The sequence below is a fragment of the Mus caroli genome, unplaced genomic scaffold (assembly GCF_978045245.1).
Source record: "Mus caroli unplaced genomic scaffold, Mus_caroli_1 scaffold_5, whole genome shotgun sequence".
Taxonomy (NCBI): domain Eukaryota; kingdom Metazoa; phylum Chordata; class Mammalia; order Rodentia; family Muridae; genus Mus; species Mus caroli.
This window is the reverse complement of record NW_028227260.1, coordinates 124,952,228-125,024,316: the sequence shown is the minus strand read 5'-3', so window position 1 is coordinate 125,024,316 and position 72,089 is coordinate 124,952,228. Positions and strand designations below refer to the sequence as shown.

The window sequence follows — 72,089 nt, the reverse complement described above, 5'->3', positions numbered from 1 at the left end:
AACAATAAGTTGGTTCAGAGAGAAAAAAAAAATATTACAGATAATAATCTATGTCCACAGAGCCTAAATACTTGACTCTAAATATTATATTATATGTTACAAAGGTTAAAATATAAATTTTGGCTTTTATTTTATTTTTTTTTCATTACCATTATTTATTTTTTATTTACAACCCAAACATTGACCCCTCTAGATCCCCCTTCTCATAGTTCCTCATCCAATCCTACCCTCTAGCCCTGAAAGGATGCTCCCCTCCCAACAGTTATCCCCCCACCCCGATTCCCACCTCCCTGGGGCCTCAAATTTCTGGAAGACTTGGCTCACCTTTTCCCACTGATGTCAGACCAGGCAGTCCTCTGATGTATATGTGTCAGGGGCCTCAGACCAGCTTGTGTATGTGGCCTGGTTTGTGGCTCAGTCTCTGAGAAAATTCGAGACTCCAGCTTAGTTGAGACAGTTGGTCTTACTGTGGAGTTGATCTTCTCTTCTACTTTTCCCATCTCCCCTCAACTTTAGAGGTCCCTGACTTCAGTCTAATTGTTGGTTGTAAGTATCTCCATCTGTCTCAGTTAGCTGCTAGTTGGGCCTCTCAGAGGACAGACATGCTAGGCTCCTGTTTGTAAACACATCATAGCATCAGTAATATCAGTCTCTCCATGAGATGGATCCCCAGTTGGGTGGGTTACTGGACTGCGTTTCCCTCAGTTTCTTCTCCATTTTTGTCGTTGTATTTCTTTTAGAAAGGAAAACTTCTGAGTCAGAAATTTTGACACCATCCCTCTTCTTGTGGACCTGTCTATCTACTAGAGGTGGACCTTTCCAGTTCCCTCTGCCCTCTGTTGGGCACTTCATCTAAGGTTGCTCCCACTTAGTCCTGATAGTCTCTCACCTACCAAGTATTTGGTATTTTTCTAGAGGGTCTCCATACCTCCCATCTTCTTATATTTCCATTCATTCTGATGGCCTTCTTTGCTTCTCTCCTGCCCCACCACCCTAACCTGAGTCTGTTTTACTTTTCCTCTCCTCTTCCCCTCTCCTGCCTAAATCCCTCCCTTCGTATGCCTATCCTGATTATTTTCTTCCCACTATTAAGGGGATTGAAGCATCCTTACTTGGTTTTTCTGTTTGCTAAAGTTCTTAAATTTTGTGGGTTCTATCCTAAGAATTTTTAGCTAATACATTTTGGGTAATACCCACTTATTATTGAATACACACCATAAATGTTATTTAGGGTATGGGTTACCTCACTCAAGGTGATATGTTTTAGTTCCATCCATTTGCCTACAGAAATCATGATGTGCTCAATTTTAATAGTTGAAGAGTATTCTGTTGTGTAAATGTATCACATTTTCTGTATCCATTCTTCCATTGTGAGATATCTTGGTTGTTTCCAGCCTCTGGCTGTTACAAATAAGGCCATTACAAACATTGTGAAACATGTCTCACATGTCACACTGGTATGGTGGGGCATCTTTCAGGTATATGCCCAAAAGTGATATAGGTGAGTTTTCACATAGAAGATCTATTTCTAATGTTCTGAGGAACCTCCAGATTGATTTCCAGAGGGGTTTACCACTTTGCAATCCCACTAGCAGTGGAGGAGTATATCTTTTTCTTCACATCCCAGGCAGCATGTGGTGTCACCTAAGGGTTTTTTTTTTTGTTGTTGTTGTTGTGTTTTTTTTTGTTTTTGTTTTTTGTTTTTTTTTTTATCTAATCCATTCTGATTGGTGTAAGGTGGAATCTCAGGGTCCTTTTGAAGTGTATTTTCCGAATGACTAGGGACTTTGAATATTTAAGTGCTTTTCTGCCATTCCAAATTTCTTTATTGTGAATTCTCTGTTTACCTCTGTACACCATTTTATTTGGGTTTTTGAGGTTAAATTTTGGGTTCTTTATATATTTTTGATATTAGCTCTCTTTTGGATGTGGGGTAGGTGAAGATTTTCCCCCCATTTTGTAGGTTGTTGTTTTGTCCTATTGACTAGGTCTTCTCCCTTACAGAAGCATTGCAACTTTATAAGGTCTTATTTGTTGTGGATTGTTGATCTTCCAGCCTGAGCCATTGGATTTCTAATTAGAAAAATTCCCCTCTGTGCCAATGAGTTTGAGGATTTTTCCCAATTTCTCTTCTATTTTATTCAACATATCTTGCTTTATGTTGAGTTCCTTTATTCACTTGGACCTGAGCATGGTGCAAGCTGATAAGTATGGATCATTTGCCATTTTTTTTTTTTGTCTACATATGGAACTCCATTTATTGAAGGTGCTTTATTTTTTCCATTTTATACTTTTGGCTTCTTTCTCAAAGATCAAGTGACCATAGATGTGTGAGTTTATTTTTTTTTACATATATATATTAGAATTTATTTTTTATTATATATATATATATATATTACATATTTTCCTCAATTAACTTCCAATGCTATCCCAAAAGTCCCCCAAACCCTCCCCACCACTTCCCTACCCACCCATTAACTTATTTTGGCCCTGGCGTTCCCCTGTACTGGGGCATATAAAGTTTGCAAGTCCAATGGGCCTCTCTTTCCAGTGATGGCAACTAGGCCATCTTTTGATACATATTCAGCTAGATTCAAGAGCTCCAGGGTACTGGTTTGTTCAAATTGTTGCACCTACAGGGTTGCAGATCTCTTTAGCTCCTTGGATACTTTCTCTAGCTCCTCCATTGGGGGCCCTGTGATCCATCCAATAGCTGACTGTGAGAATCCACTTATGTGTTTCCTAGGCCCCGGCCTAGTCTCACAAGAGACAACTATATTGGGGTCCTTACAGCAAACGCTTGCTAGTGTATGCAATGCTGTCATTGTTTGGAGGCTAATTATGGGATGGATCCCTGGATATGGCAGTCTGTAGATGGTCCATCCTTTTGAACCTGGCCTGTCAGGGCACAAGTCCCTTTCGGTCCACTGCAGCACTGGGGTTCCTGGCCAGGGGAGTCTCCAGACACCTGCAAGGACCCACACAGGATCCCCCACGGGATCCTAAGACCTCTGGTGAGTGGAACACAGCGCCTGCTCCAAGCCAATCGCGTGGAACCTAAGATTGCATTAATTAAAGAAGCAGATAACCCAGCCTGATCAGGGGCACAAGTCCCTTCCAGTTCACTCCAGCAGCGGGGTTCCTTGTGTGCGGAATTTCTGGACACCCCCAAGGTCCTCACAGGACCCTCCACGGGATCTTAAGACCTCTGGTGAGTGGAACACAACTTCTGCCAGGAGGCAGGTTCGAACACCAGATATCTGGGCACCTTCCCTGCAAGAGGAGAGCTTGCCTGCAGAGAGTACTCTGACCACTGAAACTAAGGATAGAGCTAGTCTCCCAGGTCTGCTGATAGAGGCTAACATAATCACCTGAGGAACAAGCTCTAACCAGATACAACTATAATAACTAGCTCCAGAGAACACCAGATGGCAAAAGGCAAACGATGTGTGAGTTTATTTCTTGGTCTTCAATTCTATTCCATTGATCTACCTGTCTCTGTACCAATACCACATCTGTTTGGTTTTTGTTTGTTTGTTTGTTTTTGTTTTTGTTTTATCACTATTGCTCTGTAGTACAACTTGAGATCAGGGATGGTGATTCCTCCAGAAGTTCTTTTATTGTTGAGATTTTTTTTTCACTATCCTGGGTTTCTCAATTTTCTATATGAAATTGAGAATTGCTCTTTCCATTTCTGTGAAGAACTGTGCTTGAGTCTTGAATCTGAAGATTGCTTTTGGTAGGATGACCATTTTTACTATGATAATCCCACCAATACATGTGCAGGGGAGATCTTTTCCATCTTCTGAAGTCTTCTGTAATTTCTTTTTTCAGGAATTTTAAGTTCTTATAATATGATTTTTTACTTGCTTAGTAAGTGTTACACCAAGATATTTTATACTTTGTGTTGGCTATTTTGAAGAGTGTTGTTTGCCTGATTTATTTCTCAGCCTGGTTATCATTTGTATAAAGGAAGGGTTCTGATTTGTTTGAGTTGGTTTTAGAACTAGCCACTTTGCTGTAGTAGATTATTAGCTGTAGAAGTTCTCTGGTAAAATTTTGGTGTTCTTAAGTATACTATCATATCATCTGCAAGTAGTGATGCCTTAACTTCTTCCTTTCCAATTTGGATCCCCTCGATTGCCTTTTTTTATCTTAATTAAGTAGGTACAAATTCAAATACTATATTGAATAGATAAGGAGAGAATTGGCATCTTTGTCTTGTCCCTGATTTTAGTGGGTTTTCTTCAAGTATCTAACCTTTTAATTTAATATTGGTTGATGTTTTGCTATGTGTTGCTTTTATTATGTTAGGTAAGGACCTTGAATCACTGATCTCTCCACTACTTTAACATGAACCTATATTATGTTTTGTAAATGCTTTTTCAGCATCTAATGAGATGATAATGTGATATTTCCTTTACGTACATTAATGGGTTTTTTACATTAAACCATCCCTGCATCCCTACAATGAAGCCTACTTGAACATGGTGAAGGATTTTTGATGTGTTCTTCATTTTACTGGGATCTTATTTTTGCACCAATATTCATAAACAAAATTGGTCTGAAGTTCTCTTTTTTTGTTGGATCTTGTATGGTTTAGTGCCAGAGTAACTGTGGCTTCATAGAATGGATTAGGTAGGGTTACTTCTGATTCTATTGTATAGAATAGTTCAAAAAGTGTTAGTGTTACCTGTTCTATGAAGGTCTGGTAGGAGTCTGCACTAAAGTCAACTGGCTCTGGGGTTTTTTTTTGGTTGGGAGATTTTTTTGTTTTTTTTTGTTGTTTGTTTGTTTGTTTGTTTGTTTGTTTTGTTTTGTTTTTTATTTATTTTTTATTAGATATTTTCTTCATTTACATTTTAAATACTATCCCCTTTACCAGTTTCCTCTCCAAAAGTCCCCTATATCCCCCCTCTCCTCAACCCACCTACTCCCACTTCCTGGCCCAGGCATTCCCCTATAATGGGGCATATAATCTTCACGAGACCAAGGGCCTGACCTCCCATTGATGGCAAACTAGGCCATCCTCTGCTACATATGCAGCTAGAGACATGAGCTCTGGGGGCACTGTTTAGTTCAAATGGTTCCATTTCCTTCAGGTATTTGGGACTGTTTACATAGTTTACCTTCTCTTGATTTAAAATAGGTACATGATATCTGTATAAAATGTCATCAATTTCATCTAGGTTTACCAGTTTTGTTGAGTAGATGCTTTTGTAGTAAGATCTGTTTTGTTTTGTTTTGTTTTTTTCCTGTTGTTATCTCTCACTTTTCATTTCTGATTTTGATAATTTGGATGTCTCTATCCCTTGGGTAGTTTGGCTAAGGGTTTATCTATCTTGTTGATTTTCTCAAAGAACAAGATTTAGGTTTTGTTGATTCTTTGTATAGTTCTCTTTGTTTCTAATTGGTTGATTTCTGCCCTGGGTTTGATTATTTTCTGCCATCTACTTCTCTAGGATGTGATTGCTTCTCTTTCTTCTAAGACTTTCAAGTGTGCTGTCAAGTTGCTAGTGTAGGATCTCTTCAGTTCCTTTATGAGGTTACTTAGTGCTATGAATTGTCCTCTAGCACTGCTTTAATTGTGACTCATAAATTTGGATATCCTGTGTCTTCTTTTTCATTAAATTCTAGAAAGTCTATAAACCCTTTCTTTATTTCTTCCGTGACCAGGTTATCTTTGAGTATAGAGTTGTTCAGTTTCCGTGGGTATGTGGATTTTCTGTCGTTTTTGTTTTATTGAAGTCAAGCCTTTGTCCATGATGATCTGATAAAATGCATGAAATTATTTCAATCTTCTAGTATTTGTTGAAGCTTATTTTGTGGCTGATTATATGATCAGTTTTGGAGACGGTATCATGAGGTGTGGAGAAGAATACAGTTTTTTTTATTTGTTCGGTATTAATCTGAAATGTTCTATATTAATCTGTTAAAACCATTTGGTTCATAACTTACATTAGTTTCAAAGTTTTTCTGTTTAGTTTCTGTTTCAATGACCTGTTCATTGGTGAGAGTGGGGTGGTGAGGTCTCCCACTATTATTGTGTGCAGTTCATTGTGTGTATCAAAATTTAGTAAAGTTTCTTTTATAAATGTGTGTGCCCTTGCATTTGGAGAATGGATGTTCAGAATTGAGTGTTCATCCTGGTGGATGTTTCCTTTGATGAGTATGAAGTGGCCTTCCCATCTTGCTTGATACTTTTGGCTGTAAGTCTATTTTGTTGGATATTATGATGGTAACTCCCACTTGTTTCTTGGGACCATTTTTTTGGAACATTTTTCCCAGCCTTTTTCTCTGAGGTAGTGTTTGTCTTTGTCATTGAGGCGCATTTCTTGTATGCAGCTAAATGTTGGTTCCTGCTTATATATTTAGTTTGTTAGCTTATGTCTTTTTATTGGTGTAATATATCAGTTGATATTAATAGATATTAAAGACAGATAATTTTTAGTTCCTGTTATGTTTGTTGTTGAATGTGATATTATGTGTGTGTGTGAGTCTCTCCCTTTGGGTTTATTGTGTAATTATTTTACTTTTGTGTAGATATTCTATTTGTGTTGGAGTTTTTCTTCTAGAATCCTCTGTAGGGATGGAATATATATATATATATTGGGTTTTGTATATATATTGGGAATGCATATGTATTTGGGAATGTATATATATTGGGTTTTGTCGTGGAATATTTTGGTTTCTCCATCTATGATGATTGAGAGTTTTGCTGTATATAATAGCCTGGGCTGGCACTTGTGTTCTCCTTGGGTCTGCATGACATCTCCACAATCTTCTGGCTTTTTGAGTGTCTGTTGAGAAATCTATTGTAATTCCGATAGGTCTGCCTTATAAATTCCTAGGCCTTTTTCTGTTACTGCTTTCAATATTCATTCCTTGTTCTGTGAATTTAGTGTTTCCATTATTATGTGATAGGAGGATTTTCTTTTCTGGTCTAATCCATTTTGTGCTCTGTAGGCTTTTTGTACTTTTATTGGCATTTTTTTTCTTTAGGTTGGAGAAGTTTTCTTCTACGGTTTTGTTTAAGATGTTTTCTGACCCTTTGAGCTTGGAATCTTTGCTCTCTTCTATTCCTATTATTCTTAGGTTAAGTCTTTTCTTTGTGTCCTGGACTTTTTTGGATGTTTTGGATAGGAGATTTTTATCTTTTGTATTTTCTTTGACCTTTCTGTCAATATCTTCTATGGTCTCTTCTACACCTGAGTTTCTCTTCTATCTTGTATATTCTCTTTGTGATGTTTGCATCTGTAGCTTCTGAATTCTTTCCTAGGTTTTTCATTTCCAAGGTTGCCTCTATTTGTGATTTATTGCCTTTATTTCCACTTTTAGGTGTTGTACTTGTTTGTTCAATTCCTTCACTTGTTTGATTGTGTTTTCCTGTATTTTTTTTAAGGACTATTTTCTTTCCTCTTTAAGGGCTTCTACCTGTTTACTGGTGTTATTCTATATTTCTATGAGGTATTTATATCCTCTTTAAAGGTCTCTATTATCTTTGCAAGATGGGATTTTATGTCAGCCTCATGCATTTCAGGTATGTTGGTGTATCAACTGCTTACTCTGGTGGGAGTGCTAGGTTCTGATAGTGCCAAAGTATATTGGCATATTTTGGTTATGATCTAGTACTTCCTTTCATAATCTGGACATATCTGGGTTGCTGGCCTGTGTCTCACTGTCTAGAAATTTCCTCCTGTGTTCCTGGGTTACAACACATCTCCTGGGAGCTCTGTGACCCTGTCTGCAGCAGATATCCTGGGAGACCTGCAGATTTGAGATGTTGAGTGATTGGGACAGACAAAGCATATCTGGCCAGGTTCAGGAACAGACCTGGATCGAAATGATGTACACACCGAGGAGAGAGGAATCTGGCATTTGCTGGGTCTTTGGGATTCCCAGGTGCTGTGCTTATTTGGGTGAGTGTCTTCCCTGCTGCCCTGGCTGCAACAGATCTCATAGGAGTGTTGAGGGATAGAGCAGCAGATAGGCAGAACTGCCCCTGGGGTGAGGACAGGGAGGAGACTAGCATTTTTTTCAATAATGAAAAGAGTTATGAAAACAATTATAAGAGTGAAATTGTTATTCTTTATTTTGTGTTTGCTATTGCATTTTTATCAATAACACATGTACTATCAGTTCTTATATGTAGGAAGTATATATGATTTATGATTTATAAGCATGCTGTTCCTAAAATTATGATGATGTTGACTTTTATCTTAAAGTATGTGAGCACGAGGTATACGCTAAATTGGTTTGGTGCAAGCTTAGGGAAAATTCACCATTTGCTCAGAGGTCAAATTCTACTTGAGTTTACTTAAAAAAGAAAACAGGGTATTTAAACTCTGAGGTAATATTTTTAAACTGTCCTTATTGTCACAAAACAAGCAGTATGGTAGAACTATTGGGTCAGATTCATGTTATACTTCACATGATAGATAATATTCTTATTCTAAAAAATACAACAGAAAAAGAGTAACTTACAGGAAGCAACATGGAGAAGCAAGTTACATTTTATTCACGTATTTTTGTATTTTCATTCTTTAAATATGTTGCCACATGTGTTTAATTTTTTTTTAATAAATCAAGTAAAAATAATTTAGGAATATTTTCACTGCTTAGCTTCATTAAACATAGAAATATCTATGTCTTGCATATGGAAAAGAAAGGGTATAAATATAAAACTTGAAATTTAATGAATGAAATTTAATAATTATTTATTAAGACAAGATTCAATACATTTATTAATGATAGATTCAAAGGATTATGGGAATGTAATTAAGATATGTAGTTATTCCTATGTAGATTTGCTTTCTTTTGACCCCTCTAAATATTGACTTCCCAATAGAAATATCAGTTTTATTTGTTACGTTGAAAATGTGTGCATCTGTTATGTAGTGTATTATACCTTGAATACAGGTATATAACATGAAAATCATACATCAATCACAAATATATAAGGAAACATAAAATAGAGGGCAAAGACTGAAACAATTATTTTAATGTTTCTTTCACTACCAAAAATATGTACGAAACAATATGCAACTTTATAGAAATAAATAACATTAATGCATAAAGAAAATAGTGGTCATATCATAGGACTTCATAAAATTTACAGATTATTGTATTAGTAAATAAAATTTGCTATATTCTTGTATGTCATTTCAACATCAAACCTCTCATGATAGAAATAAAAATCAATTAAAGTATAACAATGTTCATGCATAACAATATTTAAGCATTTGTTATTATTAACATGAAGAAGAAAATATTTCATAAATGAAAGACATGTCAGGCTTATAGATAAAATTAATTCTATTGCAAAAGAATAGATTTAATATAATTTCTCAAAAAATTTCAATAATAAATCAGAAATGTATATAGTTTTTAAAAATTCAGATAAAAACACAAAATCGAAGAACTGTTTTGGAAAAAATGAACATTTGCATTTATTATATAATAAACACATAGAAATCAATCTATCAATATTTTATGACAGAATCACAGATTAATAAAAATTCATAACATTTGAAAACACATATTTACATTAGGTTAATTTTGAACAGTATGGTAAAAGGAAAAATCAAAACTCTTCAGAAAATGATGACAACTGAATACCCATGTATAATAAAATAAAATTATACCTTTCTCTTTAAAAACACTAAAATAAAGTTTGAAATTGATACAAAGGAGAGAAGACATAGAAGTAAATCTTTTTTTCTCTTTCTCTTTCCTTCACATCCATGTCCTCTTGGATTGAGGGGATGTTTTATTTTATATTTTATCTTCTGGAATTGTTTACTTCAGTTACGGATTCAATATGAATTCACCTACTAGCTTAAGGACATAGACATTTTCAAGTATTCTGGATTGGGCTTTCTTTCTCCCCCTCCCTTTTCTTTTTTCTCTGAAATAGGTTTTCTTGTTTTTAGAGCAGTTTTTGATTAGCAATATTAAACAAAGCACACAGACTCCTCACACACCCTCTGCTTGTACTTCCGCAGAGCCTCCCCCATACATAACACCTACCACAGTAGTACAGGTCTACAGTTTTTATGCTCTTAATGTGTGAGGTCCTCTCCATAGAAGTAAATCTTTACAAATTTATATTAGCTAGTGGCTTCTTATTTATTTATTTATTTATTTATTTATTTATTTATTTATTTATGTTAAACTCCAGATTTTATTCCCCCACCCCAGATCCACCCTGCGACCGCTCCACATCCCATACTTTCTCCCCAGTCTCCTGTTTCCAAGAGGATGTCTCCACTCCCTACCTCCACCGCAACAGACCTATAAACTCCCTGCAGCCCCCAGTATCTTGAGGGTTAGGTGCACCTTCTCTAACGAAACCCAGACCCAGCAGTCCTCTGAAGTACATGTGTTGGGGGCCTCATATCAGCTGCTATATGCTTCCTGTTTGGTGTTCCAGTGTTTGAGAGATCTCAGGGGTCAGAATTAATTGAGACTACTGGTCCTCCAACAAGATTGCCCTTCTCAGCTTCTTTAAGCATTCTCTAATTCAACAACAGGGGTCAGCTGGTTCTGTCCATTGGTTCAGCACAAATATCTGCATCTGACTCTTTCAGCTGCTTGTTGGGTCTTCCATAGTGTGCTCATGCTAGGTCCCTTTTTGTGAGTGTTCCATAGCCTCAGTAATAGTGTCAGACCTTGGGACCTCCCCTTGAGCTGGATCCCACTTTGAGCTTGTCGCTGGTTCTTCTTTTCCTCAGACTCTTCTCCATTTCAATCCCTGCAATTCTTTCAGACTGGAAGCATTATGGGTCAGAGTTGTAACTGTGGGATAGCAATCCCCTCCCTCACTTGATGCCCTGCTTTCCTGCTGGAGGTGGGCCCTATAAGTGCCCTCTCCCTACTGTCAGGCATTTCATCTAAATTCCCTCCATTTGATTTCTGAGAGTCTCTCAAATCCCATATCTCTGGAGGATTCTGGAGGGTCTCCCAACCTCCTACCTCCTGAGGTTGCCTGTTTACATTCTCTCTGCTGGCCCTAAGGGCTTCAGTCCTTTTCCCTCACCTAATACCAGATAAGGTTCCCTCTGTCCCACCCCATCCCCTTCCACTTTTCCTCTCAGGTCTCTCCCTCCGTCCCTACTTGTGGTTGCTTTCTTCTCCCTCTCAAGTAGGACTGAGGTATCTTCACTTGGGCCCTTCATCTTGTTGAGCTTTCTGAATTCTGTGGACTGTATCTTGGGTATTCTACATGGGGGGGGGGCTAATATTTGCTTATTAGTGAGTACATACCATACATGTCATTTGGATCTGAGTTACCTCAGTTGGGATGATGGTAAAATGAAATAAATTTATATAGTAGATTTATAATTATTCACAGAAATAAATGAAATGCTGAGACATACCACAGGGATGAATATTGAAAATATTATTTGTTTATACTATCCCACAAATATAAATTATTCAGAATGGGAAAATAATTCAAAACAGAAAATATGTTAGTTTGGTTGGCAACTAAGGAGAACAAGTGGGGCGTGACTGCTTACGTATGAGGTTTGGGGTTTGATGATAAAAGTATTTTTTAGTTATATGATTATCATTGCAGAAGATGTGGGAATATATTTAAAGACCACAGTTTGGCAATGTAAAGTGTGGAAAGTATTATATTTGCCAGAATTCAGTAAAATTATTGAATTAACTTATAATGATGTAAACACCTAATACTCGAAATATGTGACAAGCAGAACTTGGAAGTGCATTCTGTGTTGGCTATTTCAATAAAAACACATAATAGAAACATAACAAAGGTTTGTGAGAAATTGTCAAAAATGGAAACATGAGGTAGTATATGAATTAGTATGAACTGTAATAATCATGCTACATGTGAATATTTCTGAATAAATCAATATGTTTAAAATACACTATAATAAAATGTTTGCTGAGTTTCAGTCATTGCATACTGAGTAGTATTAAGTTAGCACTTCTGAAGGAAAATAAAACATGAGAAATGGGTGTACACTTAATAGATAATACTACTTAATATTATTTAAAAATAATAATTCACTTGATAAGTGGAGAAATAAAATGAATGAATTCTTCTCAAATTTAGAAGTACAGATGGACAATATGCACATGAAAGGTCCAGTGATTTCAGTCATAGTCAAATTCAAATCAAAACAACAGTGAGATTCCATTTTTAACCTGTATCAATGGCTAGTACTAAAATAAAAACAGCAAAAATATTGTTGGGAATGGGAGGTTATGGAATGATTTTTGTATATTTTTAATGCGAATATAATGTAGTGCAGCTGCTATGGAAGTAAGAATGGAAGATCATAAACTCTAACCAACACATAATCCAGCTCCACCACTCTTGAGAATATGCCAAAATGAATCAATTTCCATGTACTAAAATGATATCTGTTGATCTATGATCATTTTGGTATGGTTAACTATAATTAAGCTATAGAATTATCCTGTATGCCTATTAACAGATAAATGAATAAATAAAATGTGCTATATGCACACACTGCAGTTTTATACAGTCCAAAAGATGAACAAAATCATATTTGCAAGAAAATTCACTGAAGATCTTTTAAACACAATAAAATAGGCAGAGAAATAAATTATGAGTTTCTTGTCCTATTTAAAACCTAAAATTCACGTAATTATGCACACACACACACACATGGAGGACCAAGAAACCGAAGGTAGTTTACCTGGGAAGAGTAAAGGAACAATCAGGAATAGAAAGGTTGTGGAACTGGAACATGGTAAATGAGTATTGTCAACAGACATATATTTTAACAAATCCTACATATTTAAAACCATACTATCTATAGATGATGCCCATTTGATTATAGCAAATGAATTTTTCTTTCTCTTTGGTTTATGCCTTTCCCTCATTTGGCTACTGCAGTAACAGAAACATTTTGGAAGTTTTCTTCCTTCCTTCCTTCCTTCCTTCCTTCCTTCCTTCCTTCCTTCCTTCCTTCCTTCCTTCCATTCTGTATTATTTTGTTTTGTTTATGATTTAAGATCTGTATTTTCAAAATTGCTTCTTGGTTAGGGATAGACTTTGTGTCCACTTTGCCTTATCAGTGCTTGTATTTTGTCTGGTTTGTGCCTTTGCAGGTCTGTGTGTGCTGCCACAGACTCTGAGTTCATGTGTGTATGAATTCTGTTGTACCATGGAGGCACTATTTACTTGATGTCCCCTACCATCTCAGGATTTTTCAGTCCTTAAACCTAACTTCTTGCATAGAACCCTGATGATTCAGGGCTTTGATACAGAAAGCCAGATTGAGTGATTTATATTACATTTTTATGAATATATATGTATATACATATGCATATTAACAACAATTAATTAAAAATGCATGAATTATAAACAGAACAAGGAGGCATACATGGCAGAATTAGGAAGGAGAAAATGATGTCATATATTAATCTCAAGGAATAAAATAAATAATTATAAATATATCCTATTTAGAACTGAGTGCTCTAAAGTCTTTTACTTTCTCCACATTTTCCAGTTGTGTATTTATTTGTTAATTATCGTCTACTGCTAGAAGAACTTTCTCTGGAATGAGAAAATCAGTAAAATCTGTATTTCACAACTTGCTTAAAAATTAATTCCAAATGTGCCAAATACATGTATGTGAAAATTTTAACAATGAACCTGTTCAGATAAACTTTGATTCTTTTAATATCATGCATAATAAAGTGTGATTAAAAAATTAAATGGTGATAGTGTTGGTTTGGTAAATGATAAAAATAGAATAGGAAATATTTATCTGGTAAGAAATTTGGTTTAAAATTCAGATGTCTTCATTTTCTTGGTAAAAGACTTCAAGTAAATGACTTAATAATTCAGGTTTTAGATTTCTTATTATACTGATGTTATATTTATACATCATTACTTTATACTTAAATGCCATGAATGTAAATATTTTAGTAAAATTGATGATTCTCTTTCAATATTATTATACTATATTATGTTATATTATTTTATAGAAATTAAATTGAATGAGGTTAAGATTGACATCTTTATCACTGGTGTCATTAGTTTTAATAACAGTATTAGTATTACTAATATTACTATTATTTATAATCAAGTAGTCTCCTAGCATAAGAATTCCTATAATAATAATATCACTGAATACAACTTCACAGAAAAAAAAAATTGAATTTTACAAGTATTTGTAAGTTTTCATTCAATTTTGTCTTAGTGGAAGAAAAAAATAAAAATAATATTATAATGAGAATATTAAAATTAAAAGAAAAAATAACTTTCATTTTTTTATTTGTTAAATGTTAAATGGTTGACCTCTTAAATTTAAGTTTATGATCTGATATTATCTAAAAATAATTTATCTCTTTGTTTTGAAGGTTTTTTTTCTTTTATTGGATATTTTCTTTATTGACATTTCAAATATTATGCCCTTTCTCAGTTTTCCCCCTGGAAAGCCCCCATCCTCTCCCATCTCCTCTGCTTCTATGAGAGTGCTCCCCCACCCACCCACTCACCTACTCCCACCTCCCCTTCCTAGCATTTCCTACACTGGGGCATCTAGCCTTCACAGGACCAAGGGCCTCACCTATCCTTGATGACCAACAAGGCCATCCTCTGCTACATATGCAGCTCATGTGTTGTTGCGAGCCAGCCCGAAGCTTACATGGACGAGGTACACCTGGATGGTAGGCGGGGCTGAAAGACAGAAACTAGGTGGTCAAGAGAAATAATGGAGGCCAAGTCAAGGTTCCTGATCAAGGCTCGCCAGTTTACTAAGAGAGTGTGCTTATAAGGGGGAAGGCCCATGCCCTCTCAGTCCATTCTTGGTGTCTGGAGCCAGCCTGTAGGCAAAGTGCAAGATAGGATGTTCCTCCAGAATATCTCAGGGAACTCTCAGCAGGTAGCAGTGTCTTAGAGAGAGCAGTGGCAGGTGACAGAACAAAAGAGCCATCTAGGTCAGAAGGTTCCACACTAGGTAATCTCCTTTTTAGTGGCAGTAAGGTCAAGGTCTTGAACACCCTGCTTCAGTCTGGGAGAGGTTACAATGTGTACTCTTTGGTTGGTGGTTTAGTCCCTGGGAGCTCTGGGGGTGTCTGTTTGGTTGAGATTGTTGTTCTTCCTATGAGGTTGCCCGTCCCTTCAGCTCCTGAAATTTATTTATTTATTTGTTTGTTTGTTTATTCTGAGATATTCTCTATGTTCCTTTTATTTATCAGCTCCTGAAATTAATTAATTAATTAATTTATTTATTTATTTATTTATTCTGAGTTATTCTCTATGTTCCTTTTATTTATCGGATGTCTTTCTTTGTCTTTTCTCTTCTTTTTTTTTGTTTTCATTTTTTCTTTCTTTGTTTGGCATTTTTATAGCATTCTCATTTGTCCTCATTTTACCCCTCCTTCAAAAATAGTATAATGACCATAGTGGACATCATTATATACACAACTTTTCTGATATCTTACATCTGGTATGACTGTCTACATGATGGTTTATCCGGTACTAATCACCATTCAATTAAGAGAGTGCTTTAAATACCAGAATTCTTAAAATATTTGGATAATGGAGCTGTTTAGTTCTTAAAATTGGAACAGCTTTTACAAAAATTGCAATGATTATCTTAGCATTTTGACCTTATGAGCTGCTACTAGATGTTTACTTAAGACATTATCAGTGATAAGGTTAGGCTCTAATCAGATATATAAATTCTCTCTTCTTTCTAAAAACTCTTACCACCAAAAGAAAAAATATTTAAGATTAAAGATTGCTGAGTTGAAAGGAGAAAATACTTTTATCAGCAGACTAGGAAGTGATACATCTAAATAAAAGTAAGAGAGATTTTGATGTTTATAAATATTGGACCATTTTCTGGATTATGTAGATATGTATATGTTTTTATACTGATTATATTGTAGCATGGATTGATAAGTGAATACTCATGCAAATTATCATTGCTAAATTAGCTTAGATGTCTTTTAGTTCATAGTATAACTGGAGTTTCATGGAACACAGTTCCACCAGCCAGACACACTAAGCTTAGTTACTTGTCCAGATGCACCAATTCAAGAGGCAAGTGATCTTAAAGACTGAAGAGAGAAGATTGAATAAACACAGCCATGTTGTGGAATTGTAGAGATAGAATAACCTCAAGTACTGCTTGAGATAAGCGTACAAGGTTCAAATTTCATTTTTGCTAGGAATTTTTTGATTAATATGTTTTTGTTCTTCTATATACTAATTCACAAAATGATGAGCACCACTGTTAGAATTGAAATAAATTGAAATTTTCCATAAATTTAATTCATACTTAAACATATATTCTTACAAAAACTTATTTGACAAGTTAGATGATTTTATCACATTTTATTGGATATTTTCTTTATTTACAATTTCATTGTTTTACCCTTTCCAGGTCTCCCCTTCAAAAACTTCCTATACCATCCACCCTTGCCCTGCCTTTATGAAGGTGATCCCCCACTCACCCACTCATTCCCATCTTCCCACCCTGGCATTCCACTACATGGGATATCTAACACCCTCAAGCCCAAGAGTCGCTCCTCCCACTAATGCCAAACAAGGCCATCTTTTGTCACATATGTGTCCAGAGCCATGGGTCCCTACATGTGTTCTCTTTGGTTGGTGGCCCAATCCCTGGGAACACTGGGATTCTGACAAGTTGACACTGTTGCTCCCCCCATAGAGTTGTAAATCCTCTCAGCTCCTTCAGTCCCTTCTGCAACTCCTCCATTGGAGTCCCTGCAATCAGTCCAATGGTTGGCTGCAAGCATCCAACTCTGTATTTGTCAGGCTCTGACAGAGCCTCTCAGGAGACAGCTATAACAGGCTACTGTCAGCAAGGACTTTCCAGCATCCATAGTACTGTCAGGGTTTGGTGACTATATATGGGATGGATCCCCAGGTTGGGCAGTCTCTGGATGGCCTTTCCTTCAGTCTCTGCTCCACACTTTTTCTCCATATTTCCTCCTGGAAGTCTTTTGTTCCCCCTTGTAAGAAGGACTGAAGCATCTATACTTTGGTCTTCCTTCTTCTTGGGCTTCATATGGTCTGTGAATTGTATCTAGGGTATTCCAAAATTTTGGACTAATATCCACTTATCACTGAGTGCAGTTTTATTCCATTGATCTACCTACCTGTCACTGTACCAAAACCATGCAGGTTTTTATCACATTTGCTCTGTAGTACAGCTTGACGTCAGGGATGGTGATTCCCCTAGAGGTTCTTTTATTGTTGAGTATAGTTTTCCCTGTGCTGGATTCTTGTTATTCCAAATGAATTTGAGAATTACTCTTTTTAACTCTATGGAGAACTGAGTCAGAATTTTGATGAGGATTGCAATATGGCCATTTTTGCTATATTAATCCTGCCCATCCACGAGCATGGGGGATTTTTCCATCTTCATTGATTTCTTTCTTCAGAAACTTTAAGTTCTTGTTGAACAGACCTTTCACTTGTTTGGATAGAGTCACATCACACCAAGACATTTTATATTGTTTGTGACTATTGTGAAGGGTGTTGTTTCCCTAAATTTTGTCTCATCACATTTATCCTTTGAGTATATGAAGGCTACTTACATGTTTGAATCAATTATATATCCTGCCACTTTGCTGAAATTGTTTATCAACTGTAGGAGTTCTCTGGTGGAATTTATGGGATCACTTAAGTAAATGACCATATCATCTGCAAATAGTGATATTTCGACTTCTTCCTTTCCAATTCATATTCCTTTGACCTAAACCAAGCCTAACACTACAAATATATTTGATTTCTGGGGTCATGTGCTTTGGAGAAAAGTAACATTGTTAGCATTCTATCAAATTTTATTACATTACTCTGGAATCTAACCAGTTTGTCAAACTGTTATATTAATTTTATTTACCTTTATTATAAACATAATAAAGGCTTTTGAAAATTCAGGATGAGAAATTTAAGGTGAATATTTAAAAGAAACTTGAATGTATTTGAAAATGAGTGAAAAACTGACAAAACTTACAACACACACAGAAAATTATTCTCCAAAACTTAGGAAGGAAATCTGATTTTGTACTGTTATGTAAAGCAAATCAGAGAAGAATAAAGCTTCATGTATACCATTTTCTACAGTGACTTGAGTATGAAAAATGATATGAATTATTTTGAATCCTATGTAGGTGGTACTCACTAATGAAAAATAGAAAGCAATCCTCAAAAATGTTAGGTTACAACTACATAAAAGTCATTCTTAATGATTTCAACTCAAAAAGTGATTGCATTATAAGTATAGAAGACTAGAAATAAGAGGGATAGAGTATTTTAAGGAGATTCTAGATAGCAATTATAAAGCATTCTCTAAAAAGATTTTTTAAAAAAGTAACCAAAACTTATTTGTATGTTAAGAGAATAAACAGAATTTTTTCATTCCTCAGATTGAAGGGAACAAAATAAGTGCCCAGAACATGAAGATGGTGATTTAACAGACCCAAGGCTCCCTGAGCTTACTTAGACTATGGAGAACTCATAAAAAGGGACCTAGCATGAAGACACAACAAGCAGCTGAAAGAGTAAGATGCAGATATTTGCATGCAGTCAATGGACAGGAGCTGCTGACCCCTGTGGTTGAATTGGAGAAAGGCTGAAAGAAACTGGCGAGGAGGGAGAACCTGTAGGAGGATAAGCAGTCTCGATTAATCTGGAGATCTCTCAAACACTAGACCACCAAATGGGCAGCATACACCAGCTGATATGAGGCCCCAAACACATACACAGTACAGGACTGCTGTGTCTGTGTTCAATTCGAGATGATGCACCTAAGGAGTCTATAGAACAGGAGGGGTGGGAATGGGGAGTGGGGATGGGGGTATTTTTGTGGAAACATTGGGGTGGGGAGGAGGTATGGTACATGGAAAAATAGGCAGGTGGACATGGGTGCAAATAAAATCTGGATTGTAAATAAATAAATATTTTTTTTAAAAAATAGAAAATCAAAATAGATAGGGTAGTAAAATGTAAAACAGTGTTCCCTCTTTTTAATTTTTATTGAAAATTGATTAGTCTCTCATACAATACATACTGACCATAATTTCCTCTCCTACTTCCCAATACTTCAAGCTAACCCCTACCTGCTTTCTCCCCCAAATCTATCCCCCTTCCTCTTCCTCTTCAGGAAAGATCAGGTCTCTAGAACACAAAATAGCTAAACAGTACAAAACAACATACAATAAGAAAAAGCTCTCATATCAAGACTGAATGAGGCAACCCAACAGGAGGGAAAAGTCGCAGGAGCAGGCAAGAAAGTCAAAGATACACCTACCTGCCACAACATAAAGACAGAGGACCTGGTGCAGACCCATGCAGACACCTTATTGCTGCTTCAGTCTCTGCAAGTCCACATGAGCTCTAATTAGTTGATTTGGTGGACCACATTCCTTAATTTCCCCTCCCCCCCCCCGACTTCTATAGTTGTTCCTTCCTCTCTTCAAAGAGTTCCTCAATCTCTGAGGGAATAGACTCTAACTTAACCTCTCACTTTTTCATAATATTTGGCTGTGGGTCTTTGAACCTATGCAGCCAGAGGAATCCTTTGTAATAACAACTGGACGAGGAACACATCTAGGAGCATTAGCAGAATATCACTGATTTTTTTTTTCAGTCCAGTTTGGTTCTACTCTAGTTTTCTGACCTATCCTGTCTCCAAATCCTGACCTTCCAGGTAGTACAGGATATGGTTTACCTTTACTGACATGGGTCTCACATTATACCAAACATTAGTTGGCCACTGACAAAAGTTCTCTACCATCATCATCCCAACGATGGGCTGTAGATGGAGGATTCTGTGGCTGGTTTGGCGTCCAGGCTTCACATTGTACGCTTTTTTTTAATTGATTTATTTTTTTACACTCCATATTCTATTCTCTGTCCCCCATTCACCCTCTGACTGCTCCACATCCCACACCTCCTCCCCACTTCCTCTGTCTCCCCATGGGTGCCCCCAGACCCCACCCTACCTGACCTCTAAACTCCCTGGGGCCTCCAGTCTGTTAAGGGTTCAGTGTATCATCTCTGAATGAACACAGACCTGAAAGTCCTCTACTGTATGTGTGTTGGGGGCCTCATATCAGCTGGTGTATGCTGTCTGTTTGGTGGTCCAGTGTTTGAGAGCTCTTGGGGGTTCAGATTAATTGAGACTGCTGGTCCTCCTACAGGACGGTCCTTCTCCTCAGCTTCTTTCAGTCTTCCCTAACTCAACAACAGGGTTCACTTTCAATAGCCTTCTTAGTATTTTCTTTTTTTTTAATATTTTTATTAGGTATTTTCCTCAATTACATTTCCAATGCTATCCCAAAAGTCCCCCATACCCTCCCCCACTCCCCTACCCACCCACTCCCACTTTTTGGCCCTGGCCTTCCCCTGTACTGGGGCATATAAAATTTGCATGTCCAATGGGCTTCTCTTTCCAGTGATGGCCAATTAGGCTATCTTTTGATACATATGCAGCTAGAGTCAAGAGCTCCGGGGTTCTGGTTAGTTCATAATGTTGTTGCACCTATAGGGTTGCAGAGCCCTTTAGTTCCTTGGATACTTTCTCTAGCTCCTCCAATGGGGGCCCTGTGATCCATCCAATAGCTGACTGTGAGCATCCACTTCTGTGTTTGCTAGGCCCCGGGACAGTCTCACAAGAGACAGCTATATCTGTGTCCTTTTAGCAAACTCTTGCTAGTGAATGCAATGGTGTCATCGTTTGGAGGCTGATTATGGGATAGGTCCCTGGATATGGCAGTCTCTAGATGGTCCATCCTTTTGTCTCAGCTCCAAACTTTGTCTCTGTAACTCCTTCCATGCTTAGTATTTTCTTGAACCAAAGACACTAGAACATAGATGTGAAGCCTCCATGCAGGCACTGGATTGACTTCTCAATGTTCAGTGATCCATGTGGATGTTATCTTCAGCAATGGATCCCATTCTGTCAGTTTTCAGATCTCACAACGTGGCTCACAACTAAAACAATATTTTCTATTTAAGTCAACTGACACTTTAAAATTTGTTTGGAATTAATTAGTATTCAGCTTCTATTATGTGGATAATTAAGGAATTAACCTTTGTTTTCTGTTCATAATATGCCATAGCATACTTGAAACTACATTATAAATATTAGATTAATGTTTATTGTAATATCTACTTTGTGAGGTGTGGTCCATTCTTGAAGTCCACTTTTCTAAGAAAATTATATCCTTCCTCTTCCTCTTCCATACCTGTCACCCAACACAATTCAGTGGTTGCCTGTAAGCATTTGCATTTGTCTCAGTTATTTTCTGGTAGAGCCTAACTGAGGACAGTTACTCCAGACTCTTTCTGGACACACAATATGCCCTCAGTAATAGTGTCAGGATTTGGTGTTTGGGGATGGGATGGGTCCCACGTTGATCCAGTCTCTAGGTGGTCTTTCTTTGAGCTTCTGCTCTATTTTTGTTGCATTTCCTTTAGGCAGGAACAATTCTGCCTTAAAAAATTGTTTTAATATTTTTATTAGGTATTTTCCTCATTTACATTTCCAATGCTATCCCAAAAGTCCCCCATACCCTCCCCCTCAACTCCCCTACCCACCCACTCCCACTTTTTGGCCCTGGCGTTCCCCTGTACTGGGGCATATAAAGTTTGCATGTCCAATGGGCCTCTCTTTCCAGTGATGGCCAATTAGGCCATCTTTTGATAAATATGCAGCTAGAGTCAAGAGCTGTGGGGTACTGGTTAGTTCATAATGTTGTTGCACCTACAGGGTTGCAGATCTCTTTAGCTCCGTGGATACTTTCTCTAGCTCCTCCAATAGGGGACCTGTGATCCATCCAATAGCTGACTGTGAGCATCCACTTCTGTGTTTGCTAGGCCCCGGGATAGTCTCACAAGAGACAGCTCTATCTGGGTCCTTTCAGCAAAATCTTGCTAGTGTATGCAATGGTGTCAGCGTTTTGAAGCTGATTATGGGATGGATCCCTGGATATGGCAGTCTCTAGATGGTCCATCCTTTCGTCACAGCTCCAAACTTTGTCTCTGTAACTCCTTCCATGGGTATTTTGTTCCCAATTCTAAGAAGGGGCAAATTATCCACACTTTGGTTTTCATTCTTCTTGAGTTTCATGCGTTTAGCAAATTATATCTTATATCATGGGTATCCTAAGTTTCTGGGCTACCAACAGATTGAGAAAGGATCTTTACCTATCCTAAATCAGATAAGGCACTAATATCTAATATATATAAAGAACTCAAGAAGGTGGACTCCAGAAAAACAAGTAACCCCATTAAAAAATGGGGCTCAGAGCTGAACAAAGAATTCTCACCTAAGGAATATGGAATGGCAGAGAAGCACCTGAAGAAATGTTAAACATCCTTAATCATCAGGGAAATGCAAATCACAACAAACCTGAGATTCCACCTCACACCAGTCAGAATGGCTAAGATAAAAAATTCAGTTGACAGCAGATGCTGGCAAGGATGTGGAAAAAGAAGAACACTCCTCCATTGTTGGTGGGATTGCAAGCTTGTACAACCATTCTGGAAATCAGTCTGGTGGTTCCTCAGAAAATTGGACATAGTACTACTGTAGGATCCCTCAATACCTCTCCTGGGCATATTTCCACAAGATGTTCCAACCGGTAAGAAGGACACATGCTCCACTATGTTCATAGCAGCCTTATTTATAATAGCCAGAAGTTGGAAAGTACCCAGATGCCCCTCAACAGAGGAATGGATACAGAAAATTGGCTAAAATTTGAAGAAGAGTGGGTGATATCTGACTGAACTGGTGCAATGTTAATCTACTGGAGGTGATCTCTTCCAGTTCCATCTCTCCATTGTTGGGCATTTTGGCTAATGTCATCCCCAGTGAGTCCTTGTAGTCTCTCACCTCCCAAGTCTCTTGGGCTACCTAGAAGCTCTCCCTGTCCACTCACCTCAGCAACTGCATATTTCAATTCATTATGTTGGCCCTCTGGGCATCCATTCTGTCTCTCCCCATACCTGATTATGCCCTTTCTTTTCTTCCCCCTCCACTCTCTAACACACTTTTCTTCCTCCCTCTGCCTTCTGTGTTTATTTTGTTCCCATTCTAAATAGATATCACGTATCTACCCTTAGACATTCCTTCTTGTTAAGCTTCCTATGTTCTATGAGTTGTGTTATGTTTATTCTGAACATTTTGGGTAATATCCACTTAACAGTGAATACATACCATGCATGTCCTTTTAGTCTGGGTTACCTCACTGAGAATGATATTTTCTAGTTCCATCCATTTTATTTCACAATTCATTATGACCTTGTTTTTAAAAGCTGAATAGTATTCTATTATGTAAACAATCCACATTTTCAATATCCATTCGTTGGTTGATGGACATCTGTGTTGTTCCCAACTTCTGACTATTACAAATAAGGTTGCTATGAACATAGTTAAGCATGTGTCCTTGTAGCACAGTGAAGCATCTTTTGGGTATATTTCCAGGAGTGATATAGCTGGGACTTCAGGTAGAACTATTTCGAATTGGGGGAGCCCTCAGATTGATTGATGTCCCCAACAATATGGAAGTGTTAGAGGAAGCCCTGAAATCAATGATACAAGTAAATTTGTATAATGAAAACAGTGTACACATAAAACTTTTGTATCTCATTAATTTTGTGAATGCATTGACTTATTGAAGTATGCATATCAGAACATTGTTAAGACCCATTACAAAAAAGATGTTCTCTTTTCGGCAAAAGATCTACCTCTGGTCCTGGATGGAGACATGATAGTCTCTGAAGATTATCTGGGCCTTTACCTGTCATGACTGGAATTTTACTCCACATAAAAATTTATTCACATGAAGAATAAATTTGGTATAGGTTTTTCCATATTGTATTTTTGCTAAAGGAATTTTAGGTTTAAATTGAATTTCATCTCTTTGATTGGAAGCCACATAAAAATTTTCCCAACTCTATTGTAAGAACCTGATATAAAAAGTCCCGGTTAACTTATTTTACTTTCTGTTATATTCCCTGCTCATACAAACCTCTCTCTCTAGACAACTACTTATCTTAGTTTCTGTTAAACAGCCTGTTTGCACAAAACTTCCTCCTGAATCTGTTGAGAAGTACCAGGATGTGGTTTATGCTGTTAAGAACCCCTTATTCTAAATGTCCCTCACTATACTTGGCTCCTGGATACTTGAGTGTGGTCCAAGATGGCTGAAATAAAGAACTTCAGTTGGCTATAAACTGTATCTTAGTGGTCATCTCTGATGGAGTCCCCATAACAAAATCAAACTTTCTTAGTTATTATTATTGTTTGTGTGACAAAATGTATTATAAAAAGGAAACTATAAAATGAAATATAAAAGTTTAAAACCAGTGAATCTCTTTTAAAATTACAGATGGATTGTCACCTCCACATCTCTTGTCCAACTTTAAAATTGTTCTCATATCTTTCTTTTAAACCTTGCTTTCTGCTCTTTCTCACTAAAGGCCTATATGACAGAAATGAGCAGTAACTACAGTGTAGCATGAATGTTATACTCTATGTTTTAACACATGGTGTTCTGATATAAAATCATCACAATAATCAAGAGAAACATATGTATCCATCTGAAATTCATTATATACTTTTCAATTCCTTTATTTGCCTTATCCATCTTTAGTAAAGCATTGGTTTGACTTTTAACATATGATTTATTTTATATTTTACATAGCATAAATGAATGGAAATCAATTCTCCCTAACATGATTATTTTGACATTATCCATGTTGCTTCATGCATTGACTGTTTTGCCTGCTCCCGGGACACTTTTCCTCCAGTTGGGTTGCTTGCATAGCCTGAAAATTCATGTCATTGAGAATTTAATTTGCATTTCAAAGTCATGGAAGCATATTTCTTACTAGAAGGATGCAAATGCAAATTTGAACATGCAATAAAAGAAAATACAATCACTGAGTTTGAATATATGGTAATTGACAAATTGTAACCAGACCTTAAATGATGTGTGGTACACCATGAAGGAAAACAGTACATATATCTTGAGGCTTCTACAACTATGAAAATATTAAATAACAGTGATAATTAAAAGACATACTACCTAGCTTAAGTGTATGAAGCCTTAAAAAATATATATCTATAAAACAAAATTAAGCCCAACAAACTGTACGATTGAAATACAACAAAAATAACAGAAAAGTAACATTGAGAATCAATTATAAGCATACTGTCACAAGACCAAAAAAGAGAGAATATTACAAAAAGTTAAGAGATGATGTATCATACAAAAAAAAATCTCTAGCACAATCACGCATATTTTATTCTTTTAATCTGAAACCTTGAATACCAAAAAAAAAAAAAAAACATTGATTGAATTCATTCAGAGCACTTGAAGTAAAAGAACTGTTGACCAAAATCCTGTAGCTGAATAAACTGTTTTAATAGAGAAGAATAAATTAAAACATTCAAGATAAACAAAAGCTGGGAAATCTGTTATCACTAGACTAACCTGAAAGGGAATTGTCTCCTGTAGGTTGAAATGAGACTAGACAATAAATCAAAGCTGTATAAAGAAATAAAGATCTTGGTAAAGAAAATACCTTGAGCACTGTAACAGGGAAAATCAGGGTAACTGTTATATAACTTAATATTATTTTATTGAAAGTTTTAACTGATGTTAAAACTATATACGTTTGACTGATTGAATAGGGTCCGATAATTTAGTTGGGAGAATTTTCATTACTCATTAAAACTGAATGTTGGTTATGAAGTGTTTTTGTTTCGTTTTGATTTTTTTTCCTCCATAGAGAAATCTTTTCTCTTTTGTTGAAAATAGCATTTTTTCATACAATATATTCTGGTGGTGGTGGTTTCCTTTATCCCATGGCCTTCAAGATACTTTCCATATGCAGTCCTATGCAAATCCATGACTGTTCTTCCTCTCCTTAGTAAACAAAAAGAAATATAAAAATTAATAATAAAACAAAATAAAACAGACACAGAAAAATCAGAATAGGAAACACAAACAGAAGATAAAAGAGCAAAGAACTGCAAGAATATCATATAGATAAAAATGCACAAATTTCTACATGCAGAAATCCCAGAAACAACACTCTTCACAATAGTCACAAATAATATAAATACTTTGAGGTGACTCTAACTAAGGAAGTGAAAGATCTGTATGTTAAGAACTTCAAGTCTCTGAAGAAAGAAATCAAAGAAGATCTCAGAAAATAAAACCATCACCCAGGCTCATGGATTGACAGGATTAATATAGTAAAAATGGCCATCTTGCCAAAAGCAATCTACAGATTCAATGCAATCCCCATCAAAATTCCAACTAAATTCTTCAGAGTTAGAAAGGGTAATTTGCAAATTTGTCTGGAATAACAAAAAACCTAGGATAGCAAAAACTATTCTCAACAATAAAAGAACCTCTGGGGGAATCACCATGCCTGAAGTCAAGGTGAACTACAGAGCAATTGTGATAAAAACTGTATGGTACTGGTACAGTGACAGACAGGTAAATCAATGGAATAGAATTGAAGACCCAGAAATGAACCCACACACCTATGGTCACTTGATCTTTGACAAGGGAGCTAAAACTATCCAGTGGAAAAAAAAGACAGCATTTTCAACAAATGGTGCTGGCACAACCTTCGGGTATCATGTAGAAGAATGCAAATTGATGCATTCTTATCTCCTTGTACAAAGCTGAAATCTAAGTGGATCAAAGAACTCCACATAAAACCAGAGACACTGAAATTTATAGAGTAGAAAGAGAGGAAAACCCTCGAAGATATGAACACAGGGGTAAAATTCCTAAATAGAACAGCAATGGCCTGTTCTGTAAGATCAAGAATCAACAAATGGGACCTTATAAAATTGCAAAGCTTCTGTAGGGCAAAAGATACTGTCAATAAGACAAAGAGGTCACCAACAGATTAGGAAAGAATTTTTGCCAATCCTAAATCTGATAGGGGACCAATATCCAATATATACAAAGATCTCAAGAAGCTGAACTCCAGAAATTCAAATAAGCCCATTTAAAAAATGAGGTACAGAGCTAAACAAAGAATTTTAAATAGGAATACCGAAGTATTCCTACTTAAGTGAGAAGCACTTGAAAAATGTTAAACATCCTTAACCATCAGGGAAATGCAAATCAAAACAACCCTGAGATTCCACCTCACACCAGTCAGAATGGCTAAGATCAAATATTCGGGTGACAGCAGATGCTGGCAAGGATGTGGAGAAAGAGTAACACTCCTCCGTTGCTGGTGGGATTGCAAGCTTGTACAACCACTCTGGAAATCAGTCTGGCAGTTCCTCAGAAAACTGGACATAGTACTACCGGTAGATTCAGCAATACCTGTCCTGGGCATATACCCAGAAGATATTCTAATTGGTAACAAGGACACATGCTTCACTATGTTCATATCAGCCATATTTATAATAGCCAGAAGCTGGAAAGAACCCAGATTTCCCTCAACAGAGGAATGGATAGAGAAAATATTTATACAATGGAGTACTACCCAGCTATTAAAAACAATGAATTTATGAAATTCTTGGAAAAGGCATGTATCTGGAGGTTATCATCCTGAGTGAGGTAACCCAATTTCAAAATAAGTCACTTGATATGCACTCACTGATAAGTGGATATTAGCCCCAAAACCTAGAATACCGGAGATACAACTTCCAAAACACAAGAAAATCAAGAAGGAAGAGCAACCCGTGGATACTTCACTCCTTCCTAGAATAGGGAATAAAATATCCATGGAAGGATTTGCATAGAAAAAATTTGGAGCTAAGATGAAAGAATGGACCATCCAGAGTTTGCCCCACCTGGGGGTCCATCCTATAATCAGCCACTAAACGCAGACACTATTGCATATGCCAGCATGTTTTGCTGAAAAGACCCTGATATAGCTGTCTCATGTGAGGCTTTGCCAGTGCCTGGCAAATACAGCAGTGGATGCTCACAGTCATCTATAGGATGGAATACAGGGCCCACAATGTAGGAGCTAGAGAAAGTACCCAAGAGCTGAAGGGGTCTGCAACCTTATAGGTGGAACAGCAATATGAACTAACCAGTACCCCCAGATCTCATGTTGCTTGCTGCATATATAGCAGAAGATGGCCTAGTTGGCCATCATTGGAAAGAGAGGCCCTTGGTCTAGCAACCTTTATATGCCCCAGTACAGGGGAATGCCAGGGCCAAGAAGTGGGAGTGGGTGGGTAGGGGAGCAGCACGGGGTAGTGTATAGGGATCTTTTGGGATATCATTTGAAATGTAAATGAAGAAAATATCTAAAAAAAATCAAACCAAAAAAGAAATCAGCTTTCCATACGTGTGGAGATTTTATTCTGGGTTTTTAACTCTATTCAGTTTATCATCACATTTTTTTTGTCAATTCTATGTTATTTCTATTAATCTATTTTTGTAGTACAACTTGAAATAAAAAATGATGAGGTCTCTAGCAGTTCTTTTACCATTCAGGAAAGTATTATTTATCCTGCTGATTCCAGTGTGTGGTGTGCATGTGTGTATGTGTGTGTGTGTGTGTGTGTGTGTGTGTGGTGTTTGTGCATGTTTCCCTATGAAGCTGAAAACTGAGTTCTGAATGACTATTGGGATTATGTTGCAGATTGCAATACATCTATAGATTGCTTTTGAACAATTTTACTATATTAATCCTACAGACCCATGACATGAGAATGATGGATCATTTAATTGATATGTTCAATTTCTTTCTTAAATTTGTTAGCTTTTAGAAGTCTTTCACTTTTTGTTTAGTTACTCCAAGATATTTTAAAGCTAATGTAAAAGATATTACTTCCTTGATTTGTTTTGCAATCCTTTTGTTATTTGTAAATAGGAAGACTACATATTTCACACATTAATTTTACAACCTGCTACTTTAATGAAAGTATCATCTATAGGAATATCATGGTGGGATTTTAATAGTCACTGGTGTATACAATCATATAATTTATAAGTGAGATTGCTTTCATATCTTTCTTTTCTATTTGTACCTACTTGACTTCACTCATTTGTCTTCATTGCTCTAGCCAAAGATTCAAGTACCACAGTGAATATGTATGGAGCATGTGGAAAACCTTATACTGTTTCTGATTTTAGTTGAAAAGCACTGGCTTTCATTCAATTTAGGTAGATTCTGGCTGTGAGCTTGATGTAAAGTGCCTATATTCTTTATAGGTGTGTCTTTTCTATCCCAAGTCTCTCCAGGATGTTTATCATGAAGGGATGTTGGATTTGGTGAAAGGCTTTTTATGTATATAATTGAATAATTTTCAGGTTTTTATTTTCAGTCTGGTTATATGGTAGATTTCATTTATCAATTTACCAATTTCCAGCCATCTCTGGGGTGAAGCCTACTAAATTGTCATGGCTGATCTAAATGTGTTTTTGGATTAGCAAGTACTATTTTTGAGAAATTTATTTTAAATCTATGATCATGAAGAAACTGGTCTAAAATTCTCCTTTACTGTTGTATCATTATGGAATTTAAGTATCAGAGAAACTTTGGTCTAGTAAAAATTTTAGTTAATGATCCTTTGGCTTCTGTTTATAGAGTATTTGATAAAAATTGACATTCTTTGAAACTGGAAGAAATGTGTGCTAAAATCATCTCATCTTGATTTTTTTATTAATTGTGAGTCTTCTAATTACTGCTTAATGTTCACTAGAGTTCTGTTTAAATTATTTATGTAATGTCTATTTAATATTGGATTTCATATATAAAATATATGCATTATTTTAGATTTTTCAATCTGTTGAAGTATTGTTTTTTTTTAACTATGTCATCATGATTCTCTGGATTTCCTTGATTTCTGTGATTATGTCTGCATTTTTCTGTATTTTTGTAAAGTGAAATCTTCCCTCTCCTTTTCATTTAACTTGATAAATGTTTATAAGTCTTCTTGATTTTTGTCAAAGGACCAAGCATTTTTGTTGATGTTGTTGTTTGTTTGTTTTTGGATGTTTGTATGTTTTTATTTGTTTGTTGTTTCTATTTTGCAGACTTCAGCCCCGAGTTTGAATATATCACTCCCTTTTGGTATTTCTTCATATTGTTCTAACTCTTTTAAGTGTGTGGATGAGTTATTAATATAAGCTAATATATTCTCTAATATGTTCTCTCTCTCTTTCTCTCTCTTACATAGGAAGTTATTTCTATGAACATGCCTCTTAAAACAAACTTCCTTTAGATGCATACACATGGGTGTGATATATTGTTTATTTTCATTCAATTCTTGAGCTCTTTACTTCTTGACCCATTTTTTTTTTTAATTACTAGTGAGTTTTGCTGTTTCCCCAAGTTTGTAACTTTTTTTGTTTGTTTGTTTCTGCTATTGCTGATATCCAGCTTTAATCTGTGGTATACACATAGGTTGGAAGATATATCAGTTTATTTGTACCAGTTGAGAATAGCTTTGTGTCCAAGCTTGAAGTCAATTTTGGAGAAAAATTCTATGAGCAACTGATAAGTTATATTATTTTTTGTTGGGGTAAAAAGTTTTATAAACACCAATGAGATTAAATTATTTTACTATGATCTTTAGCTCCAACATTTCTATTTAATTTTTGTTTGAAAACTTCCCTATTGGTGAGAGTAGGTTCTTCAGTTAACCACTATTACTGTGACAGGGTTAATATCTGCTTTTAAAGTCCAGTAGTACTACTTTTATGACATTTTCCGCTTATATTTGCTACATAGATGCTTAGATTTGGAGCATCATTTTAATGGATTTTCTATGAGATTTCATTTACAATCTTTTCTGATTAGTTTTGACTTGACGTCTATTCTGCCAGAAATTAAAGTGGTTATACTTGGTTGTTTTTTGAGCCTATTTTCTGGGAAATTTTTCTCATTTTTTTAACATGAGTTGGCAGTTATCCTTAATGATTGGCTCTCATGTGCGTTATTGTCTCACCAGCAAGAACACACACGTGAACAACTGGATCCTTCTGCAGCAATTCTTTATTATGCTAGCTTCAGCATGAAGAGGAAGACCCCAAGCCCAAAAAAGGTGCTGCTTATATACACCTCAGTGCAGCATGTCCACACCTGATTGGCTGCTCTCTCAGCACACTCCAGGATGGTCAGTGACTTGGCGTGAACACACTCTTGCACATGTGCACACTGCTTGTCTACCAATTAGGTAAAGGTACTGGCCATGATCTTACTATGGCCCACAAAGGTATACTTATCCTGGTCTCAATCATCAGGAGCAAGAGGATCATCTTGGGGTTCATCTTGCTCTTTCACAGTCCTTGTCAGTCGCGTCGGGACCCAAAGTGAATTTTCTTCAACCTGTGGAAAAACACAAATAGCTCCCCGGGATCTGATTAAGATAGGATCCGGGCCATACCATTTATTATAAAGTACATTTTTCCATTTGACCATTTCCTTTGGCCTATCGGGCTCTGAACTATGACGATCAGCTGCAGAGTGACCATGCTCATCAAGATTTTAAAAATTAATAGTAAAGAGTGTCATGGAAACAGCAACTCTTGGTACTGGGGATATCGTGTCTTCCACAATTCCCCTTCTTTGTTTTATTAAATAAGCTTTTATAGTGTGATGAGCATGTTCCACAATTCCTTGTCCTTGTGGATTGAAAGGAAGGCCAGTCAGATGTGAAACATTCATTTGATGGCAAAATTGTTGAAACTTATTAGAGACATATGCTGGCCCATTATCAGTTTTTAGAATTTTAGGTTTACCCCAAGCACTCCATGCCTCTAGGCAGTGCTGTATTACATGTGAGGCTTTTTCACCTGTCAATTGTGTGGCAAACATGATGCCAGAACAAGTGTCAATTCACACATGTAAGTATTGACTTCTTCCAAAAGAAGGAACATGTGTGACATCCATTTGCCAGACCTGTAATGGCCTTATACCACGTGGGTTTATTCCCACATGAGGGGTAGGTAAGAATTCAAAGCAATTTTGGCATTCAGTAACAATTTCTCTAGCTTCTTTTCTAGTTAATGCAAAGCGGCAGCGTAAAGTTTCAGCCGTCACATGAAAGCGCTTATGAAATTCTTTTGCAGCTTCTGCCTGGGAAGACAGAGCAATAGTCACGATCTTAGTGGCTTTATCCGCCAAATCATTTCCTAGAGACATAGGACCAGGGAGGCCTGAATGCACTCTGACATGAGTAATATAAACGCGGAACCTTCTATTTAATAAGGCAAATTGTATTTGTTGAAAAATGTTGACGACTCTACTGGAGGGTTTTATTACCCTAGTTGTATCAAGAAGATTAACTGCATTAACTACATAGGAAGAATCAGACACAATATTAAGCGGTCCTAGGAAGGCCTCAAGAACCTCCAGTACCACTAAACATTCCACAACTTGAGGTGAGGTTTCATTATATTGCTTAGATACTACCTTACCATTTACCACATAAGCACCTATACCAGTTTTTGATCCATCAGTGTACACTACAATCCCATCTGTGAGTGGATTCTTGGCTGTTACTTGCGGAAACACTATAGCCTGACTCAGGGCAAACTGTAAGATTGGATGCTTTGGGTAATGATTGTTAATCTGTCCTGAAAAGGAGGTGACTAAAATTGCCCAATCATTAGATGTACCTGCCAAGGTCTGAACTTGTATAGAGGTATATGGTACAATCAAAAGATAAGGTTCTTTTCCAAAATAGGTAATAGCTGCTTTTAACCCTCGAAGTGCGAGTTGTGCAACTGCATTAGGGTACCAATCTATTATTTTAGCAGGAGATGCATTAGGATGAATCCACAATAAAGGCCCATTTTGCCACAAAACTGCCGTTGGTAACTGTGCAGTTTTAAAGACACACAATTCAAAAGGCTTTGACTCATCAATGTGTTGCAATTGAGCATTTTGCTCCTGGCTTACCACAGTTATAACAAACTCTGTGCTCCGCTATATTTGAGCGCTTTTGCCCTTGCAGAATAGCGGCGCTAAACCTGCATTAGAGGGCGGTCCTCCAAGCTCTCGGCAAATCCTTAGCCAGTCCTGCAATCCTTTGCTCTTTCTAGGTGTAATTGCTGTCCTGCACTCCTGTGTAGCCTGTACAAAGACCAGCTGCTCTATTAGGGGCATTGCCTGCTCTGGATCCCCAAAGATTCTTCCTGCAGCATCCATCATCCTGGCTACAAATTCTGAAAATGACTCTTGAGGTCCTTGTATAATTTTTGTCAGATGTCCTCCTGCCTCTCCTTTCCTTGAAAGTGCTTTCCACGCCTTAATGGCAGCAGCTGAAACCTGAGTGTATGCTCCCCAATTATAATTTGTCTGATTGACTGCATATGGTCCGTGACCTGTCAGCAGATCAAACATCCAATTTCTCTGATCTCCTTCAGCTGCAGCATTAGCCCTTGCTTGTGTTTGAGAGGCATTATACCATAAGGCTTTCCATTCTAAATACTGTCCCATATTAGTGAGCATAGCCTTTGCCAACATTTGCCAGTCTCCCGGAGTCATGGCCAAAGTAGCAAGTCTTTCAACTTGAGATAAAGTAAAATTGGTACTAACTCCATAATTATGAACCGACTCAGCAAGTTCTTTGATCTGTATGTGCTCCACAGACTGTGAACGCATCCTCCATCCGCTGCCTCAAAGACAGGAAACATCGGCTGTAATTTTTGCTGCTCGTCTCGAGGGATAAAAGAATCTGAGCAAAAATTTTCCACATAAGGTGGAGGGGCACTAGGGCCTAAAGACCAAACAACGACCTGACCCTTGCTTCCATTCCTTTTGGACTTCCTCTCTGATTCGCTAGCCCATCTTTCATCAGGATGTTATCTCTCTTCCTCATAATGAGCTGCTTCCTCCTCCAAATCTTCCTCATCAGTGGGCCTAAGCTCCTCACTTGAATCCGAACCATCAAGTCCCAGAGCCTCAAGTTCCTTTACCAGATAAAGGCTCTTCTTTTGGGGGGCCTCTTTCCCTCCCCCTGCCCCTGCTCCTCTCTCTTCTCTCCCGGGGCATCCTTTTTCCATTCTCTCACTTCCTCGGATCCAGGGTCCGTGGAAGGGCCTTTTTTCTTAGGTATACCCTTTTTGCTTTGAGCTCCTAATCTTTTACCCCGCTCTGTTTCTGACATGCTGTCTTGAACCTCCTCCAGCACTCCCTGTCCTGCTTTCACTATAAGGAAAAGGATAAGTGCCGCAAGAACAATTACGAAGGCTTCCACTGCCCCTTCTAGTTGTGGAGTAAGAACAAAACCAAACATGCCTCTCAGAGCCCACCTTGAAAAACCAACCTGACTGCAGTTCTGAATCCGCCCTGCGAATGGAGGGTCTCCTCGGCACCAGTGATGTTAAGGCATTCCCGGGTTTCAGCACCACTTCTTGCCCGTGCTATCATCTCGCCAGCAAGAACACACACGTGAACAACCGGATCCTTCTGCAGCAATTCTTTATTACGCTAGCTTCAGCATGAAGAGGAAGACCCTGAGCCCGAAAAAGGCACTGCTTATATACACCTCAGTGCGGTGTATCCACACCTGATTGGCTGCTCTCTCAGCACGCCCCGGGATGGGCAGTGACTTGGCGTGAACACACTCTTGCACATGAGCACACTGCTTGTCTACCAATTAGGCCATGCAGGCACAGCGGAAACCGCTTCCCACAATTGGCTGTATTTCATTATATATTACAATAAGGATCTTGCTTTTTATTTCAGTCTGTTACTCTGAGTCTTTTTATTGATGATTTGAGGCCATTGATATTGACAGTTACCAATAAGAAGTGTGTTTTATTCTAATTATTTTATTGTTGGGAGGTTAAGTTATGTTAGTGTAAGGATATTTTTAACTTATGTTTTATGGAGTGTGATTATCCTCTTGGGATGAAGTTTTTTTTCTAGAATCTTCTGTAGATTTAGATTTTTAGATATTGCTTAAATTTGATTTTATTTGGTAAATGTGTCTTCCTACATTTATATTGATTAAAAATTTTGCTGGGTATAAAAGTCTATGTTGGAATCTGTTGCCTCTTAAACTTTGTAGAGCATCTGTACAGGACCTTCTGCCTTTTAGAGTCTCTATTGAAACGTTGGTTATTATTCTCATACATATGCCTTTATATAGTAATGGAACTTTTTCCTTTGCAACTTGGTTCTATATATTTAGTGTTTTGATTTTTATGTGTCATGGGGAGTTTCTTTCTGGTCCAATCTATTTTGGTGTTATTTATGCTTCTTATACTCTGATAGCCACCTCTTTCTTTAGATTAGAAAATATTCTTTTATTATTAGGTTGAAAATATTTTCTGTGCCTTTGACCCGGGTTACTTACCCTTCCTCTATTTCCATTATTAATATATTTGGTCTTCTCACAGTGTCTAGATTTTCTTGGATGTTTCATGCTTTAATTCTTTTTAGACTTAACATATTAATTGACCAACAATCCATCTCCTATCTTTTTGTCACTGATTGGGTTTCTCTCTTACATTTCTTGTATTCTGTTGGTGAGAATTGCCTCTGAGATTTCTATTTGAGTTTCTAAAATTTTCAATTCCATTTTTCTTCAGTGTGTGTGTGTGTGTGTGTGTGTGTGTGTCTGTGTGTGTGTGTGTGAGAGAGAGAGAGAGAGAGAGAGAGAGAAAGAGTTTCTAGTTTTACTTTAGTTTCTTGAACTTTTTTTTCTACATTTCCATCTACTGTATGTTTTCATAGATTTTATTAATATAGTTAATATTATCCTCTTTACAGATCTATATTTATATTAGTTATTATATTATTATATTATATTATTAGTATTATATTATTAGTCATTATATTATTATTATATTATATTTATATTATAGTGTATTTATAATGTCTACTTTGTAGTTCTTCTTTTAAATTAGTTTATTTTTGTTTTTCATTCATTTACACGTGTTGTCACCTTACCTGGTTTCCCTCCCTTTTCTGGAACCACCTATCCCATCCCACCTTCTCCTGCTTCTATGAATGTGTTCCTCCACCCACTCAGCCACTGACACCTCCCCACCCTCAATTACCCTACACTGGGGCATCTCTTGAGCCTTCATAGGACCAGGGACCTCTTCTCCCATTAATTCCTGACAAAGCCATCCTCTGCTATATATGTAGCTGGAGCCATGTGTACTCCTTTTTTGGTGGCTTAGTCCCTGAGAGCTCTGTGGGATCAGGTTGGTAGATACTGTTGTTCTTCCTATGGGGTTGCAAACCCCTTCAGCTCCTTCAGTCCTTTCTCTAACTCCTCCATTGGGGAACGCACACTCAGTGTAATGGTTAGCTGTGATAATCTGATTCTGTATTTGTAAAGATTTGGCAGGACCTCTAAGGAGACAACTGTATCACACTGCTTTCAACAAGTATTTCTTAGCACCTACAATAGTGTCTGAGTTTCATGACTGTATCTGGAATGAATCTCATGGTGGGACAGTCTCTGGATGGCCTTTTCTTCAGTCTCTGCTTTGCATTTTGTCTCCATATTTGCTCACGTTAGTATATTGCTCTACTTTCTAAGAAGATCTGAAGCACCCACACTTTGGTCTTCATTCTTCTTGAGCTTCATGTGGTCTATGACTTTTATCTTGGGTATTTGGACCTTTTGATCTAACATCCAGTTATCAGTGTGTGCATACTATATGTGGGTTTTTTTGCATTGCACCAAACTCAGGATGATATTTTCTAGTCCCATTCATTTACCTTTGAATTTCATGAATTTATCATTTTTAGTAGCTGAGTAGCACTACATTATGTAAATGTACCACACTTTCTGTATCTATTCCACTGATGAAGGATATCTGAGTTCTTTCCAGTTTCTGGCTATTATAAATAAGGCTTCTATGCACATAGTGGAGCATGTGTCTGTGGGGAATTGCAGGCTGGTCTCAAGTTTAGCTGAGGTCTGAACCCCGATGGTCATAATTCACCTACATGACACAGTAGGCATTCCCTCGTGCTCCTGGAACTCCAGCCTCTGCCTAAGGTACCAACTCCCAAAGCATCCACAAGAGAAGCATGGTCAGTAGTCATAAAAGCAATGACCCAAGCTTCTGACCTTCAGGCTAAACTCCTCCCCAGTTACCTAGCAACAGTGAAGACCATTAAAAGAGGTGCTCAGCCCACACCTTGCTTTCTTATTCCATTGTCCTCTCACCTCTCTCTTCTCTAACTTCTATCTCCTTTTCCTTTTCTCTTTGTCTACTTCTTTCCTCTCTTCTCCCTCTCTCTCTCTCTTGCTCTCTCTCTTTCTTCCTCCTTTCTACCTTCTCTCTTAACCCTACATTTCTTTATTATTTTTTAATTTTTATTAGGTATTTTCTTCATTTACATTTCCAATGCTATCCCAAAAGTCATCCATACCGTCCTCCCCACTCCCCTACCCACCCACTCCCACATATTGGCCCTGGCATTCCCCTGTACTGAGGCAGATAAAGTTTGCACAACCAATGGGCCTCTCTTTCCACTGATGGCCAACTGTGCCATCTTCTGATACATATGCAGCTAGAGACACGAGCTCCCGGGGTACTGGTTAGTTCATATTGTTCCACCTATAGTGTTGCAGATCCCTTTAGCTCCTTAGGTACTTCTCTAGGTCCTCAATTGGGGGCCCTGTGATCCATCCAATAGCTGACTGTGAGCATCTGTGTTTGCTAGGCCCCGGCATATTCTCACAAGAGACAGCCATATCAGGGTCCTTTCAGTAAAATCTTGCTTGTGTATGCAATGGTGTCAGAGTTTGGGGGGTGATTATGGGATGGATCCCTGGATGTGGCAGTCTCTAGATGGTCCATCCTTTTGTCTCAGCTCCAAACTTTGTCTATGTAATTCCTTCCATGGGTGTTTTGTTCCCATTTCTAAGAAAAGGCAAAGTATCCACACTTTGTTCTTCATTCTTCTTGAGTTTCATGTGTTTTGCAAACTGTATCTTATATCTTGAGTATTCTAAGTTTGTGGGCTAACATCTACTTATCAGTGAGTATATATTGTGTGAGTTCTTTTGTGATTGGGTTACCTCATTAAGAATGATGCCCTCCAGGTCCATACATTTGCCTAGAATTTTCATGAATTCATTTTTTTTAATAGCTGAGTAGTACTCCATTGTGTAAGTGTACCACATTTTCTGTTTCCATTCCTCTGTTGAGGGGCATCTGGGTTCTTTCCAGCTTCTTGCTATTATAAATAAGGCTGCTATGAACATAGTGGAGCATGTGTCTTCTTACCAGTTGGAATATCTTCTGGATATACACCCAGGAGAGGTATTGCAGGATCCTCCAGTAGTACTATGTCCTATTTTCTGAGGAAAAGCCAGACTGAATTCCAAGTGGTTGTACAAGCTTGCAATCCCACCAACAATGGAGGAGTGTTCCTCTTTCTCCACATCCTCGCCAGCATCTGTTGTCACCTGAATTTTTTATCTTAGCCATTCTGACTGGTGTGAGATGGAATCTCAGGCTTGTTTTAATTTGCATTTCCCTGATGACTAAGGATGCTGGATATTTTTTCAGGTACTTTTCAGCCATTCCATATTCCTTAAGTGAGAATTCTTTGTTTAGCTCTGAGACCCATTTTTTAATGAGGTTATTTGATTTTTGGGAGTTCAGCTTCTTGAGTTCTTTATATATATTGGATATTAGTCCCCTATATGATTTAGGATAGCTAAAGATCCTTTCCCAATCTGTTAGTGGCCTTTTTGTCTTATTGACAGTGTCTTTTGTCTTACAGAAACTTCGCAATTTTATGAGGTCACATTTGTCAATTCTCGATCTTACAGCACAAGCCATTGAATTCTATTCTGGAATTTTTCCCCTGTGCCCCTCTCTTCGAGGCTTTTCCCAACTATCCCCTCTATAAGTTTCAGTGTCTCTGGTTTTATGTGGAGTTCCTTAATCCACATAGATTTGACCTTAGTACAAGGAGATAGTAATGGATCAATTTGCATTCTTCTATATGATAATCGCCCCTTGTCCCAGCACCACTTGTTGAAAATGCTGTCTTTTTTCCACTAGATGGTTTTAGCTCCCTTGTCAAAGATCAAGTGACCATAGGTATGTGGGTTCATTTCTGGGTCTTCAATTGTATTCCATTGGTCTACTTGTCTGTAGCTATACCAATATCATGCAGTTTTTTTTCACAATTGCTGTGTAGTATAGCTTTAGGTCAGGCATGGTGATTCCACCAGAGGTTCTTTTATGCTTGAGAAGAGTTTTTGCTATCCTAGGTTTTTTGTTATTCCAGATGAATTTGCAGATTGACTTTTCTAATTCATTGAAAATTTTAGTTGGAATTTTGATGGGGATTGCATATGTAGATTGCTTTTAGCGAAATAGCCATTTTTACAATGTTGATCCTGCCAATCCATGAGCATTGGAGATCTTTCCATCTTCTGAGATCTTCTTTAAGTTCTTTCTTCAGAGACTGGAAGTTCTTATCATACAGATCTTTCACTTCCTTAGTTAGAGTCACACATAGGTATTTTATATTATTTGTGATTATTGATATCGGTGTTATTTCCCTAATTTCTTTCTCAGCCTGTTTATTCTTTCTGTAGAGAAAGTCAATGGACTTGTTTGAGTTAATTTTATATCCAGCTACTTCACTTAAGCTGTTTATCAGGTTTAGTTCTTTAGTGGTATTTTTAGGGTCACTTATATATACAATCATATCATCTGCAAAAAGTGATATTTTGACTTCTTCCTTTCCAATTTGTATCCCCTTGATCTCCTTTTGTTGTCCAATTGGTCTGGCTAGGACTTCAAGTACAATGTTGAATAGGTAAGGAGAAATTGGGCAGCCTTGTCTAGTCTGTGACTTTAGTGGGATTGCTTCCAGCTTCTCACCATTTACTTTGATGTTGGGTACTGGTTTGCTGTAGATTGCTTTTATCATGGTTAGGTATGGGGCTTGAATTCCTGATCTTACTAAGACTTTTATCATGAATAGGTCTTCGATTTTGTCAAATGCTCTCTCCATGTCTAATGGTATAATAATGTGGTTTTGTCTTTGAGTTTGTTTACATAATGGATTACTTTGATGGATTTCCATGTATTAAACCATCCATCCATCCCTGGAATTAAAACCTACTTGGTCAGGATGGATGATTGTTTTAATGTGTTCTGGGATTCGGTTAGCGAGAATTTTATTGAGTATTTTTGCCCTGATATTCATAAGGGAAATTGGTCTGAAGTTCTCTATCTTTGTTGGATCTTTCTCTGGTTTAGGTATCAGAGTAATTGTGGCTTCATAGATTGAATTGAGTAGAGTACCTTCTGCTTTTATTTTCTGGAATAGTTTGTGCAGAACTGGAATTAGATCTTCTTTGAAGGTCTGATAGAATTTTGCACTGAACCCTTCTGGGCTTTCATTGTGTCCCATAAGTTTGGGTATGTTGTGGTTTCATTTTCATAAAACTCTAAAAAGTCTTTAATTTCTTTCTTTATTCCTTCCTTGACAAAGTTATCATTGAGAAGGGTGTTGTTCAGTTTCCACATGAATATTGGCTGTCTATTATTTATGTTGTTATTGAAGATCAGCCTTACTCCATGGTGATCTGATAGGATGCATGGGACAATTACAATATTTTTGTATCTGTTGAGGCCTGTTTTGTGACCAATGATATGGTCAATTTTGGAGAAGGTGATTGTGGTGCTGAGAAGAAGGTATATGATTTGTTTTAGGATAAAATGTTCTGTAGATATCTGTTAAATCCATTTGTTTAATATCTTATGTTAGTTTCACTGTTTCCCTGTTTAATTTCTGTTTCCACGATCTGTCCAGTGATGAAAGTGGTGTGTTGAAGTCTCTTACTATGATTGTGTGAGGTGCAGTGTGTGCTTGGAGCTTTACTAAAATTTGTTTAATGAATGTAGCTGCCCTTTCATTTGGAGCACAGATATTCAGAATTGAGATTTCCTCTTGGTGGACTTTACCTTTGATGAGTATCAAGTGTACCTCCTTGTCTTTTTTGATAAATTTGGGTTGGTAGTCTATTTTATTAGATATTAGAATGGCTACTCCTGCTTGTTTCTTCATACCATTTGTTTGGAAAATTGTTTTTCAGCCTTTCACTCTGAGGTAGTGTCTGTCTTTTTTCCTGAGATGGGTTTCCTGTAAGCAGCAAAATGTTGGGTCCTGTTTGTGTAGCCAGGCTGTTTGCCTATGTCTTTTTATTGGGGATTTGAGTCCATTGATATTAAGGAAAAGTAATTGTTGCTTCCTATTATTTTTGTTGTTAGAGTTGCCATTCTGTTCTCATGGCTGTTCTTGGTCTTCTTTTTGGTTTGTTGAAGGATTACTTTCTTGCTTTTCCTAGGATGTGGTTTCTATTTCTGTATTTTTTTTTTTGTTTTGTTTTGTTTTTTTTTTTTTTTCTGTTATTATCCTTTGAAGGGCTGGATTCATCGAAAGATAATGTGTGAATTTGGTTTTGCCATGGAATACTTTTTCTTCATCTATGGTAATTGAGAGTTTGGCTGGATATAGTAGCCTGGGCTGGCATTTGTGTTCTCTTAGTGTCTGTATAACATCTTTCCAGGATCTTCTGGCTTTCATAATCTCTGGTGAAAAGTCTGGTTTAATTCTGTTAGGCATGGCTTTATATGTTACTTGACCTTTTTCCCTTACTGCTTTTAATATGCTATCTTTATTTAGTGCATTTGTTATTCTGATTATTATGTGTCGGGAGGAATTTCTTTTCTGGTCCAGTCTATTTGGAGTTCTGTAGGCTTCTTGTATGTTCATGAGCATATCTTTCTTTAGGTTTGGGAAGCTTTCTTCTATTATTTTGTTGAAAATGTTTGCTGGCCCTTTAAGTTGAAAATCTTCATTCTCATCTATTCCTATTATCAGTTGGTTTGGTCTTCTCATTGTGTCCTCTATTTTTTGGATGTTTTGAGTTAGGATCTTTTTGCATTTTGCATTTTCTTTGATTGTTGTGCCAATGTTCTCTATGGAATCTTCTGCACCTGAGATTCTCTCTTCCATCTCTTGTATTCTGTTGCTGATTCTTGAATCTATGTTTCCAGGTTTCTTTCCTAGGTTTTCTATCTCCAGAGTTGCCTCACTTTGGGTTTTCTTTATTGTGTCTACTTCCCTTTTTAGGTCTAGTATGGTTTTGTTCATTTCCATCACCTGTTTGGATGTGCTTTCTTTTTTTCTTTAAGGACTTCTACCTGTTTGGTTGTATTTTCTTGTTTTTCTTTAAGGACTTGTAACTCTTTAGCAGTGTTCTCTTTAGCAGTGTATTTCTTTATGTGAGTTATTAAAGTCCTTCTTGATGTCCTCTACAATCATCATGAGATATGCTTTTAAATCCGGGTCTAGCTTTTTGGGTGTGTTGGGGTGCCCAGGACTGGGTGAGGTGTGAGTGCTGCGTTCTGATGATCATGAGTGGTAGCATCATTTGACAGTTATTTAAAAGAACAAACCTTATGGGAATAAATTCTGTCAGATTTTATGGATTAGAAATGTCTATCATGTCATGTCTAAAAGATATTTTGCTGGACACAGTGCTTCTTCTTGACAGATTTTTTTATGTTTCCTACAGTATTTTGAAAATTCAGACAAATGGATATGGGTTCTAAAAGAAGATGTACAGATGATTGTTTCTCCAATTCTAAACCTATGATAAAATTTTTGCTATGAATGGTAAATATGTGCATAAAATATATATTGAAAGTATAAGATTTAATATGAAGCTTCATATCTTTTATTTGGAATGTCTGCTCAAACCATCTAGATAGTCATTGAGTTGTACAGACTTTGTGTCTGATTATTTTTGGTTTGTGGTACTTTATATATTCAAAAGTTTCCTTTATAACAATATTTAAAATAATTAAAAATCTTATATAATCCCATAGCTTTTATGATTTTTGATCAGAATTCAGTGTTCAAATGATTCCAGTCAATTCATTTCCCCTTTAACTTTGACTTATTTGTATTAGGAGGGGACCATAATCCAAAGCCAGAAGAAGACAATTTTTAAATTTAAATACATTTTGATCTTATGTTCCACTGTCCCATATAATATTTTAAATGAAGAAAGGAGAATTTTAATAGAATGAACTGAAATTCTGTGACATGAAAAGGAAAGGTGAAATAATGTGTGGAGGAATAATTAACACTGAAAACTTTTGTAGAAGCCATATGGAAACCTGCAATACAAGCTGCTTAAAAGAAAGTTAAAGTGGAATTATCTTATAATAGAGACAACCCTATAGACATCATGTGCTTCCAAATAAGCCTGCAGTGACAGGAACTCTTTTGAAATTCTCATTTAATGAGATTGTATAGAACCCCATGCATGACAAGGTATGGTATTTGCCTTGGTTATGCTCTAAAACTGAACAGTAGGATCCAGTGAAGAATTCTTCACATAGCTAAGTCATAAATATGGAGAAAACAAGTGACTACAGCCTTGGAAGCTTCATTTTTTTTCCTATTTAGTTTTCATAGTGGTGGAAGGTCTTAGACATGCAGCCAGAGTAAAACTTAATCATAAGTTTCATCCAGCCCTGATCCCTGAATGCTATAGCAAAGGTATTGCAAAGGATATGCCAATTGTTGCAATAGTGTTACAAATTATATGGGCTTTACAAATCACTGTCTGCGTAGATTTAAAGTGTGCTCAGTGAGATGAAATCCATACCTGGACACATAGAACCTGTAGACAAATCTATTCCTACTATTCCGCTAAATAGCCACAGTGACAAAATGACTCCTAATGATTTATTTTTATACTCAAAATCATTTCTTAATAATCATTAGAGAATGTTTAGTGTTATAGTTTATAGCTATTTACACAGAAGTATTCAAATGGACAGAATAGACTTCAGAGTGCACAAACTTAAATGGATGTCTATAACATACTCTTCTCTCAAGGCCCAAGAATCTTCCTGGAAGAGAGGACATAAAATCTATCAAAGCCAAAGGTGATGTATGATTTCAAAAACTATTTTCTGGACATAATAGGGAAGATGGACATATAAAAACAACAACTCTCACAACATTTGAAGACCTGTGCAATCTCTAGCCATATAAACTACCCAAACAGGAAGGGGTGAATGGTTGACAAGTAATCATAGTGTTATTGAGAATGTATTGACCATTGGTATAGGCTTGCAAAGGCAGAGTAATTTTTATTTTTATATATTTTTTAAAAAGCATGTGTTCTGATAATTTTCCCCTCTTCATCTATTCCTCTAGTATGCCCAACTTTATACTTATATATTAATATATTGATTTGTATACTTATTTTCTCCTTCTCTTTATCTCTCGTAAAAAGAAATCAAAAGTAAAAGTAAAAATAGAAGTTCTCTTGAGTCATGCCTGAGCAGGCTTGGCTTACCTGGGAGTCAGGCGTGGTCCTGGCTCACCATGCTCTTTACTATTACTTGGCTTTGCTGAGGAAGTGAATCATGGACTGCAAAATGGTGGACATCTTTTCTTTTCAGGCAGAAATCACTCAGGTCTTGTCCCTTATCATAAATACTTTCTGTAGTGGCTATTCCTGGTTGTCAACTTGACTATATTTGAAATGAACTACAATCCAGATTGGAAGGCTGAACAGTGGCCCTTATCTGGAGGCTTGGAGATAGAAGTTTCTGATCTGGATCTTGGTATGGAGATCTTGAGGCATAGCGGCTATGGATTCAAGAAGATTAAATCTCTGATTTCAAGGTCATCAGGGATTAAAGGTGTGGTGGAAGACACTTTAATCTGGGCTACACCTTTCATCTGGGATTAAAGGTGTTGTGGAACATACCTTTAATCTAGGCTACACCTTCTTCTGGAGACAATATAAGGACATCTGGGGAAGAAGTATGTGGATAGATCTCTCCAAATGGACAAAGGATGTGAAGATATTTGTGTCCCATGTAAATGCTCACCAAAAGGTGACTTCAGCTTAAGAGGAGTTCATTAATCAAGTGGATAAGATGACCTGTTCTGTGGATAGTCAGCCTCTCTCCCCAGCCATCCCTGTCATTGCTCAATGGGCACATGAACAAAGTGGCCATGGTGGTCGAGATGGAGGTTATGCTCGGCTCAGCAACACAAACTTCCACTCACCAAGGCTGGCCTGGCTACAGCTGCAGCTGAATGTCAGATCTGCCAACAGTAGAAACCAACACTGAGCCCCAGATATGGCACCATTCCTTGAGATGACCAGCCAGCAACCTGGTGGAAAGTTGATTACATTGGACCACTTCCTTCGTGGATAGGGCAACGTTTTGTTCTTACTGGAGTAGATACTTATTCTGGTTATGGATTTGCCTTTCCTGCACGTAATGCCGCTGCTAAAACCACCTTCCACGGACTGACAGAATGCCTTATCTATCGTCATGATATTCCACACAGTATTGCTTCTGACCAAGAAACTCATTTCACAGCCAGAGAAGTGTGACAGTGGGCCTGCGATCATGGACTTCACTGGTCTTACCATGTTCCCCATCATCCTGAAGCAGCTGGTTTGATAGAAAGATGGAATGGCCTTTTGAAGACACAGTTACAGTGCCAATTAGATGGTAATAGCATGAAAGGCTGGGGCAGAGTTCTTCAGAAGGCAGTATATGCTTTGAATCAGCCTTCGATATATGGTATAGTTTCCCCCATAGCCAGGAACCATGGGTCCAGGAATCAAGGGGTTCAAAAGGAAATAGTGCCGCTCACTATCACTTCTAGTGACCCTCTAGGAAAATTTTTGCTTCCTGTCCCCATAACTCTAGGCTCTGCAGGCCTAGAAGTTTTGGCTCCGGAAGGGGGAGTGCTCCTACCAGGAGCTACAACAAGCATTCCATTGAACTGGAAGCTCAGACTTCCCCCTGGTCATTTTGGGCTTCTAATGCCCTTAAACCAACAGGCTAAAAAAGGAATAACAGTGTTAGGAGGGGTGATAGATCCAGATTACCATGGGGAAATTGGATTATCTCTTCACATTGGAGGTAAGCAAGATTATGTCTGGAATCTAGAAGATCCCTTAGGGCATCTTTTAGTACTACCATGTCCTGTGATTAAAGTCAATGGGAAACTACAACAGCCTAATCCAAGCAGGATGACAAAGGACACAGACCCATCAGGAATGAAGGTATGGGTCAATCCTCCAGGAAAAGAGCCAAGACCTGCTGAGGTGCTTGCCGAAGGTGAAGGAAATACAGAATGGGTACTAGAGGAAGGTAGTTATACATACAAATTTAGGCCTCATAACCAGTTGCAGAAACGAGGATTATAAAGTAATATGAATGCCCCTGTCTTATTTTGCTAAAAAATATATGTGTCTTTCTTCCAATTTCTTTAACATCAATTTGTATTTAAGTTGAGACCCTAAAAGGATGTTCCCAAGGGACATTGCCCCATTGTAAATTTACAAATGTGTTTGCGATTGTACAAGGGATTGTTATATCATGTTAGGCGTATTCACAACCTTGTTATTGTTTCATGTGAACATGAGATATTATTTGTGTCATGTTAACAAGGGGTGGATTGTAGTGGCTACTCCTGGTTGTCAACTTGATTTGAAAGACTCCAAAACTCCCAAAGGGAGGCACTTACTCAAGCCTCGGGTCAGCCGCGCACCCAAGAAGACACTGAGACCGGTACTTAAGATGTATAGATAGCAAGATTTAATACAGCAACGACAAGAAAGCAGACAAAACAAACAAAAAGCACATATATACCAGATATCTGGGGCCGGACCTCATGCAGCAGGTGCAGAGGAGATCCGGCCCCTAGCCCAAATTTTCACAGGCTTTTATAAGAAAAGGGCAAGGGGGGGAGCAGGGCAGGGAAAATACAGTTTTTACGTCACTAAGTGATTCAACCAAGGGTTTTTCCAAAGTGCTTTTGCAACCGCGTCCCACACTTTGGCCATGTACTTGATTCATTGGAACTGAGGTTTTTACTCACACCCTTATCTCAAAGATGTCCCTGGCACAGTCCTCAGTTGGGAGGGGTTGGACTGGGTTCGTTCCAGGAGACCCTTATCTCAGAAATGTCCCTGGAACAGTTTTCATTTGAGAGGGGGTCTGACTCTGGTGTGAGAGTTCAGAATGTACTCTGGGGTGAGTGTTCAGGAGGGTTCCGGGAACAATCTCCAGATGGGAGGGGTAGGAGGGCTCTGAGTTGGAGAGTTCAGTAATTTTCCTCTTTCATTCCCCACTCCTTCTAGTGAGTAATTCTAATCTTAGAATTTCAGATACTGCATAATGCACCAAATGAAAGACTCTATTTTAACATGGGAACAAAAACAGAACAAGAAGCATTAGTAAACAGAACTAGGCAGGGGCCCTTTTAGCGAGGCTTGAGGGTCTGGGCATGATGTAGGTGCACGTAGATCAGATCTCTGGCTGGAACTGGTGAGATGTCCTTGGGATACCCAGCTCGTTCACTGTCTCAGCTGTTGGGATCCCTGGAGCAATGTCGTCCGCGTACTCAGTCCAATTTTTTCCAGTTGTGACCAGACCACCTGCAAGCCTTTTAACTTAGCATACAGATCATTATTAACAACATAGGTTTAAACACATCATTAAAAACAGTAATGGGCATAGGAGTCTCATAAAGGATTTTAAACAGAGTAAAACTGAATACGTTTGAATAGGGCATAGGGAAGGAACACCAAGTCTGTGCCAGTCTCTACGATTAATTAATTAAGGTCTGTCTTAGAGTTTTAAACTAATTTATTTTATCTGTCCTGAGCTCTGAGGTCTATACACACAATGTAATTTTTGACCTCTGAATGCTTGGCCACACCCTGACTTACCTGGGCAACAAAGCAGGGCTATTATCTGACACTATTGCTTTTGGCACTCTGAACCTTGGAAAAATTTTCTTACCTTCAATCATGAGGCTACTGCTGTCCGTGTACCAGCTCAAACTCTCAGGCCAAGGCTGATCTGATCTTTACTTGCCGAGGTAAGTAGCCCCCTCTGTTGGTAGATGGCCCCATGGATATGAGCTGCCTTCCATCTACTACTGTTGCTCCTGTGACAAAGCTGCTGCCATCTGTGTACCAGGCAGGCACACCTGGCCAAGGCTGATCAGTCAGATCTCTCCTTGTTCCAGTTTCCTCAGCCAGGACATCAGCACATTGATGTACAGGAGTGGAGTCATCCGCCAAGGAGCAGTAAACTCTGGTAGTGGGTATAGTCACATGCTGACCCAGAGTAAGCTTGTCAGCGTCTTTAACAAGCAGGGCTGCCTTTATGCTGTCAAAGGCTTTTTGGTGTTCCTCAGTCCAGGTGAATGGGACTTTTTCTTTAGTCCAGAGTCTGCAAAAGCCCACCGTTCCCAGAAACTCACTTACTTGGCGCCGGGTGGTGGGGGTTGGGATCAGCATCACAGTCTTTTTCTGGCCTCGGTGAGCCACCGCTTTTCGTCGTCTCGGCACCTCGGTCTCTGCCTTTAGCCAACCGCAGGGCTTGGGTTAGTGCCAGGAGTTCATGTTTTCCAGAGCATTAGTCAGCCATCGGTCAGGGGGCTGAACCACACTTTTAGGGCATGTGCCAAGTTTTGTCTCAGAGTCAGTTTATCTGCGTCCTTGACAAGCAGGTCATCTTACAGTCACCAGGTCTAATTTTCACAAGTATGCCACCGTGGGTCTTTTTCAGGGTCCCAATTTCTGAGTAAGAACCTCTTTAGCAATACTTTTGTTCTCAGTCACATCTAGGAGTCCCAAAGTTAGGGACAACATTAGGGCAGTCTCAATAGCATCTAAGGCCATCCAAGGTTGTTCTTTATTTCTTATACGAGGGGCTGTTTATCTTTTTAATGCAGCAAAACCTGGAATCCACAGTTTGCAAAGGCCTGCAGTGTCCAGGAACCTTTTAAACTTGCTTTGCATTGGTCAGTGGAGGAATATGAAACACAGTCTCTTTTTAGCTGCTTTTAACAGGTAGGCCACCAGTCTCTTTTAAGGACTCAGCTTCTGTGTTAGCACCCCTTCTGCTTTTTCTTTACTTTCAGCCACAAACAGGTGAAGGGTTTGGTCATGAGGGGGGGGCTCCTCTTTTTTTTTTGTTAGGACAGTCTCTCACCCAGTGCTCTTTTTCTTTAACAGATAACAGTAAACACTTTGATCTTCAGCCAAAAGCTTGCTTTTGTTGCCGGGTACTAAGTTTTCTAGTCTCCCTGACTTTTGTGACCAGCATTCCATTTCTCTTATCTTTTTTAGAAAATTTTCTGGCTCCCTATTTCTTACAGATCATCTCTAAGTGCTAGTATTATTAGCAAGTGTCACTTTGCTAGGTTCTAGTCTTTGTCATTTATCTCTCTTTGCTCCTATTTCTTCTTTCTTCTGCCTTCCGCCTCTCTCTCTCTCACACACACTTTCTCTGCCTCTTTCACTTGATCACATAACTGTCTCCCTCTCTATCTATAAATATATCTTTTTGTTCTCTTTCCTTTGAATGTTATCTAATTATTACATCTATATTCTGTCTCTTAACTTTTTTCATAGTTTACCTCTTTTTACTGTTAACCTATCTCTTCTGAGTCTGCTGAAGCTTTGCTCTCAGTTCTTTTTTGCAGACCTCTATCCTTCATCAGAGCCTGGCAGTTAGACCCGTTGGTGCTCCTTACCTTGCATGTCTCCCTCACCGGAGCTTAGAACAAACTCACACAGCTCAGGGCAGTGCCTGAGAGGAGAAAACACATGGGGCAGAGAAGGGAGTGTAGCTCTTACATCAGACCACTGATATTTCAAAATGAACACAATTTTTTCTGTTTACAAGAGACAGGATACAGGGGGCAGGAGAATGAGCCTTTCTCCCACCCAGGAGGCAGGCAAAGGCTGAAAACAGATCCTTTGATGTGAAGAGCCCAGCGCCCGAGTCTCCGCTGCGCACCGGAATGCGGAATGCGGCGTAAACTTCTGGGAGTGGCAAACAAACGCTGGCAGGCAGAGGTGCCCCCTCCAATTTAACTATTTAACTACCTGATAGATTCCTGGTGCTCTCTGCACTGTCTTTGGGGAGGGAGCACGCAGCCGGTCGGCACAAGGGAGTGCGGGTAGACTCTGGGGGGGGGGGGGGGCAAAAGAGGGACGCTGCAGTCGGCCCCTCCCCAGCTGTGGCAGGCTTCACGGCCACTCCGGGACTGGCAGGCGGGGGCCGGCAGGCCGCTGCACTCACTATCAGCATTTCACAACTCGGGGCACAGACAGCCTCTGCTTCTGCCGTGCCTGCAGAAGCCAGAACCTCAGCGCCACTGCTGCTATCAAAGCCCTACCCGCGCTGCCAAAGCCGGAAATTTTTTAGCCCAGCTCTGCATTTCAGAGCTCTTTTGAGCAGCCTGGGACTCACCAGCACTGAGTTTTTTTTTTTTTTCCTTTTAAAACCATTGCTGAAAAATTCTGTCCTGACGTCAGTCCAAGTCTACAGCACACACACACACACACAGTCTTGTCACGTGACCACAAACAAGCACACTCGTCCACGCCTGGACTTACACAACCAGCCAAACACTATTTTCTGACGGGGTCGGATTCCACATTGACTCCCTTTTTCTGACGGGGGCGGAACTCCACATCCACCCCCGTCCTGGCAGAAAGAACACTCTCTCTCCCTTTTACTCTGCCAGGCAACAGCCAGGTCTTTTTGACTGTTCTGTACCCTGGGCACTCCTTCCAGGGTCTCCCTTGGAACATCTTTTTGGGGTGTAGACCGTGAGGCCATAGACAGTCGTCCTCTCACAGCCACTGCCAGAATAAACCCAAAATCTCAGAATACACAAATGCAGCAGTTCCACACCTACACACCCAGCAGATTGTCCCATTTCTAGATTAATAGCAGACACGACAAAAGCAGACACAAGACTTGAGACACTACAGGCAACTTACAGAATCAGATGGCCTCTCCAAGGCCGACAGATTGAGACCATCCCGGTCTCCAGTGGGGTCCACCAAGCGTCCTTGGTCCTCCCCTATCTCACCTGGGACGTCTCCCAGGGGCAGATCGGACGGTGAGCACCTGGGGCACGTCTGCCCCTTACTCACTTCGCATTCCCTCCCGGAGTGCGATCTCTGGTGCTCCTACTGAGCACAGAGCGTCACGCAAAACCAGAACAGCGATCGCTCATACAGAATGGCCTTCCTGGCCTTTCAGAAATTAACAGAACACAGACACCAGACCAAAGCAGAACAGTAAATCTTACTTCTGAGCGGGTCCAGGACTTCTGGGTAAACGCGCTGATTCCCGGCCAACGCACCAAATGAAAGACTCCAAAACTCCCAAAGGGAGGCACTTACTCAAGCCTCGGGTCAGCCGCGCACCCAAGAAGACACTGAGACCGGTACTTAAGATGTATAGATAGCAAGATTTAATACAGCAACGACAAGAAAGCAGACAAAACAAACAAAAAGCACATATATACCAGATATCTGGGGCCGGACCTCATGCAGCAGGTGCAGAGGAGATCCGGCCCCTAGCCCAAATTTTCACAGGCTTTTATAAGAAAAGGGCAAGGGGGGGAGCAGGGCAGGGAAAATACAGTTTTTACGTCACTAAGTGATTCAACCAAGGGTTTTTCCAAAGTGCTTTTGCAACCGCGTCCCACACTTTGGCCATGTACTTGATTCATTGGAACTGAGGTTTTTACTCACACCCTTATCTCAAAGATGTCCCTGGCACAGTCCTCAGTTGGGAGGGGTTGGACTGGGTTCGTTCCAGGAGACCCTTATCTCAGAAATGTCCCTGGAACAGTTTTCATTTGAGAGGGGGTCTGACTCTGGTGTGAGAGTTCAGAATGTACTCTGGGGTGAGTGTTCAGGAGGGTTCCGGGAACAATCTCCAGATGGGAGGGGTAGGAGGGCTCTGAGTTGGAGAGTTCAGTAATTTTCCTCTTTCAGATTATATTTGGAATTAACTATAATCCAGATTGGAAGGCTCACCAGTGACCCTTATCTGGAGGCTTGGAGATAGAAGTTTCTGATCTGGATCTTGGTATGGAGATCTTGAGGCATAATGGCTATGGATTCCAGAAGATTAAATCTCTGATTTCAAGGTCATCTGGGATTAAAGGTGTGGTGGAACACACCTTTAATCTGGACTACACCTTTCATCTGGGATTGAAGGTGTCGTGGAACACACCATTAATCCGGGCTACATATTTGGCTGGAGACAATATAAGGACATTGAAAGAAGGGAGTCTCGCTCTTGCTCCCTCGCCTGCTTACTGTGTGGGACTGAGTAACAGTTAGATCCTTGGACTTCCATTCACAGTTACTACTGAACCATTGTTGGGAATTGGACTGCAGACTGTAAGTCATCAATAAATTCCTTTACTGAACCATTGTTGGGAATTGGACTGCAGACTGCAAGTCATCAATAAATTCCTTTACTATATAGAGACTATCCATAAGTTCTGTGACTCTAGAGAACCCAAACTAATACACTTTCTATTCAAACAAGGCATTTTCCTTTTAGAGTTGATCTCTAATGCTTCTGATGTCTTGGATAAGATTTGGTATGAGATCATGACAGATGCTTCCAGGTTGAACAGCATCAAACATCTGAAAACTGACATCTCCCCTAGCCCTACAGCAACTCACATTGATTTTGGTGAACAGAGGCATTGGCATGAACAAGGCTGACTTCATAAATAACTTAGGAACCACAGCTAAGTCTGCCACAAAAGCATGCATGTGTGCTTTTCAGGCTGGTACAAACATCTACATGATTGGCAGTTTGGTGTTGGATTCTATTTGGTCTATGTAATAGCAGAGAAAGTGGTTGTGATCACAAAGCACAATGATGATGAACACTATGCCTGGAAATCCTGTGCGGTTGCATCCTTCATAGTTCCTGAAGACCATGGTGAGCCTACTTTAAGGTGTACCAAACTGATCCGTCACCTCAAAGAAGACCAGACAGAATACTCAGAGGAGAGGAGGGTCAAGTAACACTCATACTTTGTAGGTTATTGTATCATTCTCTATTTGGAGAAGGAACAAGAGAAGGAGAAAAGTAATGATGAAGAAAGGTGAATGGGATGATAAAAAAAAAAAGCCTAAAATAGAAGATGTGGAATCAGAGGAGGAGAATGAAAGGCTCACCATGGTCTGCAGCAACTATGAAGGATCCAACCACACAGGATTTCCAGGCATGCAATAATTGTTCCCTGGAGAAATACATTGATCAGGAAAAGTTGAATAAGGCTACACTAATTTAGACAAGAAACCTTGATGATATCCCTCAAGAGGAATATGGCAAATTCTACAAAAGCCTCATCAGTGATTGGGATGGCTTCTTGGCAGTCAAGCACTTCTCTGTATAAGGTCATCTGGAGTTCAGAGAATTACTTTTCATTCCTCAGTGAACTTCCTTTGACCTTTGAGAGAACAAGAATAACATCAAACTGTACATACAACATGTGCACATAATGGACAGATGTAAGGAGCTGAAATTGGAGTACCTTACTTTTCTCCATAGTGTAGTAGATACTGAGGACCTGCCTCTGAAAATCTACTGAGAAGTGCTCCAGCATAGAAAGATCATTAGGGTCATCCATAAAATACAATGAAAATGCATTGTTTTCTTTTCTGAGTTGGCTGAAGACAAAGAAAACTATGAGAAATTCTATGAGGCATTTTTCCTCGAACTCAAAGCTTGGAATCCATGAAGAATACAATAATTGTTGCTGCCTCTCTGAGCTCCTTTGCTATCACTCTCTTCAGTCTGGAGATGAGAAGACTTTTCTGTTAAGGGATGTGTTTCACATGAAGGAGACACAGACGTCTATGTACTATATCACAGGTGAGATCAAAGAGCAGATGGCCAACTTTTCCTTCTTGAAGTATGTGAGCACCTAGGGCTAGGAAGTTGTGATGGTTTGTATATCTTTGGACCAGGGAGTGGCACCATCTGGAGGTGTGGCCTTGTTGGAATAAGTTTGACCTGGTTAGGATGGGTGTGTCGAAGTGGGTGTGGGCATATGATCCTCACCCTAGTTGCCTGGAAGTCAGTCTTCCACTAGCAGCCTTTGGATGAGGACGTAGAACTCTCAGCTCTGCCTGCACCATGATTGCCTCGATACTGCCATGCTCCCACCTTGATGATAATGGACTGAACCTCTGAACCTGTAAGCCAGCCCCAATTAAATGTTGTTTTTATAAGACTTGCCTTGGTCATGGTGTCTGTTCACAGCAGTAAAACCCCGACTAAGACAAAAGTTGGTAATGGGAGTGGGGTATTGCTGTGATAGGCCTGACCATGCTTTTATTTGAAAGAATGTGGATTTTTGGACTTCGGATTTGGAACTCAGTGGAATGCTTTAAATGGGGCTTAATGGGTCATCCTAGTAGGAATATGGAAGACTTTGTTGCTGGAGTAATTTGAACTGTGTTGACCTGGCCCAAGAGATTTCAAAGGAGAAGAATTTCAGAATGTGGAGCAAAGACTGTTTTTGTGGTATTTTGCCCTTGTCTGAAAAGTCTGCCTGAGGCTAAGGTGAAGAGACATGGATTAATTGCATTAATTGCATTGACAAAGGAAGTTTCACAAAAGCCCAGCAGAGACTTTGTTCTCTGATTAAGTCTTATGAAGAGAAGTTTGAACAAGCATAGCAAGCTTAGAAGGAAAAAATATAAAATATATGGTTCCAGTATTAAAGGAGTACCAGGAAGTGAAATGGAGCAAAATCTTGTGTTCTAGGAAATAACAGATTAAGCGAGTAGGACCTTGGGGCAAGACCCTACCTAGCTGAAGTTAGAACCAGACATTGTGGTACACACCTTTAATCCCATGAGATGGGCATGCTGATCTCTGAATTCAAGGTCAATCTACAGAGCAAGAAAACCAGGATAACCAAGCTTAGGAAGTGAAGGATTTAGAAAACATAAAGCTAGTGATAATGTAATAGTACAAGGGGATCATGTTCTAGTTCCTGTATGCAGAAGAACTCAGCAGCTTCAGCCATGTGGCTCTGGCTCTAGAGTTAAGAATGGAAGGAACTACTGGGAAAATTGATGCTGGTTAGCTGGAGCTAAGGAATTGGCCGTGATTAAGAAGAGACCAGCATCACTGAGGTGAAATCTTCTGGAAATTGTTTTCTGGGAGCACAAAGAAGCTGTGTTCCAGAGATACCCAAGGTTGTACCTCATGTTGCGGCTGAACTTGGTAATGTGTAAGAGTCACTTAGGTGGTACTGCTTGTGAAGGAATGAAGGGATCATAGAGAGAAGCTGAAGCTTAGCACTGTGAGAGGCTAGGGAAGGCCATTGGAGAAGGTGATGCCTTAGCTGTAGTTGATGGCCCAGGACTGAATGGGTCATGCAAAGAATTTGAGGCTTGGCACCCTGAAGAGAGCCTATGAGAGGCTACTGGTGAAGTCTAGTTGGTGTGGAACACCCCAGTGTATTGGAGATGTCAGTACCATGGGATGATCACCAAGAACAGCAGCCGTAGTGGAGTGGATCAACCTGAGCATTGAGTGCTACAGAGGGCACAGCTGGAAAAGTGATGCCAGCCCTTAGGAGGAGTCCAAAAGATCAAGTGGAATCCCAGACACTGAAACAAGAAGCTGTAACATTGAAATTGCCTTGGAGACTCAAAGATGTTAAAGATGCCAAAGCCATGGGATACATGCTGAGGAAAGCTGCTAACAGGAAGTGGAACCAGCCCAGGAGAAAGCAGTTCATTGCAGTCAACAAAGATGAAAAAGGAGTGGAGATCTGAAGACCGCTTTGACATCAGCCATGGAGATGCAGAGTTTGGAGTTTACCCAGCTGGTTCCCTGCCTTGCTTTGGGGATTACAGTTAATTAAGTTGAATGAATCACAGAAGAGACCTTGAACTTTGGACTTTTAACATTGTTGCGACTGCTATAGACTATGAGGACTTTGAAAGTTGGACTAAATGCATTTTGCATTATGCTATGTTTAAGTATGGCCCCCAGAGACTCATGTTTTTGAACAAGTCTATAGGGACCAGGGAGTGGAATGTGATGGTTTATATATCCTTGAACCAGAGAGTGGCACCATCTGGAGGTGTGGCCTTGTTGGAATAGGTTTGACCTGGTTAGGATGGGTGTGTCACTGAGGGTGTGGGTATAAGATCGTCACCCTAGTTGCCTGGAAGTCAGTCTTCCACTAGCAGCCTTTGGATGAGGACGTAGAACTCTCAGCTCTGCCTGCACCATGATTTCCTCGATACTGCCATGCTCCCACCTCGATGATAATGGACTGAACCTCTGAACCTGTAAGCCAGCCCCAATTAAATGTTGTTTTTATAAGACTTGCCTTGGTCATGGTGTCTGTTCACAGCAGTAAAACCCTGACTAAGACAGAGGTGTTGTATAGGACAGAACCTATTGACAAGTACTACCTACAGCAGCTCAAAGGATTTGATAGAAACAACCTGGTCTCAGTGACTAAAGAGGGCCTGGAGCTACCAAAGGATGAATAAGAGAAGAAGGGGAAAGCAAGTCAAATTTAAAGAATATGTGCAACCTCATGAAGGAGATCTTGGATAAGACGGTTTCAAAAGTGACAATCTTCAGTAGCCTTTTATCTTCACCCTGCTACATTGTAAGAAGCTCCTATGGCTAGACAGTAAATATGTAGTGGATCAGGAAGGCCCAAGCATTGCAGGGCAACTCTTCAATGGGTTACATGATGGCCAAAGATTATCTAGAGATCAGTCCTCACTACTCCATTCTAGAGAATCTGCTGCAGAAGGCTGAGGCAGACAAAAATGCTAAAGCTGTCAAGAACCTGGTGGTGCTGCTGTTTGAAACTGCTCTGGTTTCTCACTTGAGGATCTCCACACTTATTCCAACTGCCTCTACCACATGATTTCATTAGGCCTGGATATAGTTGCAAATGAGATAACAGCAGAGAAGCCCAGTACTGCTGTCCCTGATGAGATTGTCTTGAGGGTGATGTGGATGCCTGTCACATGGAAGAAGTAGATTAAATACCCCTCTGGGAAGCCCATTCCCCCTGTATACTTTCCCTGTTTCTGCCCTAGCAAACTTACTGACATCTGGACCTATGCCTATGTCTAGAAGAATCTCTTCTATCCTCTCCTGTGCCTTAAGACAGGAAAATACCCTCTCACTTTCAGAGTACCAGGTTTGAGTATTGTATATTTTTTTTGTTTTAATTTGTTCTAAAATTAAATGTATACAAAATAAAGAAGATGCCATTCATACAAATAAGTTAATTAATTAGTTAATTTATTAGTTAATTAAAATAGAGTCCATTTTGTGTTGGCAAACTACTCCTGGCCAGGGTCTATTGTATAACATGGTTGACATACTTAGCAGCACCCCAAAGAAAAATATTTTTTGTTTTCCAGCAAGTGACAATTAAAAATAACTTTTTGGTTTGGGGTGGGATTTTTCTGTTTACTTCCCCTTTTTAGTGTTGGTAATTTGGCTGGCTTGAATCTGTGCCAATCTTGTATATGCTGTCATATATTTTGAGTTCATATTTATTGTATCTGAATGTTCCTATTTTCTCAAAGTCATCCATCACCTCTGGATCTTATAATCTTTCTGCCTCCTCTTCTACATAATTCCTGAGTCTTGAGAGAAGGGTCTTAAACACACATCTCATTTAGAGATAAATGCTTTAAAATTTGTGTACATTATCCAATTATAGGTCCCTGTGTTAATTATCACCTACTATAAGAAGATTCTCTTATTATGGTTGAGTGATATGCTTATCTATGGGTAGAGCAGTATGTCATTAAAGGTGATTTTATAGATACGCTCTTTAGTGGTTTAATAGCACTAGGTATTCTCCTATTTTGTCTACTAGAAAGGTTTCATGACCTATATAGTCTCCCGTTCTTGGTCAGTATGGAAATATCAAGTATGAGTTCCATCTAATAGACAGGGACTTTTATGATGAAATATTTTATTACTCCCAAAACATTTCATCTAATAATGTGTGCATATGCATCTGCCCTGCCTCAGGGCACTGCCTCTGGGGAGATGAAATGCAGGGAGTTTGGCTGCACATATCCCAAACTAACACCCCAGGGTCAGGTGCCAGGCTGTAGTATAGTGCAGATACACTGCTCAGGGGTTGGGAAAGTTCTGTATGAGATCTGAGGAAGTTAGAGCTGGTTCAGTAGTTCTATAAGCAAACTGGCAAAGAGGCCAAGGCCATGGGGTTCTCAGACTGTTGGACATTCAGACACCACTGCTGGAAGTCGCAGAAGAACTGAGAACAGAGTCGGGGGCTCACAAGCTAGAGGCAGCTTTTAGGGCAAGATCAGGTAAAAGGGGAACTCAATTTGTCTTAATAGTGATTGTCCTTAGCTTGGGAGAGGCTAACTTGGAAGCATATGTGGCTAGGAGCATGAAGAAGCCTTCTATGGGGGAATTAAGCTGTGAATCTATAGGCAAGACAGCCTTCTCCAGGGCTCCCCATTAGGATTTTGATTGACTGTTCTTGGTTGAAAATGGATGCCCCAGTATAGGAGACTGCCAGGGCCAAGAAAAGAGAGTGGGTGTGTTGGAGAGCAAGGGGAGGGAGGAAGGGATGGGGGTGGATCGGTGGGGAAACTAGGAAAGGGGATAACCTTTGAAATGTAAATAAAGAAAATGTCTAATAAAAATAAATGAAATAAATGAATCTAAAAAAAAAAGAAAGTAAGAAAAGAAGACAGGATTTCTCTGTATAGCCCTGGCTTTCTAAAAAAAAATAAAAAATACAAAGAAAAAAAAAAGAAAATGGATGCATACTAGTATAGTATCCATTTCTCAGGGTGGATCGAAATTAAATACCACTTGCAGAAAGGAATGTCTGGGAAGGAAGTTTGTTGGTTAAGACCAATGGGTGGATACTTCATTCCTCCTTAGAATAGCGAACAAAATATCTATGAAAGGAGTTACAGAGACAAAGTAGGGAACTAAGACGAAAGGATGGACTATCCAGAGCCTACCTCACCTGGGGATCCATCCCATAATCAGCCACCAAACCCAGACACTATTGCATATGCCAGCAAGATTTTGATGAAGGGACCCTGGTATAGTTGTCTCATATGAGGCTATGCTAGTGCCTAGCAAATACAGAAGTGGATGCTCACAGTCAGCTATAAGATGTAACTCAGGGCTCCCAATGGAGAAGCTAGAGAAAACACCCAAGGAGCTGAGGTGTCTGCAACAGTATAGGTGGAACAGCAATATGAACTAACCAGTACTCCCAGAGCTCGTGTCTCTAGCTGTATATGTAGCAGAAGGCCTAGTCGGCCATCACTGGGAAGAGAGGCCCCTTGATATTGCAAACTTTATATGCCCCAGTACAGGGGAATGCCAGGGCCACGAAGCAGGAGTGGGTGGGTAGGGGAGCAGGGCGTGGGGAGGGTATAGGAAACGTTCAGGATAGAATTTGAAATTTGAAATGTATATAAAGAAAATATCTTTAAAAAAAAGACCTCAGGGCCTCAAGGTACCTCATTAGCATGGAGAACTCTGTTCTGGGCCTATGTGACTACAGGTCATGTTTCCTTATTTGAAGAGTGTGGCAGGTGTTCCAGGCCAGAAATCTGGCAGGGAGTGAGAAGTTGCCTAAGTCTCAGATGTGTGCCCACTGCATTTCTGGGACTCAATCTGCTGTATCTTACCAAGTTTCCTGGCTTGATTTTACTGTCCAACAACAATGTACCAATATATTTCTCAAGTGAGTCTCTGCTGTAGGTTTCATTGTTTGTATAGGTAAAATTTTCTCGAATGGTAGCATGCAAAGTACCTTTCAAACAATGAGTGATAATCAGTAGAGGTGAAGCTTCTAGTTGGGTACAATCTTGATTTCTCTGTGTTTAGTGACATAAGTGATACCTTCACCAATAGGGCTATGTGGTCAGGTTATGAAGGATAACTAACAGTTTTTCCAGTAGTATGTCAGTTTGGAGAGAGCATCTGTTGGACACGTTGGCCAATGTAGTCAGGTTTTCTAATATATATTGACCTTATGGCCTTATATTGATCATATATTGACTAAGACTCCACACACAAGAATAGTTGGCCAACATAAATCAACTCAATAGTCTTAGAAAGTGAAAGAGAGAAAGAGTTAGAGAGGAGAAGAGAGAGAACAAAATTGGATGTGTATGAAAGTAGAAGCGATTATAAGAATGGTGGCCAGGCAGTGGTGGCACATGCCTTTAATTCCATTACTTGGGAGGCAGAGGCAAGTGGATTTCTGAGTTCGAGGCCAGCCTGGTCTACAGAGTGAGTTCCAGGGCAACGAGGGCTATACAGAGAAACCCTGCCTCCAAAAACAAAAATAACAACAAAAAAGAGGAATGGTGGAGGGGAGATGATCAAGATAATATAAAATATTGAAATAATTAATAAATATATACTTAAAGATTAACATATTTTACCTTCTTAAAATGTTCTTCTTTGATGTTATCTACTCTTACATAGATTTTTTTTTGTAGTATATTAGAGTTTGAGGACATTACCTCACAGCTTCTGTAGTCCTATGTTTCAGGGTATCTGGACCTTGCACATATTATGTTCACAGCTTTAATAAACACAAAAGTAGAACCTGTTCATTGTGCTCACCCCTTAGCACTCCTGAGGATGAGGTACTAAAATTGCATCAAATGTGAGGCTGTAGTGAGTTTCAGTCCCACTAAAGCTAATGAGTAAGACGTTGTGTGGTTTATCTATATTTTTGATATTATTAATAGTAGTTGATATATACCATGATCATAATTTCTTGCTCAATTTTCTGTATGTTTTGTATGTGTACTAGAGAAGTTACAAGCTGTCTTCTAAATGAGATGAAACCTTTTCTATAATTTTTCTTGCTTCAAATTTTATTTTTCTTATAGTATCCTGGATTTACCAGGAATGAGCTACTTAGTTTTATTATGAATTATAGTTTCATTATACTTTAATATTTCTGTAAACATAAAAGCTTTTATAAAAAATGTAAGCTATATTTACTTCACATTTGAAATATAATGAGATTATAGGTGTTTATAAATAAATATATAAAAACCACTAGTTATATAAATTAAATCAGTTTAAAACTACTTTTAATTATAATAACCATTCAATTTATTTTATGGTCAGTATGATTCAATTTAAATATATGCTCATTGCATTTTGCATTTTTCATGATTTTTTATTAATATTTTTAAAATTTATATTATGATTGTAGTAGTTCTAAAAATAAGTTGGGGAATATAATACAGATTTATTAATATTTCTCCTACTGTTTAATTGCTAAAATTCTAACAATATTTCTTTGTTTTGAGTAAATAATCATAATATAGGGTAGCAATTAAAAGTCAAATTTCATTATTTTACTATGCACTACTGGTCTCCCCAAACTACCCTTTGTCTACTGAGTGGTTGTAACACTCATACTAAATTCAGTTGAACTTCTGTTTATATGTTTATGGATTTTCAAGTCTATTACATTGTTTGATTTCTCTTTTATTATTCTGCTATATCTTAACACCATAATCTGACATCAGAAACTTTTTTTTTTTTTTTTTTTTTTTTTTTTTTGGTTTTTTTCAAGACAGGGTTTCTCTGTATAGCCCTGGCTGTCCTGGAACTCACTTTGTAGACCAGGCTGGCCTCGAACTCAGAAATCCGCCTGCCTCTGCCTCCCGAGTGCTGGGATTAAAGGCTTGCGCCACCACCACCCGGCCATCAGAAACTCTTAACCCTGGCATTATATCAGTTTTAAATGTACTTTAAGGTTACTTTCAGAATCATACTAATTTTAAGGTGATATTGTCAACTATTTTTTAAAAAGTATCGGAAATCCTGATTACTGCATTGAATATATAAAACTTGTTTAGCAATACTGACTTGTTAATATGTAATATTATAAAAGATAAACTGAGGACGCAATTATATTTATGATGATGTTCTTAAGTATGTGTACCAATTATGTAGTTTTAAATTTTAGCTAACACTCTTTCATGCTGACCAATAACTCCATCTTTGATTGTTATCATATACTTATATGAATTATTTTGGATGGTTTTATGGCTATGATTTAGAATTCTAGAATTGCATTTAATACAATGTTGACTTAAAAGTGAAAGGGAAATTTTTACTTTTTTTCTTATCATACATAAATATTTTCTATTTAAAATATTTTTAAAGTGTTGTATTCAAATGTGTATTGCATATAATTTACCATCTCAATTTAAAAGATATACAATTCAGGATTATTAACTTTATTCATATTACTATGTAACTTATTTCCAAAATTACATTCTTATTGTATTGATTTCCTTAAATAGACGACATTGTCCTTATATGTTTATGACTCATAATTTGTTCTGCCATTAGGTATTAAAACTGTTATAGTAACTTAGTAACTGTAGATACCTTGTTTTCTTTCTGATTTGTTATGATTTGTCTTGGCTCTTTTCTGATTTTTTTCTGATTGTGTAATGATTACTATAAACTTGGTTCCTTTTTTATCTGTGCATTGTAGTGTTTGTGTCCACTGATGCCCTTATGCTTTTCACCTTTCGTCATTCAATGAATCCACAGACTTATCTTGAAATACTTAGAATATCAAATATTCTTAAAATCACTCTAACTTTTAATTTTTAATACTTTAATATTAAGATAGTTCCAATATTCTTTTCTTTCCTTTCCTCCCTTCAACTCCTCCCATAAACTTACCCTGATTCCCTCTTACTCCCATGACCTAGTTTACTTAGTTATCATTAAATGTATATGAACACAAATATATAACTAAAACTTGCTGTGCTTGTTTGCTGTGGCTTATTTGAATATGATTTCTGGCTGACCACATGGTTTTGAATAACCAAACAATGATCTACTCCTGGGTTAAACTAATCCTAATATTTTAGCATTCCTTAATTTGCCAGTAGTTGTTTGCCTACAGATGGTTAGAGCCTTGTGAGATTTGTCTCTAAATGTTAGCATGAATATTAATATTGTACTTCTTTCGTTCTTATTTAGGCAAGTATGATTTTTAGGTATCACAGGTGAAGTTCTTCCATCTTTAATGAAGAAGTCGTTGTTAATAACGAATGTTTTCTTTTTCAGCAATTGGCTTAGAAGTTTATATTTTTCTTTAATCTTAACTTCTTATCCATGTAGAGAACAGAATTCACTGAGAAGCTTGAGTTATGTTTTTCTCTTCTCATACCACTTCCTTCTGAGATTACTTCAAGTAATAAATACATTTGCATCTTTTATGCTCCCAAGAATATAGCAGATTTTCAATGGAATTATTCCTTCTAGCATGTGATCTAGAAGTTTCTTCCAAGCATTTTGGTGAATGTATATTCTACTTGCAGCTACTTATAAACTTACCTATAAATATATTTTTCCAAACCTGCCAAAACACCTACGTTTGAGCTGACTTTCTCCTTTAGAAAATAGGAAGATAAACCTTTGAAATGATAATTCAAGAAGGACCATATAACTGATAAAACTTTATTGCTTTAATGATAACCAGTACCCATTTTCAGTACTCTTTTCTCTATAAAACGTATTTGCCAGAGTAAATGAAATGATCTAAGAACCCCCACTTACCTCCACCACACACATATACACATATTAGCCAGTTTTTTCCCTTGTTTATCTTGGTGTTGTAAGTTTTTGTTTGGGGTTCAGAATCCTAAAATAAGAGTTCAAAAAGAATTATATTCCCCACATTTCTTTTTGTTATTATGAAGGAAACAATTTTACATTTCTAGATATTGTTTTATTCTTAACAGCCTATTAGTGTTTTAATAGCTTATATTCGGTAATATTTCATATTTGTTTCTAGTGTAATGTTAAGTAACTTATCACTTTGACAGTTATAAATAGGTTGTTAAAATGTTCATTTATGAATATTAATAATTTTATAATATTCCCTAAAGTACAACATTATTGATGGTCTAATTCAATGGATCTAACTCCAAATTTGTTCATGAAATATTCAAATCTAATTTGGTTCTCACAATTGGTGCCAAGCTTTTAATATTTTGTCCATCCATTGGCCACCAGCATTTTTATTGACTGGTCCAAAAAACAATTGGTGGCAAGGACCTTCGGTGTTTGGACATGCAGAATCTCTATTAAATCAAAGTATTAGTTTTGGGTTGAATATTTTTTTGTCAATTGCTTCATCTGATCTTATTTTATTATTTCTGGAAATAGTTCATAAATTCAATTTTATTTACTTGTGTTCCTTTTATTTGATTCCTTAATAATACCAACTATACATAGTATAGTCCAATTTTTATATTTTAGATTTAGTATATGAAATGTTTCTAAAGTTTTTAGATCTGCATTTTTGCCACAAACATTTTCCATTTGCCACAAACATTTCATTTTTAGCATGACCTCAGTCACTTCTAAGACTAAAGGCAAATTTAATTTTCCCAATCCACTTTTATACCATTTTTAATTGTATGCAAGTATTAAGGGCGAGCAGCACAATAAGGAACTAGCAAGGCAGTAAGCAAAGTCCCGTGATTACTCCTGCCCAAACATCTTTCTACATACTTACTTTGTTGTCAGTTTACTTTCCTTCATGCCAATTCAAATACATGGCAGCTTTGTTTTGTTTTACTTATTTTTATTCATTTAGTATCTTCTGGCTTATGTTCAATATCCTCCCATTTTTGCTGCACATTTTATCTCATTCTGGAGATTCTGTTTTAAGAATAAGATTGTTTTAACTGTGTCAATTGAATTTAAAATAATATAGTTATGCCATCTGTTACTTCACATTATTTCTTTGTATATACTCTTTGCTCATCATCTCCTTGTTTGTTTCTATTAGTCTTATAGAATGTTTTATACATAGTTTACCACATATTTATCATTAACTATTGATATATGAATAAATAGTTTCTGAGACCAGCAGTTCCCAGCAGTTTATGTAGAAAAATTGTTCAAGTTTCATTTACTTATGACATTTTGAGCTATCTGTCCACTGTATCAGGCATATAATTTTTATTTCTCCCCAACCATCCACAGATTGCTTCTTGTTTAATATTTCAGTCATCCTTCATTCTGTATATGTTTCATTGAATATGAGGGCTGGAGTCAAGTACTGCTTAAATGGTCATGTATATCTTTTTAAACAACAGGTTTTGTTTTGAGTCTTATGGTATTTCACACATTTTGAGATTTTATCTTTATTATTTTGAAATTTGTAGCTACAGAATTTCTTTATAGGTATACTTTTAAATGTCTTCTATGTTCCTTTGCATTTCACAAATACTTTTCACACAGTTCAAAATGGAGCTATATTTTTTGTTTTTTTACTAAAACATTTAGTTTTATCAATCATTAGTCTTGTTTGGGATTAATTTATAAGTATAGTGGGGGCTTTTCATAACACTAATAATGTTAGTTTTAAGATTTCTAAAATAAAATATATTCATATTTTCTACTATAAAGTGATTTATATCATATATAACAAAGTATTGAGTACTTGACTTAAATTTGAGTTTGTTTATTATGTTCATTTTTTATTTTTAACATTACCCATTTTATTTGTAAATATATGTCCATATGGAAAATATAATATGTATATAAAGTAGCCATAGAAGTTACCAAAGATATGCCTGTATTGTTAGCATATTAAAATACACTCAGTTAATATAAATTATGAAAAACCTTAACATTGTAGATAATTTTTATAATCATAACAAATGGTGCATTTTTTTCTTCTAACATTTACAGCTTGACAACTACAGGTTTATAATGAACTCAGTGTGATAAATCCTATGTCAACTCAGTTCATTAGCAGCTTTACAAACAGTTTCCTCTTTTCATTGTATCTTTCCATCACTGCAACCAGTTGTGGCTTAGTTCCAAATTACCGTTTCATAATACCATGTAATAGCTTTGTATAGACAAATTTTATTAGATTCACAAACTTCATCTGAAATAGTACATGGATATGTTCAACAGGAACTGTGGAGTGACAAACCTATAAGGCTATAAAGATTTGTGTGTGATTTTAAGAAGCTATACACAGAAAGATAGCCAGATATATAAAACTAGATAGGTAATATCCCTGAAGATATGAAGAAAGGCAGGTATATGTATGCAAAAACAAAAGCAAGTACCAAAATCTTACCTCCACATAATCTGCAATTTATGAATAAGTTGTATTCCAAGGGATGTGCTAACTTTAGTCACTGTAATATTTTATTACTTTTACTCTATAAAAATCATATAACCTAGGGGCTAGATGGCTCTGTGGTTAAGATCACTGACTGCTCTTCCACAGAACTTGGATTTAATTCCTAGCACTCACATGGCAGCTCACAGTGTTCTGTAAGTCAAGATCCAGGGGATGTGTCAACCTCATACCAATGCACATAAAATAAATTTAATTGTTTTAAATCACTTAACCTATCTGAATATCAATGATTTAAAGCTGTTTTGTACTTTTATTATATGCAGTTGACTTTTGGAATATTTTCAAAGTAGCAAATATATTGTTTAGGGTTTTGAATTGCACCAGCCCAAATTCTATGTATCTCTAAACTTTTGAAGAATATACTAATCCAAAGCTGCAGAATCTCCATGACACAGGGCAACAACACGATAACTGGGAGGAGTCCAGGTGAGGATACAATATTGATGGTGTCATAGAAGCCAGAGATCTTGAACCAGACCAATGTCTCATTGCAATTAACATTGACATGTGAAAACGCTTGGGTAGAGGTGTATACTGTGGCAAATAGTGTGAGACAATACAGTTTCCACCACAAGGCATTTTTCTATGCTTTGATTTGTTTACTTTTGTTTGAATGTATGTATGGTCTTTAATGAAGAGGGTTGTTGCAAGGGCAGACGATGAATATGATGGAATGAGGAGATGAGTGTTACTGCAGTGCATAATGTGAAATTCACAAAGAATTAATAAAAAGTTTAAGAATATATAGTTTATGCTTGTTAAAGTGCTGTTTATGATGAATGATATTATGGTGAGTTCAATATAATTGTATGTATTTACCAAATTAAGTTCATAAAAAATCTCTAATATTCAGAAAAAAATAGTTACCATAATAATGCTGAGAAACAAATTAATTTCAGGAAATAAAACCAATATATTATTGTTAATATAGTGTTATGAATATGAACTGCTAATATTTACTGAATTTTACTAAGATATAGTTACTATGAAAAAAAGACTGCCTGAATGTATTTTTAATATTCCTCACTCTTGTGAGTCAGTTAATGATATCCTAATTTTTCAGATAAGATACAGAAACATCACTGTGGTTAGCCAACTTATTTGAAATTATATAGTTAGGGAATAGTAAGGGAAAATATTAGTCTACTTAATTAAAATGAGTACAAATTAGAAGTACTTCAAGATATTGAATGAAATAAGTAACTCTAAAATAGACAAATATCATATGTTTGCTCTTATTTGTTCTGTTTTATATGGATGCATAAAGTCAAATATTTAAAGGTGCTATAAAACTAGAAATAAAAATGTCTAGGTCCAAGGGAAGAAAAGTGTTTACTGCAAGGGAAACAAGTGTAAAAGGGGAAGATATTAGTGTATAGGGAGACTATGTTCAAAGTATACTATATATATATATATATATATATATATATATATATATATATATATATATGAATGACTTTATGTGACCCAGAATAATAACATGAAATAATAACAAATTATCATGGCACAGGGTAACAAAATACAGAAAATAATTTGTCTAACAAAGATAAATATTTTCTTGAATGATTGTACTACTTGGGAGATTGCAATAAATGTATGTTTTTAACTAAAAGAAACAGTAATTGGAACTACTTGTCCCAGGTTCATTGGGTTGTGTGATTTTTTTTCACTTTTTATGCTTTACATATTTTATATTGAAAATGTATTAGGCTTATCTTCGGAAAATATATTTTAAAAGAAATGATAGCTGTCTGACAGCAAAAGAAAAACTAAAGTACAACTATAAGTTAGATAATTTGATCTTCAGGTATCATAACAGCATAATAATTATAAAGTTTGGTATAATAAATACCACGTAAAAATTATTTGAAATTTGATGAGGTTGAAACAGTTTAAAAAGAATTAGGTCATATTTCTATGTGTGTAGATGGAATATATAAACAGTGTTTTAATAACATTGCACAGAATAAGGAGCTACTTAGTAATTTAACATAAAATTAGATTTAAATATTTATCAAATGTGTTAACTTTTAAAAATTCACAGTAACATGCATTTAATATTCCTTCTACTGACCCAAATCTCATTGCATGTATATTCATAATTTTTCTTATGTAAGTTTATCTTATACTAATTAAAGGTCTCAGGTAATTCATTTTTTGAAAATTATGTAAAACTTCAGAAAATCACCAACATAGACTCAACATAGGTGAAAGAGGCAATGAGTAATTAACATGTGTGTGAATATTATGCTAAAAATATGAGAAGTTATTGCTATAGAGTTGGAAGCTGAAGTGTTTAAAGATTGATGTCTGAACCTGCCATTAAAATAAAACTTTCAATGATAAGAGTTTATCTAGATGACATCCTTTATTACCAATTTTTAAATTTTTATTTTATTTGTGTGTGTGTGTGTACACATGCATGCTCATGCACATGTGTCAGTAAGAGTGTGAGTACATGCTAATGAGTTTTCCCATGGTTATCCATGTGGAAGTCAAAAGCCAAAGCTGAAAATCTTTCTCCATTACTTTCTACCTTAATTTTCAAATCAGAATCTGTCATTGAACCTGAATCTCATCTGTTAGGCTATGATTTTTGTCAAATAAGCCCTCAGGATTGCCTTCGCTGTCTAGTACTGGAGTTAAAGACACAGGAAGCTGCCTCTGTGGCTCCTGGCTTCATGTGCTGGGACTCTTCATGCATGCATGGCCTTTAGCACTTTAGCCACTACACTGTTTACCTATATATGAATTTTACATTCATGTTTAATATAAGGAGCTGAAGTGGTTGGCTGTAGAATATCTGTGTTGCATAATAATAACATATATATTGGTGAATGAATTATCAATGATTTCATCATAAAAATGATAAATGTTTGAGAGGATAGATAAGTTAAAATGGGCATGAGTATCTGGAAATGTGCACAAATGGTATAATATCTCATAAAACATAAATATATACAGTTGCAGTTTTTATATATCAGTTTAAATAAAAATGTAATTTAGTAAAAATGAAAAAAAATGGAAGAATAGAGAGCATCCAAATATAAACTTATACATGTGATTTATATGCTGGGAGAAAGCTAAGTGGGGAAAACAGGAATTTGTTCTGAATATGATGTTTATGAGTTTGTTTGGATATCATCCAAAATCATTGAACAGAGCGAACAAAGGTACATGCCAAATCCCAAAGCCAATGTTCAACTTGTTCAGAACACATGGCAGACTGAGAATCAATGCTACAAACAGCTACAACTGCCAGTAGCTTTGAGAATAACTTAAAAACATAACATTTGGAAATTTAAAGGATATATTTCCTTGCAATAGCAATGGGCAAGACACAGATTTGCATATCATAATCCTTTGTTTTATGATATTTGTTTCCTGGAAGTTTCCATCATTCCTTGGAAAATAAAGGTAGAAGTGAAATTTTCTATGAGAGAAAAAAGTTCTCTGACATATTTTGAAAGTCCAATTTTTAAACGGATGATAGCCTCTAACTCATTTTCAATGACTTAAACATGAATGTTTAATTTGGGACTGCCGTGAAAAAAATTGTAGTTCTATGGAATAGTGATACTACTATCTATTTTATTACATGGTTAAAAATTTAGCTCAACAGAAATGTCTTCCAAATCTCTAGTATATGACAAATGAGATGGTTAAGATAATCATGATATACAGTGATTTTATCATCATAAGGATACCTTTATAAAGGTTTTAAAGTATGGTTCTTAGTAATCATCTTCCAACTCCTATAAAACATTATGCAGAACAGGGAACTTGTGAAGATTCATTAGGCTTCTGAGCCACTTGTGACCCATGTACTCATAAAGTACATGTACTTTTGGAGGCCCACGAGGCATGTGTTTCCTGGGCATCATGAAACTTCCTAGTCCTTCTATAATGGAGAGTTAGTAGGCCATTTTTATAAAGACCCCCACTATTCAAGATGGCGGTATTTATGTGCCACCTGGAAGATAGCTGTTTAGTTCTAATCCTAAGTGCATCTAAGAGTTCTGGAAACAAACAACTTTCTTTCCATTTATAATTTTTTTTCAGGTACTTAAAATTATCTGTATTGAATTACCTGTCTTTCTCTCCCCTTAGTATATAACTATTTTAATACTTTAAATTAATAACCCCCTTTCCTCAAGTAAATTAAATAATTAAATGCCCAGGACATTCAGCATAGTTTACATAAAAATAACAAAAGCTTAACAGTCAGTAATTATATCACTATCTATTGAATATTATATATAGCATACTATTTTTGATTTTTTATTTCATTTTTATTGGTTATTTTATTTATTTACATTTCAAATGTTATCCCCCTTCCTGGTTTCCCATCTGCAAACCCCCTATCGCATCCCCTTCCACCCTGTTTGTGAGGGTGCTCACCGACCCACCTACCCACTCTTGCTTCCCTGCCCTAGCATTCTCCTACAGTGGGGCATCGAGTCTTCACAGGATCAAGAGCCTCTTCTCCCACTGATGCCAAACAATGGAATCCTCTGCTACATATGGATCACTCCATGTTTATTCTTTGGTTGGTGATTAGTCCCTGGGAGCTCTGTGGGTTCTGGTTGGTGGATATTGTTGTTCTTCCAATGTGGCTACAAACCCATTATTTAAATGTATTTACTTTGTGTACAGAGGGACTGGGGAGTGGATATATGTGTGCAGCAGCACATATGCGGAGGCCAGAGGTCAACTTATGGGTTACAGGTTTCTCCTACTCTGTGTGTTCTGGGGATAGAGCTCATGCCATCAACAAGCTGTTTTCGGTTTTTTGCTTGTTTGTTTGTTTGTTTTTCTTTCTTTGGCTTTTCAAGATAAGATTTCTCTGTATAGCCCTGGGTGTCCTGGAACTCATTCGGTAGACCAGGCTGGCCTCAATCTCAGAAATCTGCCTGCCTCTGCCTCCCAAGTGCTGGGAATAAAGGTGTGTGCCATCACTGCCTGGAAACAGGCTGTTTTAAATTTAATGAATATGTTGAACAGGACACATAAATTAACAATCCACAAGACATTTTTATTATAAGCGGGAGAGAATATGAATATTTTTTAAAAGACAAAGACACAGATTTTAACTTCAGACATAAAGAAGGTATTCCTCAGCCATCCACTGGCATACAAAGGAATGTTTCTGGAAGACAATTCAATTTTTTCTTGTTGATTATTTTTACATATAGCACTTAGAAAGATATACCATATATATTTAATAATTCATTCAGTAACTTCTCATGGACTTTTATTGTAACTTATGCCGTGATTTGACGCACCAGTAATTGCAAACTATAGTTCAAATCTGTTTTCTCTCACAGAGTATTTAGATATATAAAAGACATGATGTTACAAAATAAGTTTACAATAGACTACTGATAATAATAAGAGTATTTTCTTTGTTTTCACTGTAATACATATTTTAGCTAATTTATAAAAAATAGTCATTTTCAAAATGTAAGAATAGACATCTATGAAAGTTTATTGTTTATTTGTACACATATTAAAATTCAGATTTTACAAAAATCTTGGTCTGTAATTAGAAAGACATTCTCATTTTTCTCCTGAGAAAATATGAACTAGAGATCCTTTTCACAGAAACTGAATAGTTAATTACTCTACCTGAGGGGCTTATAAGTAGTCATGAGAGAGAAAAGCAGTATTAGCCCATTTTGTGCACAACAGAACAAGACAAATAATTTTGGATTGTCTTAAGGAATTTCAGTAATCTTAATTTTATTTGCTTTTATGTTTTGATGTGACTTTGTATATTCCAATATTTTCATAGTTTATTTTAAGACCATAATACATACTGATGATACTCTATTGAAAATAAACAATCACAATTTGCTATTTAAATTTACATGACTATGCTAAGATTTGTAGATATATAGGGGATTTTTGTTCCTACTGTGATGAAGAAAGTATCCTGTCAGTTAATGCAACTTCAGCCTCAGAAGTTATATAAAGACTAATTGTGAAAAAAAGAAGTGATCTTATCAGATACATTGCC

The 72,089-nt window shown here is 37.5% G+C and overlaps 1 pseudogene; it reads left to right on the top strand.

Annotated features, from left to right (window-relative positions):
* Nucleotides 1-44,385: 44,385 nt before the first annotated feature.
* LOC110286550 (heat shock protein HSP 90-beta-like) lies at nucleotides 44,386-56,870 on the top strand (annotated as a pseudogene).
* The last annotated feature ends 15,219 nt before the right edge of the window (nucleotides 56,871-72,089 follow it).